Source organism: Artemia franciscana, chromosome 8 (assembly GCF_032884065.1).
Source record: "Artemia franciscana chromosome 8, ASM3288406v1, whole genome shotgun sequence".
Taxonomy (NCBI): domain Eukaryota; kingdom Metazoa; phylum Arthropoda; class Branchiopoda; order Anostraca; family Artemiidae; genus Artemia; species Artemia franciscana.
The window spans coordinates 28,142,872-28,208,221 of record NC_088870.1 but is presented as its reverse complement, the minus strand read 5'-3'; the positions used below and the strand labels follow the sequence as shown (position 1 = coordinate 28,208,221).

General features: G+C 35.7%; 1 protein-coding gene across 1 annotated transcript; it reads right to left on the bottom strand.

The window, feature by feature from the left end:
- Positions 1 to 35,367: 35,367 nt before the first annotated feature.
- LOC136030647 (uncharacterized) lies at positions 35,368 to 54,293 on the bottom strand. Its single transcript, XM_065709717.1, has 5 exons — positions 54,199 to 54,293; positions 51,705 to 51,913; positions 46,923 to 47,158; positions 38,871 to 39,006; positions 35,368 to 35,496 (listed from the first exon to the last, which is right to left on the bottom strand). The coding sequence occupies exons 1-5, from the start codon at positions 54,245 to 54,247 to the stop codon at positions 35,368 to 35,370; spliced, it is 759 nt and encodes a 252-aa protein (XP_065565789.1). The 5' UTR covers positions 54,248 to 54,293.
- Positions 54,294 to 65,350: the final 11,057 nt, after the last annotated feature.

Sequence of the window (65,350 nt, the reverse complement as noted above, 5' to 3'; positions counted from 1 at the left end):
TATATATATATATATATATATATATATATATATATATATATATATATATGTTTTTAACTACGTAAAACTTGCGAATATACAACATTCTTTGCTGTCCCATTGTCTGTGCATATAAATAGATAATGGTCCATGGGAAAACAATCCGTAATCAGATCTACACCTCATGATTCTAATGATTGCCCTTGAGCTTTGTTGATGGTGATTGCTAATCGACCATTCCCTGAGTCGCCATCGTCATTTATATATCCCCCTGTGCACCCCGGCGTCCCCTTTGTAGTTATGTCCCTGTGTCCCGGTCGTCATTTATATTCCCTGTGTCCCGGTCGTCATTTGTGTCCCGGTGTTCCAGTCTGTGATTTCTCTTTGAGTGTCCCGGGCGTCATTTATATTCCTTGTGTCCCGGTGTCCCGGTCGTCATTTATATCCCCCTGTGCCCCCCGGCGTCCCCATTGTAGTTGTGTCCCTGTGTCCCGGTCGTCATTTATATTCCCTGTGTCCCGGTCGTCATTTGTATCCCGGTGTCCCGGTCTGTATATACATTCGTTTTTTAGTTTTGTTTTTCTCCTTTATTTTTTTCCTTTTTTCTGTTTTTTCTTTTTTAGTTTATTTAGATTTTTAGATTTTTTAGTTTTTTTATTAGTTTTTAGTTTTTTTGTAGTTTTTACCATTTTTTTAGTTTTTTTAGTTTTTTTTTTTACTTATGTCCTGGTCGTCATTTATACTCCCTGTGTCCCGGTCGTCATTTGTGTCTCGGTGCTTTGTTGATTGCTAATTTATATTATATTTATATTTATATTTTTTATATTTATTAATATTTTTTTAGTTTTCTTTTTCTCTTATTTTTCAGTTTTTTCCTTTTTTTTTAGTTTTTTCTTTTTTAGTTTTTAGTTTTTTTTTTGTTTTTTACCTTTTTTTAGTTTTTTTAGTTTTTTTTAGTTTTTTAGCTTTTTTAGTTTTTTTATTAGTTTTTAGTTTTTTTTTAGTTTTTGCCTTTTTTTAGTTTTTTCAGCTTTTTTAGTTTTTAGTTTTTTACCTTTTTTTAGTTTTTTTTTAGTTTTTTAGCTTTTTTAGTTTTTTTTCTTTTTAGTTTTTTTTGTAGTTTTTACCTTTTTTAGTTTTTTTTCTTCTTTTGTATTAGTGTGAAATAATTCAGACGTCATATGCGGACAAACACGACGTCACTCGACAGACAGACAGACAGACATAACCCACAAACAACTTATTTTTATATATATTTATTCATATTTTTTTAGTTTTCTTTTTCTCTTTTATTTTTCACTTTTTTCCTTTTTTTTAGTTTTTTTCTTTTTTAGTTTTTAGTTTTTTTTAGTTTTTTACCTTTTTTTAGTTTTTTTTAGTTTTTTTAGTTTTTTAGCTTTTTTAGTTTTTTTATTAGGTTTTATTTTTTTTGTAGTTTTTGCCTTTTTTTATTTTTTTCAGTTTTTTTTTAGTTATTAGATTTTTACCTTTTTTTAGTTTTTTTTTGTTTTTTAGCTTTTTTAGTTTTTTTTTTCTTTTTAGTTTTTTTTGTAGTTTTTACCTTTTTTAGTTTTTTTCTTCTTTTGTATTAGTGTGAAATAATTCAGACGTCATATGCGAACAAACATGACGTCACCTGATCCATCCACACATCCACAGACAGACAACTTATTTTTATATATATAGATATATATAAAAATAAGTTGTCTGTCTGTGGATCAGGTGACGTCATGTTTCTGTGTCGACTGACGACATGAAGTTAGTTGTCGCCATTTTTGCTATGACGGTGACGTCATTAAAGATATTTAAGACATATATGTTCACGTAGAAATCTATTAATGTTTAAGTTTAAAGTGACTGATGAACTTACAATGGCAAAAGCCGGTGAAGATGCTCAAAGAGTCTATGCCAAAAAACTTGCTGCTGATAGAGAAAGTCAGAAAAGAAAGCGTGCCGAGGAACTACCAGAGCAACGCGAAAGCAGACTTGCTGCTAAAAGAGAAAGTGAAAAAAGAAGGCGTGCCGAGGAATCACAAGAACAGCAAGAAATCAGGCTTGCTGCTGATAGAGAAAGTAAGAAAAGAAAGCGTGCCGAGGAATCACAAGAACAGCAAGAAATCAGGCTTGCTGCTGATAGTGAAAGTAAGAAAAGAAAGCGTGCCGAGGAATCAGAGCAACCTGAAAGTTATCGCCTGGCATTCAGGTACAGCCCAGTCGATGATTATAGCTTGAGTAGATGTGTTCAAATCGGGACAACGTCTAAAATTTGTCCCTATTGCAAGGCCTTGAAATTCAATGGTGAAACAATGGGAATGTGTTGCGCCTCAGGAAAAGTTAAACTTCCTCTATTGGCTGCACCACCAGAGCCATTGAAGAGTTTCCTTACTGGAATTACGTCAGAATCTAAGCGTTTTTTGTCAAAAATCAGAAAATACAACTCATGTTTCCAAATGACGTCGTTTGGAGCCCAAATCGAAAATCCAGATCAATTTATGTCTACTTTCAAAGTAAAAGGGCAAATTTATCATAGAGCAGGGTCCCTTCTACCATTCTCAGGCGAGAATCATAAATTTTTACAATTGTACTTCATCAGTGATAGAAATTCTGAATTGAATGCACATTGCGAAATTTCTCCCAAGGTTGAAAGGACAATCGTTTCCCAATTGCAACATCTTTTCCACGAAAATAATAATTTAGTGCGTCTGTTCAAAACAGCCATCGATTTGATGCCTGCTGATACGTATAAAATTGTTATTTCCGCTGACAAAACGCCTCCTGGCCAAAATGTGCGTAGATACAATGCTCCAACTATCGACGAAGTGGCAATCGTTATGGTCGGTGATCAGTTTTTACCTGGAGATATTATTCTTCATAAGCGAAACACTCAGTAGTTAAGAATTGCATCGATGCTACGATGCCCTACAATATCCTATCATTTTTTGGGATGGAGCCGACGGCTATCACATTAATATTAAATTGATGAATCCAGCCACTAACAAAGAAATGAATAAGAAATGCAGTGCAATGCATTATTATTCCTATAGACTAATGATTTGGCAGGATGAAGGAAATTATATTTTAAAATGCCGTGAATTGTTTCACCAATTTGTCGTTGATATGTATGCTAAAATTTAATCAGAACGTTTGCTATATATCCGCCTGAATCAGACCAAGCTCCGCTCTGAACAATACATTCATTTGCGAGATGCAGTTATAAATGACGGTAATACCCCAAACGTTGGAAGATTAACAATCTTACCTTCGTCATATGCTGGCAGTCCCTGGCATATGCATGAATATGCTCAAGATGCTATTGCGTATGTTCGTCTCTATGGTCGTCCAGATTTATTTATTACATTTACATGTAATCAATCTTGGGACGAGATACTGCAGCTTTTACTTCAAGGCCAATCGGGGGTTCATAGGCATGACATTACGGCCCGCGTCTTCCGGCAAAAGTAGAAATCACTGATAAACTACATAGTAAAACTTGAAGTGTTTGGGTCAGTGCGATGCTGGATGTACTCAGTGGAATGGCAAAAACGAGGTTTGCCACACGCACATATACTAATCTGGCTACATAAAAAAATTACTTCGAACGAAATTGATGATGTGATTTCCGCTGAAATACCTGATAAAAATGTCGACAAGGGGTTACATGATATTATTGTAAAAAATATGATAAATGGACCTTGCGGTGCACTGAACGAAAATTCACCATGCATGGCCAAAGGAAGGTGCACAAAGCAATATCCTCGACTTTTAGTATCAAAGACGATTACTGGCAATGATGGTTACCCACAATATAGAAGAAGATCTACTGAAGATGGCGGTAAAACAGCAATAATAAAGAAGCGTAACGGTACCACCATCGAAGTAGATAACCAGTGGGTTGTTCCATATTCCCCATTATTATCAAAAAACATTTAATGCACACATAAACGTTGAATACTGTAACTCCGTAAAGGCAATCAAATACATATGTAAATACGTCAACAAAGGCAGTGACATGGCAGTTTTTGGTTTGCAGCCCGAAATCAAAGATTTCGACGAAATCGTACAATATCAGGCTGGAAGATACATAAGCAGTAATGAAGCTGTTTGGCGAATTCTTTCATTTCCGATACATGAACGTAGTCCAGCTGTTGTTCACTTAGCGGTACATTTACAGAATGGTCAACGTGTTTATTTCACGGAAACCAACGTGCAAAAAAGAGCCCTGAATCCACCGGATACAACATTAACAGCTTTTTATCGCTTTGCAAAAATGATTCTTTTGCAAAAAAACTGCTGTATACAGAAGTGCCTTCGTATTACACGTGGAATACTAAAAATAAAGTATTTGAACGTCGAAAATAGGGTAAGTCAGTCGACGGCCAACCTACCATCTTCAAAGATACCACGATAGGAAGATTCTACACCGTTCACCCTAATCAACATGAATGCTTCTTTCTACGCCTGCTTTTGGTGAATGTACCCAGTCCGACATTCTTTGAGTATTTGAGAACTGTAAACGGTGCTATACATGACACTTACCGTAGTGCATGCCAAGCTCTGAATTTATTGGAGAATGACCAACACTGGGAGAACTGCATCAATGACGCGTGCGAAACGTCAACCCCAAGTCAAATTCGTGCAGTGTTTGGCATCATTTTAACAACTTGCTCTCCATCAGCTCCTACAGAGTTATGGGAAAAATATAAGTCAAAAATGTCCGAAGATATACTCCATCGAAAACAGTTAGAGACGTCAGATATGACTTTTGATTTTACATCAGAAATTTATAACTACACTTTAGTTATTATAGAAGATTTGTGCGTACGCATGGCAAACAAACCTCTTCAGGATTTGGGAATGCCTTCACCTAACCGTATCGCTGCTGTTTCGACATGTGTAGAATTGGATCGTGAACAAAGTTACAGTACGAGTGATCTATTGTCGTATGTACAAAATAACATTTCCAAGTTAACGTCGGAACAAAAAGACATTTATGATACGATAATGCATTGTGTCGATAACAACGTTGGAGAAATTTTCTTTTTGGATGCGCCAGGAGGTACTGGTAAAACGTATGTGATAAAACTGATTCTGGCATCAATTCGATCAAAAAATGATATAGCGTTGGCAATTGCGTCGTCCGGAATAGCCGCAACATTGCTGCCTGGTGGAAGAACTGCTTATTCCGCTTTGAAATTGCCTCTGAATTTGCATTCTACAGAAACTCCCACGTGCAATATTTCCAAATCATCTGGGATGGGTAAAGTATTGCAGTAATGCAAACTTATTATTTGGGATGAGTGCACAATGGCACACAAAAAATCGCTCGAGGCTCTGGATCAATGCTTGAAAGATTTGAGAGGCAAGTCGAAACCCTTTGGCAGCACATTAATATTGCTTGCGGGAGATTTCAGGCAAACATTACCTATAATACCTAGATCAACTCCTGCAGACGAAATGAATGCTTGCCTGAAAAATTCTAATTTATGGGCACACGTAAAAATATTAAAATTAACTACAAATATGCGTGTCCGATTGCAAAACGATGACTCTGGTCAAACATTTTCAGATCAATTGCTGGCAATTGGAAACGGAAAGCTCCCAGTAGACTCAATTTCAGGACGTATACAACTACCTGCTGATTTCTGTAATTTAGTGACGTCCAAAAATGAATTGATTGAAAAAGTATTTCCGAATATTCTAAAAAATTATAAAAATAATAAATGGCTAAGTGAAAGAGCGATTCTCGCACCCAAAAATATAGACGTCCACGAAATCAACAATATTGTTTTGACCAAGATTCGAGACCAGGCAGTCCTTTACAAGTCAGTCGACACAGTTTTGGAACCAAATGAAGCGGTTAATTATCCATCTGAATTTTTAAATTCCATAGATCTTTCAGGGTTTCCTACCACACGTGCTACAACTAAAAATAGGCGTACCAATAATACTTTTAAGAAATATCAACCCACCAAAGCTTTGCATTGGCACGCGACTTGCCGTAAAAAAAAACAATAGAAAACCTAATAGAGGCCACAATCTTGACAGGGCCTTTTGAGGGTGAGGCTGTTCTTATTCCTCGCATTCCCATGATTCCAACGGATCTGCCTTTTCAATTTAAAGATTGCAATTCCCAATTCGATTAGCATTTGCAATCACCATTAACAAAGCTCAAGGTCAATCATTAGAAAAATGTGGTATAGATCTTAAAACTGATTGTTTTTCCCATGGACAATTGTACGTTGCATGTTCGAGGGTCGGTAAACCTGACAATCTATTTATATGCAGCGACACTTAGACAGCGAAGAATGTTGTATATTCGCAAGTTTTACGCAGTTAATTTGAATTGTATCTATCTATCTATCTATCTATCTATATAAAAATGAGTTGTGTGTATGCATGTTTGTTTGTTTGTAAAAAGAGCGTTTGCATATGACGTCATTATTAGTACATACGGCTTTGAATATGCACAGACAATGGGAAAGTCAAGAATGTTGTATATTCTCAATTTTTACGTAGTTTGAAACACATATATAAATCTATCTATATTCACAGGTGGGACACAGGGACACAACTACAATGGCACGTAACTAATATGGCGCGTAACGACTTACGCGCGCGGGGGGGCTTGCGCGTAAGTCGTCAACACCAACTAGGTGTTGGGGTGGCGCGAAGCACCACCCCAACAGCTAGTATATATATAAAAATAAGTTGTCTGTGTGTCGAGTGACGTCATGTTTGTGTGTCGACTGACGTCATGTTTGTCGACTGAGGAAATTACAGACCGGGACATCGGGACACAAATGACGACCGGGACACCGGGACATCTATCTATCTATCTATCTTCTATATATATATATATATATAAATAAGTTGTCTGTGTGTGTGTCGAGTGACGTCATGTTTGTCGACTGACGAGATTAAAGACCGGGACATCGGGACACAAATGACGACCGGGACAGCGGGACATAGGGAATATAAATGACGACCGGGACACTCAAAGAGAAAGTGACCGGGACACAATGAATGTTCGATTAGCAATCACCATCAACAAAGCACCGGGACACAAATGACGACCGGGACACAGGGAATATAAATGACGACCAGGACACTCAAAGATAAATTACAGACCGGGATACCGGAACACAAATGACGACCGGGACAAAAATGAAGACCTGTGTCAAATGGACACAGGGAATATAAATGACGACCGCGACACTCAAAGAGAAATTACAGACTGGGACACCGGGACACAAATGACGACCGGGACACAACACCGGGACACAAATGACGACCGGGAAACAGGGAAACAACAACAACGGGGACGCCGGGGGGCACAGGGGGATATGACGACCGCGACAGTCAAAGAGAAAATACAGACTGGGACACCGGGACACAAATGACGACCGGGACACAACGCCGGGACACAAATGACGACCCGGACACAGGGAAACAACAACAACGGGGACGCCGGGGGCACAGGGGGATATATAAATGACGACAGGGACACAGGGAATGTTCGAGTAGCAATCACCATCAACAAAGCTCAAGGGCAATCATTAGAATAATGAGGTTTAGATCTGAATACAGATTGTTTTTCCCATGGACAATTATATTTTGCATGTTCAAGAGTCGGTAAACCTGACAATCTATTTATATGCACAGACAATGGGAAAGCCAAGAATGTTGTATATTCTGACATAAGAATGTTGACATAAGTAAAAAAAAACTAAAAAAACTAAAAAAAAGGTAAAAACTACAAAAAAAACTAGAAAGAAAAAAAACTAAAAACTATTAAAAAAAAAATAAAAAAGCTAAAAAACTAAAAAAGAAAAGAAAAGAAAAAAAGTAAAAAAAAACTGAAAAATAAAGGAGAAAAACAAAACTAAAAAAAAAATAAAAATAAAATAAAACTAAAAAAAAACTAAAAAGGTAAAAACTACAAAAAAACTAAAAAGAAAAAAAACTAAAAAAACTAGAAAACAAAACTAAAAAAAGATAAAAATAAAAATAAAAAAAAAACTAAAAAAATAAAAACCAAAAAAAAAAACTAAAAAGAAAAAAAGGGGAAAAACACAAAAATTTATTTCATCATATACCTACCAATTCAAAAACGAATGTATATACAGACCGGGACACAAATGATGACCGGGACACAGGGACACAACTACAACGTGGACGCCGGGGGGCACAGGGGGATATATAAATGACGACGGGAACACAGGGAATGTTTGATTAGCAATCACCACTAACAAAGCTCAAGGGCAATCATTAGAATCATGAGGTATAACTAAAAAAAAAAAACTAAAATAAAGTAAAGAACGAAAAACTAAAAAAAAGACCAACTCAAAAACGAATGTATATACAGACCGGGACACCGGGACAAAAATGACGACCGGGACACAAGGAATATAAATGACGACCGGGACACTCAAAGAGAAATTACAGACTGGGACACCGGGACACAAATGACGACCGGGACACAGGATATATAAATGACGACCGGGACACAGGGACACAACTACAACGGGGACGCCGGGTGGCACAGGGGGATATATAAATGACGACAGCGACACAGGGAATGGTCGATTAGCAATCACCATCCACAAAGCTCAAGGGCAATCATTAGAATCATTAGGTATAGATCTGAATACGGATTGTTTTCCCATGGACAATTATATGTTGCATGTTCAAGAGTCGGTAAACCTGACAATCTATTTATATGCACAGACAATGGGACAGCGAAGAATGTTGTACATTCGCAAGTTTTACATAGTTAAAAACATATATATATATATATATATATATATATATATATATATATATATATATATATATATATATATATATATATATATATATATATATATATATAAATATATATATATATAAAAATAAGTTGTTTGTGGGTTATGTCTGTCTGTCGAGTGACGTCGTGTTTGTCCGCATATGACGTCTGAATTATTTCACACTAATACAAAAGAAGAAAAAAAAACTAAAAAAGGTAAAAACTACAAAAAAAACTAAAAAGAAAAAAACTAAAAAAGCTAAAAAACTAAAAAACCAAAAAGAGGTAAAAATATAAAACTGAAAAAACTAAAAAAGGCAAAAACTACAAAAAAAAAATAAAAACTAATAAAAAAACTAAAATCTAAAAAACTAAAAAAACTAAAAAAGGTAAAAAACTAAAAAAAACTAAAACTAAAAAAGAAAAAAACTAAAAAAAAGGAAAAACTGAAAAATAAAAGAGAAAAAGAAAACTAAAAAAAATATAAACAAAAATAAGAAAACTAAAAAAGATAAAAACTACAAAAAAACTAAAAGAAAAAACGAAAAAAAACTAAAAAAGCTAAAAAAAAAGGTAAAAACCAATAAAAAAACAAAACAGAAAAAAAGGAAAAAACTAAAAAAAATTTTCATCATATAATATGACGTCTGAATTATTTCATCATATACCAATTCAAAAACGAATGTATTCAAGCCGATGTAGCTGAGTTGATAAGGCGTTATGTTCCAGGTTCTAGGTTCAAGAGGTCCCCAGGTTCGAACCTTGGCTTTAGCAATAATAGAGACAACGGGATGACGACCGGGACACAGGGAATATAAATACGACCGGGACGCAGGGACACAACTACAACGGTGACGCCGGGGGCACAGGGGGGATATATAAATGACGACGGGGACACAGGCAATGTTTCGATTAGCAATCACCATCAACAAAGCTCAAGGGCAATCATTAGAATCATGAGGTATAAATCTGAATATGGATTGTTTTTCCCATGGACAATTATATGTTGCATGTTCAAGGGTCGGTAAACCTGACAATCTAACAGCAACACAGAAGTATCGAAAGAAAGGACTAAATTGACTTTGCATCCAGTTGAACTTTCTCCTTTTCAATCTTAGACATCGTGACGGATGAAAACTCGGAACAATCTATATATGTAAAAATAAGTTGTCTGTGTGTGTGTGGGTCTGTCTGTCGGGTGACGTCATGTTTGTGTGTCAACTGACGTCATGTTCCAACTGACGAAATTACAGACCGGGACATCGGGACACAAATGACGGACCGGGACACCGGCACATAGGGAATATAAATGACGACACTCAAAGAGAAAGCGACCGGGACAAAAGGAATGTTCGATTAGCAATCAACAAAGCACCGGGACACAAATGACGACCGGACACAGGGAGTATAAATGACGACCAGGGACATAAGTAAAAAAAAAACTAAAAAAACTAAAAAAAGGTAAAAACTACAAAAAACTAAAAAGAAAAAAAAACTAAAAACTAATAAAAAAACTAAAAAAGCTAAAAAAACTAAAAAACTAAAAAAGAAAAAAAACAAAAAAGGAAAAAAATGAAAAATAAAGGAGAAAAACAAAACTAAAAATCGAATGTATATACAGACCGGGACACCGGGATACAAATGACGACCGAGACACAGGAAATATAAATGACGACCGGGACACAGGGACACAACTAAAACGGGGACGCCGGGGGGCACAGGGGGATATAAATGACGACCGGGACACCGGGACACAAGGAATATAAATGACGCCCGGTAATGCATGTAATGGGTTTTACCTTTTAAATCATTCCATTTAAATGTTCACAAAATCAACAGGCCAACCGAAATTTTACCTAAAGCTATTTATTTATTTTGAAGCAAAATATATTTTTTGGGGGATTTTATTGCTGGTAACACCGCATACGTTTGCCGTAAGGCTGTAAACACAAAAATAATTGTAGCACTCATGTAATTTGCTCTTTCCAGAAGATATTTTTTGTCGTCAGTAATTCCTCCTTTTTAGCTTAATTTCTTCAAATGTATCGAAAACAATAGGATAAATAAATTAAAGAAATTCAGCAATATGTAAATAAATAAAGCGTAAAAGCAATGCCTAAGTAAAGGACGAAGGTTAGCACAATATATTATTATTATTTTTTCTGACCAAGGCAGTTCACTTATGAGGAGTTGTTGTAAATGTCGAAAGGAACTCATTCCTTTGAATTGGAAATCTAGAGTTCTAGTGGACTTTTTAAAAGCAGAAAGTGATTAAGGCAACCAGCCCCCCCCCCCATACCTATCATTTCCTCAAATGCATCCAATCAAAATTTTAAAATAGCCGGTTTTTCAGCATAATTGAAAGGTCCAGTAATTATTTCTTTGAGATGTCAACCACCCCTCACAGCCAACAGGGTAAAGGGCTATAAGTTATGCTACCATTGCTACATACAAGGTTCTTATGGAAGAGTGGTCGTATGAAATTTGGTGGGGCTCCTTCAAGTGAAAATAGGAATTTATAGTGTCTTTTCAAGATTCGAAAGTGATCAGAGGGCAACTAGTCTCCCCCTTATAATACGCCTTTTCCCTAAATTCACCCGATCAACGATTTTATCATAATTTCTGTTCCATGGTCATGAAAGAGATGGCTCTAGAAATGAAGCAACCCCCAAGAGCCACCGGGCTGTAAGCTTTGCCTTGGAGGCATGTAACATTTTTATTGAAATTAAAGATTCTAGTGCCCTTTTTATAAGCCAAAAGCGTTGGAGGGCAACCAGCCCCAAGGCTTGCTGGCTGCCTGTAATTAGGTCCATTATTTATCTCTCTGGGGATGTCAACCCCACCCCCCCCCCATAGACATCAGAGCAAGGGCTGTAAACTAGGCAATTCGTCCAACATATAGTATATGTTATTAAGAAATGTGGGTATGTTTGACCTTTAGTTTCTAAAAAGACGAAGCAAATTCAGATGAGCCTTTCAGAGAATTTTGAGTGGAGTTTTTGACCAAATTAAAACACGCTATATGTGTAGGGGTTGTCAAAAGGCCATAGCTTAGGATTGAATGAGTATATCAATTTGGAGCTTTTAGGAAATTAAATTAAAAATAAACAAGTTTTTATCTGAAAGTAAGCCTAACCACCCCTCCTCAACGCCCAGCTCTTTACGCTAAAGTTTTATGTTGTTTTAAAAAGTATTGTTTTGAGAAAGAGTCAAACTTTAGCGTCAAGAGTGGGGCGTTGAGGAGGGGACAGCCACTTTCATAATCGGAATTGTTTCTGTTCTTTTTAAGTTTTAATGTCACTCCTTACTTTCAGTTAATGAAACTTGTTTCTTTTAGATTAATTTCTGAACGTTTTTTAATTAATACAGGTTTGATTTCGGCACACCATACATGAATAATTAAATTAAAACGAGATTTTCACGTTAATTTTGCACATTAATGGCTCTTTCAAAATTTGATCGGACGGTTTCGTTTTTATTAGCAATAAATATACGTAACTTATAAATTAAATTACGTAAGGGACTTCTATATTCGTGTATTTTATTAAATATATGAGGGGGTTGGCCCCCTCTTCAATACCTCGCTCTTTACGCTGAAGTTCGAATTTAGTTCCAATTCTTTAAAAACGACGCTGGATCAAAAAGGCCGTTTAATTAGAATAAATAGATCTTTTGAAATTACTAAAAATACTTTAGTGTAGAGAGCAAGTTATTGAGGAAGGGACGTATCCTCTAATATACGTAACAATTTCTGTTTGCTTTAAATTTTAATGTCGCTTCTTACTTTCAGTTGATCACCCCTTAGGAATTTACCTTCCCCCATGATAAATTACTCCATGGAAAGATACTCCCACGAAACTACTCCCTCTGACCCTCCCCCACCAGAAAAATCCCCCTGAAAGCGTCTTTAAACTTCTCAATAACCAATACTATATGTAAACATTGGGCAAAGTTTATAACTTGCTTCCCTTCCCCCGGGACTCTGGGGTATTCAGTCATACTCAAAGACATATTTTGTTAGATTTTTCAACTCTGCTGAACTAAATGGCTATCTAAAAATTTTTGTCTTAGGGGGAAAAATGAGCGTGGGAGGGGGTCTAGTTGCCCTCCAGTTTTCGGTCACTTAAAAAAGATACTTCAACTTTAAATTTCCGTTAGAATGAGCCCTCTCGCGACATTCTAGGACCACTGGGTCGATACGATCATCCCTGGGAAAAAAAGTATAAAAAACAAATAAACTCGCATCCGTGATATTTTTTCTGACAATAAATACAAAATTCCATGTTTTTGCAGATAGGAACATGAAACCTCTGCAGTAGGGCTCTCTGACACGCTGAATCTGCTAGCGTGATTCCATTAAGATTTTATTGCTTTTAGGGGGTGTTTTCCCCTTTTTTCGAAAACAGGGTGAATTTTCTTAGGCTCGTAACTTCTGATGAGTAAAACCAAACTTGATGAAACTAATATATTTAAAATCAGCATAAACATTTGATTCCTCTGATGTATCTATTGATATCAAAATTCGTTTTAGAGTTTTGGTTACTATTGAGCCGGGTCGCTCCCTACCTACAGTTTATTACCACGAAATGTTTGATGATATGGGAGATGATCAATTGACCAAAAAAACAATATTAGCACGCTACTACTACTACTACAACTACTACTATGACTACTACCGCTAAAACTACTGTTTCTGTAGCGAGTGGACTACTACCAAGAATGAGAATACTGAAATGAACATCTGAAGAAATGCTGAGGAGATACTTGAACTAAATCAAAACATACGATATGCACACAGATCGTCGAAATTTGACAGAATATTGGGGGAAATTTGAACTAAATCAGAACATGCTAAGTGCATGCAGATTGTAAAAAAGGCATATATCAGGAAAAGATTTAGGTACTAAGTTGGAACTTTCAGAGAATACATAAAGGAATATGCATGTTTGACCAAAAGGTTATACTTGCATACCACTGCTTTTACTACTACTACTACTACTACTACTACTACTACTACTACTACTACTACTACTACTACTACTACTACTACTACTACTACTACTACTACTACTACTACTACTACTACTACTACTACTACTACTACTACTACTACTACTACTACTACTACAACTGCTACTGCTAGTAATAATACTTCAAATGTAACTATTTGTAAGGCTATGAATACTAATATAAAAAGGGCGTAATTTTTTTCAAAAGGGCACATCAGCAATAATTCTGGAATAGGCTGCCGCATCAAGATGGAACTTCCCGGGCATCATAAGGGGATGTTAAACTGACCAAATAACAGTACATACATACTACTGCTGCTATTATTACTTCTGCTACTGCTGCTACTGATACTAATACAAGACTACTACTGCCACTGCTTCTCCTACTGCTACCACTGCTACTATGATAGTGCTACTTTTAAAAATATGTATATGAAGCTAAAAATTTTAGAGAATATCTAAGGGGAAATTTCAAGTAAATCAATACACACTCTGTGCATGCAGATTGTCAAAAGGGCGCTTCTAAAAATGAATTTTGCTATTAAGTTGGAAATTTCAGAGAATGCTTAAAGGGTACTATTAATACTACTACCACTACTAATTTTCCTACTACTGCTACTGCTACTACTACTACTCCAATTATTACTTCTATTGCAACTGCTTGTAAGGTTAAGAGTGTTAAGATGAATATTTCAGGAAGCATATGAATATACAGGTTTTCAAAAGCGCATATCAGCAGTATTTAGGCAACGACCAATTGCATCAACTTAAAACTTTGAGGACTTGATAAAGGGGTCAGTTGAATGTTCAACTGACCAAAAAGCAATGCGCTAGCACTATAGAAGGTAATGTATGTTCTATATTGCCTTCAATAGAAGGCAATACGCCTTCTGATTGGACCAGAACATAATTTGCACTTTACTGAAAAATGTGAATTGACAGCTCAATATACATATGCTGTTATTTGTTCATTTAAGTCTCAAGAATTTTGATGCATTAAAGTTAAAAAAGTTAAAAAATTTAAAATCTATTTTTTTTCAGTAAAAGTACAAGTTATGTTCTGGTCTTCACAAGGCAATCCTTAATCATGTTAATTCCTGTTGGTTTTGAGGTTGACTCAGTTATTTACTGTAATTTCTATTTGTTTTGGGTGTCATTTATTGATTGATGGTGATTAGTGGTAGTTTTACACCTGGGAGATTATTTGACATTATTTCTGATCATTTTAGTTCTATTGGTGCTCTTTACTTTTCTTTGAAAAACTCATTTTTTGGAAAGAAGTTTTAAATTAATTTCCAGTAAAGCGCAAACGACGCTTGTTGGTGCAGAGCTACAGATATGAGAGTAAGCTGTTGGAGTAAATAAGTAACACTATGCTACTTGATTCCAATCTTAAACTGCTAATGCCACAGATGAATCCACTGTTGATTAAGTATCTCGGCATTCCAACATACTAGCCTACTACCCAATTGAGAATGGCAATAGATTATATTAACAGGTTTAAATCCGTAACCCAAAAACGTCAGAAGAACACTCAGAATTAGGGTTACAGCCAATAGCTAATACAAAACTTCATTATTACTTTAGAAAAAACGCCTCTGACTACCGCACAAGGCAGTCAAGTCAGAGTAGGGGTATATGTACCATGGTTGTAGCCAAGCAAAAATATTACCTTTAGGCAAAGCCCCCTTAAACCTCGATAAGGTAGCTCCTTGGCATCCTCCCTGCCAAGGAATATAAAATTAAAACTTTGAGTTTAACACTCACAAATTATACCAATTTATAATCTCTTATAAAAAAACAAAGTACTCACTCTGCTCATTTCAGAATTTGATGTAAAAATATTCTCCTGAATGGTGATTGGAGGAAGTGGCAATAAATGACTTATCTTTAGTTCTGTTAACAATTCGGTCTGACCACTTGAGGAAAGGTGACTCATCACTTTGCTGACAAAAACCCTTAATTTACATTCCGGTGTTTTTTGGCGAGTTTTGAGAGTTAGTTGTGTTGTTTCGTTTTTTTTGAAAGTTGATGTAATTGCTCACTAATATTCCAGATGGTTTTAGTTTTCACTTCAAGAGTCGGTTTTAAGCTTTCTTTAATAGTGATCAATTTGTGCTCGATTTATACAAGGCATCTTACACAGTCCAATTTCTGTTCGTAGTTGTTTTTAACTTACTTTTCACTTTTCACGAAAACTTTTTTTTAATTTGAATTATATCTAAGCCATTGTCTGACTAATGTCAGGTTTCACTTTTCTTTGAAGAATCATTCTGTCTTCCAAAGTCTGAGTTATATGCTTTCTAATGAGAAGCAACAGAGATTTTTCTTCATGCCGGTTGGGAACTGTAGCTTTTGTCTTAAATATTTTTCAGTAAGAAAAATATGGATACAAAAGAGAACGGAAACAAAACTTCTTGATCCATCTTTTTTCGTTGACATAAAGGTTTAAGGCAAATTTCTATTTGATAGATTTTCAACTTTCATCATTTTACCAGCGCATCAAAATCATTTAACACGAAAGCTGAAAGCGTTGTCTATTTCATTGTCATTACTGAATAAGGGAGCCGGGAGTTTTCATGGAGCTTGAGAGGCTAAGATCTTTAGAATAACGTATTGTTTGGTGTCAGAAAAGTATTATGTCTTATTGAGTTCAAAAAATTATATTGGCACACTCTTCTATATCCTTGTGGTTGTTCTTGAAAGAATATATGCTCTAAGCTGGCCACTGAGCTACTCGTTTCAGTAAGAACTCGTTATCATTGATTTCCAGAAAGATTCTGTTCCCAAGAGTCTTTCTGGAATGGAAGAAATAACATCTCATACGTGCCACGTCACCGGTTAGAATTTCTAATTTAAGAGCTTTTTACTCCTTTCTCTGGGACCTGTAACACATGCATGTAAAACTTAATTACACTGCAGGTTGGCAACTTTTAAAACAGTTCAGGTGTAAGATGTAAGTAAAGCGGAACCTGGGCTAATAGTAGTCTAAACTCTAAGATCTTAGTTATGGTTTAGATTAAATTCTTTTGCCTTAGATATTATTAATACACTATAACACGGGTGGTAAATTTTTTAGTATAAACTGCAACTTAAAGCTAGAATATTGATGCATAAATTTCTTCTTGTTTTTACCTATTCCCGAGTAAAATTCCTTTCTTTGGGCTCTTATTCTTATTTGTGTTAATTTCTGTTTTCTTTGCCCATTAGTGTAAAAATTAAGTAGGCCTATACGAAATTTTTTTTCCTAATCTTAGATCTACAAGTTGCAGCCTATAAGAAGACGAAAACTCTCTCTCTCTCTCTCTCTCTCTCTCTCTCTCTCTCTCTCTCTCTCTCTCTCTCTCTATTTATCTATCTATCTATCTATCTATCTATCTATATATATATATATATATATATATATATATATATATATATATATATATATATATATATATATATATATATATATCTATATATATAAAAATAAGTTGTCTGTCTGTCTGTCTGTCTGTGGTTCAGGTGACGTCATGTTTCTGTGTTGACTGACGTCATGAAATTAGTTGTCGTCATTTTTGCTATGACGGTGACGTCATTAATGGTATTTAAGACATGCGTTCACGGAAAAATGTTTAATTGTAAAATGACTGAAGAACCTACAATGGCAACAGCCGAGGAAGCTGCTCAAAGAGTCTATGCCAAAAAACTTGCGGCTGATAGAGAAAGTAAGAAAAGAAAGTGTGCCGAGGAATCACAAGAACAGCAAGAAAACAGGCTTGCAGCTGATAGAGAAAGTAAGAAAAGAAAGCGTGCCGAGGAATCACAAGAACAGCAAGAAAACAGGGTTGCGGCTAAAGAACGCAAAACCGCGCAGTTAGATGAAAATCCACCTGGAAAGCGAGAGTCAAAACATATCAAAACTGAAAATGATAGCGATGATGATTGGGTTTGGGATTTTGACATGGATAAGGTCATCAATGCCTACCAGATTTAAGTTAAAAAACAAAGGTTCGGCGATGTGTACTTCATAGTGACGCTGAAAAATAAAGAAGAAGAAAAAACTGAAAAAATGTAAAAACTAAAAAAACTAAAAAGAAAAAACACTCAAAGATAAATTACAGACCGGGACACAAATGACGACCAACACAGAGGGAATATAAATGACGACCAGGAACCTCAAAGAAAAATTACAGACTGGGACACCCGGACACAAATCACGACCGGGAATATAAATGGCGACCGGGACGCAGGGACACAACTACAACGGGGACGCCGGGGGCACAGGCGGGATATATAATTGACGACTGAGACACAGGGATTGTTTGAATAGAAATTACAGACCGGGACCTTGGGACACAAATGACGACCGGGACACTGGGACACAGGGAATATAAATGACGACCGGGACACTCAAAGAGAAAATACAAACTGGGACACCAGGACACAAATGACGACCGGGACACAGGGAATATAAATGCTATTTATATGCACAGACAATGGGACAGCGAAGAATGTTGTATATTCGCATGTTTTACGTAGCTTAAGGTATATATTTATATCTATCTCTATTCACAGGTGGGACACAGGGACACAGCTACAATGGCGCGTAGTCAGACATTAGTCAGACAATGGCTTAGATATAATTCAAATTAAAAAAAAGTTTTCGTGAAAAGTGAAAAGTAAGTTAAAAACAACTACGAACAGAAATTGGACTGTGTAAGATGCCTTGTATAAATCGAGCACAAATTGATCACTATTAAAGAAAGCTTAAAACCGACTCTTGAAGTGAAAACTAAAACCATCTGGAATATTAGTGAGCAATTACATCAACTTTCAAAAAAAACGAAACAACACAACTAACTCTCAAAACTCGCCAAAAAACACCGGAATGTAAATTAAGGGTTTTTGTCAGCAAAGTGATGAGTCACCTTTCCTCAAGTGGTCAGACCGAATTGTTAACAGAACTAAAGATAAGTCATTTATTGCCACTTCCTCCAATCACCATTCAGGAGAATATTTTTACATCAGATTCTGAAATGAGCAGAGTGAGTACTTTGTTTTTTTATAAGAGATTATAAATTGGTATAATTTGTGAGTGTTAAACTCAAAGTTTTAATTTTATATTCCTTGGCAGGGAGGATGCCAAGGAGCTACCTTATCGAGGTTTAAGGGGGCTTTGCCTAAAGGTAATATTTTTGCTTGGCTACAACCATGGTACATATACCCCTACTCTGACTTGACTGCCTTGTGCGGTAGTCAGAGGCGTTTTTTCTAAAGTAATAATGAAGTTTTGTATTAGCTATTGGCTGTAACCCTAATTCTGAGTGTTCTTCTGACGTTTTTGGGTTACGGATTTAAACCTGTTAATATAATCTATTGCCATTCTCAATTGGGTAGTAGGCTAGTATGTTGGAATGCCGAGATACTTAATCAACAGTGGATTCATCTGTGGCATTAGCAGTTTAAGATTGGAATCAAGTAGCATAGTGTTACTTATTTACTCCAACAGCTTACTCTCATATCTGTAGCTCTGCACCAACAAGCGTCGTTTGCGCTTTACTGGAAATTAATTTAAAACTTCTTTCCAAAAAATGAGTTTTTCAAAGAAAAGTAAAGAGCACCAATAGAACTAAAATGATCAGAAATAATGTCAAATAATCTCCCAGGTGTAAAACTACCACTAATCACCATCAATCAATAAATGACACCCAAAACAAATAGAAATTACAGTAAATAACTGAGTCAACCTCAAAACCAACAGGAATTAACATGATTAAGGATTGCCTTGTGAAGACCAGAACATAACTTGTACTTTTACTGAAAAAAAATAGATTTTAAATTTTTTAACTTTTTTAACTTTAATGCATCAAAATTCTTGAGACTTAAATGAACAAATAACAGCATATGTATATTGAGCTGTCAATTCACATTTTTCAGTAAAGTGCAAATTATGTTCTGGTCCAATCAGAAGGCGTATTGCCTTCTATTGAAGGCAATATAGAACATACATTACCTTCTATAGTGCTAGCGCATTGCTTTTTGGTCAGTTGAACATTCAACTGACCCCTTTATCAAGTCCTCAAAGTTTTAAGTTGATGCAATTGGTCGTTGCCTAAATACTGCTGATATGCGCTTTTGAAAACCTGTATATTCATATGCTTCCTGAAATATTCATCTTAACACTCTTAACCTTACAAGCAGTTGCAATAGAAGTAATAATTGGAGTAGTAGTAGTAGCAGTAGCAGTAGTAGGAAAATTAGTAGTGGTAGTAGTATTAATAGTACCCTTTAAGCATTCTCTGAAATTTCCAACTTAATAGCAAAATTCATTTTTAGAAGCGCCCTTTTGACAATCTGCATGCACAGAGTGTGTATTGATTTACTTGAAATTTCCCCTTAGATATTCTCTAAAATTTTTAGCTTCATATACATATTTTTAAAAGTAGCACTATCATAGTAGCAGTGGTAGCAGTAGGAGAAGCAGTGGCAGTAGTAGTCTTGTATTAGTATCAGTAGCAGCAGTAGCAGAAGTAATAATAGCAGCAGTAGTATGTATGTACTGTTATTTGGTCAGTTTAACATCCCCTTATGATGCCCGGGAAGTTCCATCTTGATGCGGCAGCCTATTCCAGAATTATTGCTGATGTGCCCTTTTGAAAATAATTACGCCCTTTTTATATTAGTATTCATAGCCTTACAAATAGTTACATTTGAAGTATTATTACTAGCAGTAGCAGTTGTAGTAGTAGTAGTAGTAGTAGTAGTAGTAGTAGTAGTAGTAGTAGTAGTAGTAGTAGTAGTAGTAGTAGTAGTAGTAGTAGTAGTAGTAGTAGTAGTAGTAGTAGTAGTAGTAGTAGCAGTAGCAGTAGTATAAGCAGTGGTATGCAAGTATAACCTTTTGGTCAAACATGCATATTCCTTTATGTATTCTCTGAAAGTTCCAACTTAGTACCTAAATCTTTTCCTGATATATGCCTTTTTTACAATCTGCATGCACTTAGCATGTTCTGATTTAGTTCAAATTTCCCCCAATATTCTGTCAAATTTCGACGATCTGTGTGCATATCGTATGTTTTGATTTAGTTCAAGTATCTCCTCAGCATTTCTTCAGATGTTCATTTCAGTATTCTCATTCTTGGTAGTAGTCCACTCGCTACAGAAACAGTAGTTTTAGCGGTAGTAGTCATAGTAGTAGTTGTAGTAGTAGTAGTAGCGTGCTAATATTGTTTTTTTGGTCAATTGATCATCTCCCATATCATCAAACATTTCGTGGTAATAAACTGTAGGTAGGGAGCGACCCGGCTCAATAGTAACCAAAACTCTAAAACGAATTTTGATATCAATAGATACATCAGAGGAATCAAATGTTTGGTTTTACTCATCAGAAGTTACGAGCCTAAGAAAATTCACCCTGTTTTCGAAAAAAGGGGAAAACACCCCCTAAAAGCAATAAAATCTTAATGGAATCACGCTAGCAGATTCAGCGTGTCAGAGAGCCCTACTGCAGAGGTTTCATGTTCCTATCTGCAAAAACATGGAATTTTGTATTTATTGTCAGAAAAAATATCACGGATGCGAGTTTATTTGTTTTTTATACTTTTTTTCCCAGGGATGATCGTATCGACCCAGTGGTCCTAGAATGTCGCGAGAGGGCTCATTCTAACGGAAATTTAAAGTTGAAGTATCTTTTTTAAGTGACCGAAAACTGCAGGGCAACTAGACCCCCTCCCACGCTCATTTTTCCCCCTAAGACAAAAATTTTTAGATAGCCATTTAGTTCAGCAGAGTTGAAAAATCTAACAAAATATGTCTTTGAGTATGACTGAATACCCCAGAGTCCCGGGGGAAGGGAAGCAAGTTATAAACTTTGCCCAATGTTTACATATAGTATTGGTTATTGAGAAGTTTAAAGACGCTTTCAGGGGGATTTTTCTGGTGGGGGAGGGTCAGAGGGAGTAGTTTCGTGGGAGTATCTTTCCATGGAGTAATTTATCATGGGGGAAGGTAAATTCCTAAGGGGTGATCAACTGAAAGTAAGAAGCGACATTAAAATTTAAAGCAAACAGAAATTGTTACGTATATTAGAGGATACGTCCCTTCCTCAATAACTTGCTCTCTACACTAAAGTATTTTTAGTAATTTCAAAAGATCTATTTATTCTAATTAAACGGCCTTTTTGATCCAGGGTCGTTTTTAAAGAATTGGAACTAAATTCGAACTTCAGCGTAAAGAGCGAGGTATTGAAGAGGGGGCCAACCCCCTCATATATTTAATAAAATACACGAATATAGAAGTTCCTTACGTAATTTAATTTATAAGTTACGTATATTTATTGCTAATAAAAACGAAACCGTCCGATCAAATTTTGAAAGAGCCATTAATGTGCAAAATTAACGTGAAAATCTCGTTTTAATTATTCATGTATGGTGTGCCGAAATCAAAACCTGTATTAATTAAAAAACGTTCAGAAATTAATCTAAAAGAAACAAGTTTCTTTAACTGAAAGTAAGGAGTGACATTAAAACTTAAAAAGAACAGAAACAATTCCGATTATGAAAGTGGCTGTCCCCTCCTCAACGCCCCACTCTTGACGCTAAAGTTTGACTCTTTCTCAAAACAATACTTTTTAAAACAACATAAAACTTTAGCGTAAAGAGCTGGGCGTTGAGGAGGGGTGGTTAGGCTTACTTTCAGATAAAAACTTGTTTATTTTTAATTTAATTTCCTAAAAGCTCCAAATTGATATACTCATTCAATCCTAAGCTATGGCCTTTTGACAACCCCTACACATATAGCGTGTTTTAATTTGGTCAAAAACTCCCCTCAAAATTCTCTGAAAGGCTCATCTGAATTTGCTTCGTCTTTTTAGAAACTAAAGGTCAAACATACCCACATTTCTTAATAACATATACTATATGTTGGACAAATTGCCTAGTTTACAGCCCTTGCTCTGATGTCTATGGGGGGGGTGGGGTTGACATCCCCAGAGAGATAAATAATGGACCTAATTACAGGCAGCCAGCAAGCCTTGGGGCTGGTTGCCCTCCAAACGCTTTTGGCTTATAAAAAGGGCACTAGAATCTTTAATTTCAATAAAAATGTTACATGCCTCCAAGGCAAAGCTTACAGCTCGGTGGCTCTTGGGGGTTGCTTCATTTCTAGAGCCATTCTTTAATGACCATGGAACAGAAATTATGAATAAAATCGTTGATCGGGTGAATTTAGGGAAAAGGCGTATTATAAGGGGGGAGACTAGTTGCCCTCTGATCACTTTCGAATCTTGAAAAGACACTATAAATTCCTATTTTCACTTGAAGGAGCCCCACCAAATTTCATACGACCACTCCTTCCATAAGAACCTTGTATGTTAGCAATGGGTAGCATAACTTATAGCCCTTACCCTGTTGGCTGTGAGGGGTGGTTGACATCCTCAAAGAAATAATTACTGGACCTTTCAATTATGCTGAAAAACCGGCTATTTTAAAATTTTGATTGGATGCATTTGAGGAAATGATAGGTATGGGGGGGGGCTGGTTGCCTTAATCACTTTCTGCTTTTAAAAAGTCCACTAGAACTCTAGATTTCCAATTCAAAGGAATGAGTTCCTTTCGAACTTTTACAACAACTCCTCATAAGTGAACTGCCTTGGTCAGAAAAAATAATAATAATATATTGTGCTAACTTCGTCCTTTACTTAGGCATTGCTTTTACGCTTTATTTTATTTACATATTGCTGAATTTCTTTAATTTATTTATCCTATTGTTTTCGATACATTTGAAAGAAATTAAGCTAAAAAGGAGGAATTACTGACGACAAAAAATATCTTCTGGAAAGAGCAAATTACATGGAGTGTTACAATTATTTTGTGTTTTACAGCCTTACGGCAAACGTATGCGGTGTTACCAGCAATAAAATCCCCCAAAAAATATATTTTGCTTCAAAATAAATAAATAGCTTTAGGTAAAATTTCGGTTTGGCCTGTTGATTTTGTGAACATTTAAATGGAATGATTTAAAAGGTAAAACCCATTACCGAAAACTTATGATATTTTAGACTAGTAAATTTAAATTGACTACTGTAAATTGATCTAGCTGTAAAGTTGATTTATTTAAAGCTTCTTAATACTAAAGAAGCTTTATTGGAGACACAGGATCAAACATGCTGCTTATTATCAATAATGAACTTTTCATACAAACAATTGGCACCTAGCATAACTTACAGCTCGCGCTCAAGGGGCCCTAGGGGTTAATCCATCCCTGGAGCCATAATTATTTGACCTTTGTACTATTTTGAACAATAAAGCTATTTTAAAAAAAAAGATCAGTTTTTTCGGGGGGAGCTAAAAAAGGCGTGGAGGGGACCGGTTCCCCTCCGACAGCTTTTCAGCATACTCATCAACAAATCAACATGCCTTGAAAGCTACAACTTAATACCCTTAGTCGTTCCAAAGATATTGCAAATGTGACTTTTTGATAAACTAGATGCACATAATGGCTTCTTATTTAGTTTAACAGAAACCTCGACATTCCCTGAAGTTTTACCTTAATACCCTTAGCCTTTTCGGACACACCCAAGGCCAAACAGTCCCGTTTTTCTCAATGCTAAATCCAGCATGTAAACACCGGACAAAATTCAAAATATATAATCCTTGGCCCAGGGACTGTGGATGGGGGAGGAAGGGTTTTAAATCCCTGGAAACATGGTTTTTAGGCCTTTTGACTGTTGAAAAAATTACTTCTTCAAAATTTTTATCTGTGTTGAAGAGAGGGGACATCTAAAAAGTGCAAGGGGACTGATTACCCTCCAGCCACTATTCAGCATCTTCGTGCAACTCAACCTCATTCAAATAACCCTAAATGCAACTGATCCCCGGGGTAACTGAGTCCTGATTTGATTGAAACCTCTTGTATCTCAGCCCCCCTCCCCATTTAACTGAGCCCTTCTGCCACTCAACCCCATTAAATGGAACCCTCATGCACCTCAACCCCACGCAACTGAACTTTCATTTAAAGAATAACCAGTCATTAATGCTGATTCAGGAATCATAGCTATTATTTAAATTCCCCTCAATAGTAAAAGTTTATTACGGAACAAATTTATAGGATTTTTAAAAATAGCTGAAAATGCTGATAAGTCTCTCTTTTTCTGTTTCGTTTTTATAGCACTAATAGGGTACAAGAACATTGTAGAGAGCTGTTTAATGTCACTTGAAAGCTAATATGTATATTTAAGCGCTTTTTATAGTTCTGTCATGACAACATCATCATAAAATGGTGCTAGAATGGGATTTAATGTCATTTCTGGAGTGTAAAAGCTGAAACCATATTCCCACTGAAATCTCCATGACTGAACACCCATTAACTGGTGTTCGAAATCCCCCTTTTGAATACTAACCCTCCCATTTTCCTTTGGAAGTGAAAAACAAAAAAAGTTTGGAACAACTACCAAGTGAAAAAAAATTCAAATACAAAGCTGGTTCGTTAACAGAAGTTATTTATTTCCATTTCAACATTAAAATTCATCATGAAACAAATTCTTGGGAATTGCGACAAAGTGTTTGAAACCCAGATGTTTCCTCTTTTTCTTTCTTCTTTTTTTTCTCAAGCACTAGCGGATCACTTGAATGTCGTAGGGACACTGAAATAGGTAACTATCCAAGTTTCTCGAAATTAACGTTTATGTCCCCCAACCTATAAAGCCGGGGGTCATTCCCTGGTTGATCTTAAGTGGAATGACCCAAACAAAACACTTTCACGTAACTTCAAAATCAAACTATATGAGCTCAGGTAACCAAACCGGGCATAAAATTAGAATTTCTACTTGCCCCTTGGCAAATCCTTTGCCGAGCACAAATTGAAAAGCCCATAGTTTCCAATAAAACAAAAAAAAAACACTTTACTGGGACATAATTTTGGTAATAGACCCATTCCTAGAAATTTCTTTTTAATTTGGAAAATTTCAGGGGTTCTTCAAATGGCAAAAGCGTAGTGTGGGGAAGGGGCAGTTCCCCCCCGCCAATAAGTTTGGAGAAAACAATATTTTCTTAAGTAGCTTTAAAGCTGCTGCTCGTTCTAAGTTTCAACTTGGTTCTTTCCTTCCAGCACATAATTTTCTTATTAAATTAGTCCATACTCGTTTTACTTCCAGCATCATATAATGCTCAAAATTATCTTATTTGTAGCTGAAATGCCTAATAAACGCTGATAGCGTCCTATTCTTTAAGTTTTGGATTCATATACTGACCCATAAATGTAGAATTGCCTGAATTATTCAGATTAAATGTATAATAAATACAGAACTAGTGATCGTATAAAAAAATGGCCGTAGAATATTGAGAGAGGGCTCATTCTAACCTATATTAAAAGTTTCAATGCCCTTCTTAGGTGGCGAAAACAATTGGAGTGCAACTAGCCCCCCTCTCATGCCTCGTATTTCCCTAACTCTTCCGATAAAACTTGACATTGTTATTTTTTCCAGCGTAGTCGAGACGTTCAATAACTATGCCTCTGGAAATGACATGACCCCACAGACTCTGGGGAAAGGGCTGAAAGCTATTAAATTTCTCTATTATCTACATGCATTATTTTTTATTGGGATGGTTACCAGACATTTTTTGGAGAAGAGAATTTTCCAAAGGAAGGGGGAGGATTTTACGCGGTAAGAAATCCCCTTGGAGTAATTTTTTGTTGGGGGATTGTTCATAGAGGGGTTAGATTTCCCAGCGTTATTTAAAAGACCGTCGGAAGTTAAATAAACAAGTTTTTTCAGTCGAAAGTAAAGAGCAGTATTAAAGCTTAAAATGAACAGAAATTATTCCGTACATGACGGATCCTTACCCTTCTCAATTCCTTACTCTTTACGCTAAAAGATTATTTTAGTAATTCAAGAAAGCTTCTTATTCCAATCAAACGGCCCATGTTTTCCCGGATTCGTTGTTAAAGGATTGGGCCAAAAAGTAACACTTTAGCGTAAGAACGAGCGATTGAGAAGGGAGAAGCTTCCCTCATTTATGGAATAATTTCTGTTCGTTTTGAGTTTTAATGTTGCTCCTTACTTTCAGTTGAAAAAACTTTTCTTTTTATTTAATTAAATAAATAAGAAGTTTTTTTTAACTAAAAGTGAGGAGCTACATTAAAACCCATAACGAACAGAAATTATTCCGTATATGAAGGTTTGTCCGCTCCTCAATACCTTGCTCTTCAAGCTATAGCTTTTAGTACTTTAAAAAAAAAATCTTACATTAACTAAATGGAACTTGTGTCTCAGAAGCCGTTCTTAAAAAACTGGGACGAACAGTAAAACTTTAGCGCAAAGAGCAAAGTATTGAGGAGGCTTGAAGATTTCGACGGGTAACAAAAAACTTGATAAATCTTGCTTATTTGGAATCAACATAATATGCCGATACTTTTTAAATATCTATTGATATCACGGTTACTTTTTTAGAATTTTTGTTATTATTGAACTGCTTCGATCCTTACTAACAGTTTTGATTGCAACGTTAGCTTAATCTTTGTTGTGAGTGAATTAAAAAAAAATCCCTTTGTGCCACATTTGCTGGATATCAACGGCATTTATTTATTTGTTGGGATTTCGGACTTCCTGGTTGCAACATAAGCCCATAACATAAAATAACATAAGCAACAATCAAGCCCGACTTAATTACCAGATCCGGTAGAAATCAATTAAAAATTTTTAAAGACTAATGAGCGCATATTGTTGTGATTAAAAGAAATAGTTTTTACCAATGTCTGATCCTTTTTAATCATTTCTTAAAAGATTTCTGAATTGAAAGAGATGCTAAATGTTTATATGAGGAAAGGTCCATTAGGAGTTACGGGCCTAAAGGCCCAGCCTTTTCCTACCAATCACACAAATTGCAAATCCTTCAGTAAGGTGCAACCTAACCACCATATGTGAAACATACACTTAGCATATATTAATATTGGGAATCCATGTTTAAATATTAGCCTCAGATTTTTAGTAAATTGCCTGAGAAATTATTTTAAGTGAATTTGGATTGAGATCAAACATCATTTGTGAAGTATTCTCAATATTTTGTTTTGGATATTTCTTTTCTTCTTTGATCTTAGAAACTTTTTAATAATTAAAATATACGATTATACGATCCAGTATAATAAAATATACGATAAAATAATACGATAAAATATACGATCCAGACTAAATTCTAAGGTATCTGTGAATCAAAATAGGTACAACACGTCCATTGGGGGAGGAGGAAAGCTATTGGATTTGTCATAGGCCCACGCATTCTATCTAAGGCTCCTCGATTAAGCAAATTGAAGTTCTTTGCATGACAGCAATCATTTTGGGATGTATTGGTCAACGTTTCTTCCACAGATTCACCATCGCCTACTGACAATCACAACTTCGGACAATCATTACTTGGGGAAATCAATCTTTATGTTCATAACTTGTTTCGGCATGAGTGGATCCATCCAAGAATTATTGTAATAGACACCATATATCTAAAATTACAGTCACTCTTAAACCTCAGATCTTGAATGTCTACATTCAGTTTCGTGAAATTCTTCCAATCTCCCGAACAGTTAGAAAAGACTGCAGATACAAGGTTTTCTCTGTCCACACCAAATACATCAAATTAAATCTCAATGACAGATCCAACATCCTTTTTAAGAGACTCAGCTAAAATGCTGACTCTATCCTCTTTTATTTAAAAGCCGCTAAATGAAATCCGGTATTTACCTATCTAGTTTGGAATGAAACTGACCAGAATTTGTAATAACTGAAAAACCCTCCAGGCGAAATTGAACAAAGCGCAATAGTTCTTTGTCAGGCCACAAAAGTATCCGTGCTGGAACTTTTGATTCAACCGTAGATAATAGACAGGAACAAAATTTGGAAAGATTTAGGTGAAAAAATGTCACAGGAAATCTGACAAACCCTTGCTGGTGACGATGACATTTGATAAATTTTGTTTTGAAGAGACACAGATTGAATACATTTTTTCAGGTCATTTATTCTGAAAGACGTCACTAAAACTGATGTTGTGTTTCTTAACAAATCATTGTTTAGAAAAATTACCAGTTAATTCAACAACAAAAATTCCATTTTGATCGAAAGGCCCGTATTAATGCATGATTATTACCGATTTGAAGAGTGAGTTTGACAGACAATATGCGGTTTTTGCAGATTCTTATTGACGAAAACCCATCTGTTAAATGTCTCATTGATCTGATTAAACAAAAATTGTGAAGAACTACTGGGATCTTCAGAAAGATTAAGTAGAGTTTTCATAGATCAATTCTAAATTCCTCTTTCATTACTAAATCTAGTCTTATGTTTCTTACCGTCCGATACTACGGATGTCAGACTTCAGTCTTCAGATTCCAGAGTTTATTATTCATTAACAAATTTGCAATAAAAAACGCTTCAACAGTTTCCCCTTCTTTCTTTTTTCCTTCCTTTTAGAGGTGTTTTTTTTTTTTTGTGTGGTTTATAATAAAGCAAGACACGTCAGCTAGTAAATTAATCCTTCCCTAGCCTTATATTATTAATTGATCTTGAATCATTTTATATTCCAAGTTCACTTATTACTTTTGCTCAAGTTAATACATCAGCCCTTAACATCTTGTCGTCTTTTATATACGATTGAATAACAAAATAAGTTTTTATCAGCCGAAAGTAAGGAGCAATATTAAAATTTAAAACCAACAGAAATTATTCTGTATATGAGGGGTGCTTCCCCCTCCTCAACACCTTGCTCTTTACGCTAAAGTTTTTTAACTTTTAATAAAGCTCTTTATTGTTCAAATTAAACGCCTCTTGTGTTTTAGAATTCGTTCTTAAAGAATAGGGACAAAATTCAAACTTTAGCGTAAAGAGCGTTGTTTTGAGGAGGGGGCAACACCCCTCATATACGTAGTAATTTATCTTGGTCTTAAGTTTTAATATTGCTCCTTACTCTCAGGTGAAGAAACTTGTCTTTTTTAACATTTAATTTCTGATCTTTTTTAAATAACGCCAGAAAATCTGGCTCAACCTCTACGGCAAAATCCCCTCCCCACAGAAATTTTCTGTAGACAAATCAATACAAGTGAAAATTTACCCTGGACAATAATCTTTAACATCTCTACGCGTAATATTGAGTCGGCAAAGAGAAAGCAAGACATATAAAAAAAATCGTATAGGAATTCTGGCAAATTCCCCCGGTGAAAAATTTCCCTAAGAACTTCACCTCCAGGAAACTTCTCTCCCCAAGGAAAATTCTCGCCGTGGAAAATCATCACTAGCAGAAAATTTGCCTCCCCCCTCCCATCCTAAAAATGTATGCATACTTTCCAACAACACACATTATACGTAAACAATGGGCAAACATTTTAACTTAAAGACCTTTCCCAAGAGGTCGTGGAGTGGTGATGTTATCTCCAAATGCATAGTAAACAATTGAAAGATCCTCCAACGTAACCCCCCTTCAACTCTCCCCCCAAACCAAAAAAATTCCCCTGAAAACGTCTGTACACTTCCCAGTAACCATTACTATATGTAAACACAGGTCAGAGTTTGTAACTTTCAGCCCCTCCCACGGTGACTTCGGGGGAGTAATTCGTCCTCAAAGACATAGTTATTAGGTTATTCGACTATGCTGAACAAAATGGCTATCTCAAAATTTGATCGAACGATTTTGGGATAAAAGATGCGTGGGAGGGGGCTTAGTTTTCCCCCAGTCTTTTTAGGCACTTGAAAAGGGTACTAGAACTTCTAATTTACCGTTCAGATGAGCCCTCTCCCGATATTCTATGACTACTGGGTCGATGCAGTCACCCTTAGAGAAAACAAACAAAAAAGAAAAACAAATAAACACAGGTCCGTGATTTTTCTTTTGGCTAAAAATACAAAATTACACATTCTTGCCGATAAGAGCTTGAAACCTCTACAGTTGGGTTGCCTGATATGTTGAATCTGATGGTGTGACTTTCACGAAGATGCTTTATCTTTTGAGGGATGTTTCTTCCCTTTTTCGAAAATCAGGCAAATTTTCTCAGGCTCTTAGCCTTTGATGGGTAACACTAAATTTAATGAAACTAATATATTTTCGGGATCGTCATAATAAGCCAATTCTTTTGATGTATGTATTGGTATCAAATTTGGTTTTTTAGAGTTTCAACTACTATTGAGCCACGCCACTCTTTACTCACAGTTCATTATCACGAACTATCTTCGTAACAAATATGATTCTCAGATTCCTTTAACTTCACTTATAAGGTCAAACTTCAATCATATAGCAGCGAGTCATATTATTACACACTAATTCTTAATCAGCTCAAAGACACTACCTGTTTGGCCTCTGTATATAAAAAAACAAAAAAAAACACAAAAAAAAATGTCTGAATATCTTTCTTATTTTTTGTCTAAGGTTGATTGGATTGCATTTCATTTTTGACGACCGATCTTATAATTATCATAATGAGTGATGAAATAATTCTCAGAATCCTTTTTATGAAACAGTTCGTGGTAACGAACAGTAGTAAGGAGCGACCCGGCTCAATAGTAAACGAAACTCTAAAAAACGGAATTTTGATGCTAAAAGATACATCAAAAATCGACTTTCCACGCTGATTCTAAATATATAAGTTTCATTAAATTTAGTCTTTGTCATCAAAAGTTACGAGCCTGAGAAAATTTGCCTTATTTTGGAAAATAGGGGGAAACATCCCCTAAAAGTCATAGAAGCATCACACCATCGCATTCGGCGAATCAGAGAACCCTTTAGCAAAAATTTCAAGCTCCTATCTACAAAAATGTGGAATTTCGAATTTTTTTGCCAGAAGACAAATCACGGGTGCTTGTTTATTTGTTGTTTTTTTTCTTTTCCCCAGGGGTCATTGTATCGACCAAGTGTTCCTTGAGTGTCGCAAAAGGGCTCATTCTAACGGAAATGAAAAGTTCTAGTGCCCTTTTTAAGTGACCAAAAAAATTGGAGGGCACCTAGGCTCCCTCCCACGCTCATTTTTTTCCAAAGTCAACGGATCAAAATTTTGAGATAGCCATTTTGTTCCGCATAGTCGAATACCATAATAACTATGTCTTTGGGAATGACCCCTCTCCCAGGGGGCTGCAAGTTACAAACTTTGACCAGTGTTTACATATAGTAATGGTTATTGGGAAGTGTACAGACGTTTTCAGGGGGATTTTTTTGGTTTGGAGGTGGGTTTGAGGGGAGGAACTATGTGGGAGGATCTTTCCTTGGAGGAATATGTCATGGGGGAAGAATAATTCAATGAAAAGGGCGCAGGATTTTCTAGCATTACTATAAAAAACAATGAAAAAATAAACATGAAAACGTTTTTCAATTGAAAGTAAGGAGTAGCATTGAAACTTAAAACGAACAGAGATTATTACGCATATGAGGGGTTCTAAAAATACTTTAGCATAAAGAGCGAGGTATTTAGGAGGAGACAAATATCTCGCTCCTTATGCTTAAGTATTTGTAGTAATTTCAACTACTTGTTCTACGGCCTTTTTGATTCAGGGGTCATTCTTAAAGAATTGGGACAAAACTTACGATTTACTGTAAAGAGCGAGGTATTAACGAGGGTACAAACCCCCTCGTACACATAATAAAAATATAAGAATATAAAACTTTGTTACGAAAGTTAATTCTTAAGTTACGCATTTTTTTTACTAATAAAAACGCTCGTTAAAAATTAAACGTTCTAGTTGCATTTTCAAGTAACCGAAAAATTAGAGGGCAACTAGGCCTCTTTCCCCACCCTTTATTTCTCAAAATCGTCTGATCAAAACTAAGAGAAAGCCATTTAGCCAAAAAAAAAAGAAATAATATACAAATTTCATTTTAATAATTTATGTGTGGAAAGACAAAATCAAACATGCATTAATTCAAAAACGTTCAGAAATTAAATAAAAAACTAGTTTTTTTAACTAGTTTTTTTTACAGTTCGTTATCATGAACTGTTTGAAAACTAAGCATTAGTTACCCATTTACAATCGCATAGCTCTTTTTCAGTAAATTTCATTTTTTAGTTTTACTGTTTAGTTCTGAATTATTGTGGACAAGATAAAATGCAATTAAAAATAATTCAGCTGGAAAAGAATTCATGGCTCATGGTATCCATCCCCATGAAGACTCTTTTGCCTGTAGAGGAAGGGAAGACTATTGTGTTATTTCAAGCCTAACTTAGAAAAAAAAAACAGTTTTTTTAGAAAGTAAGGAGCGACATTAAAACTTAAAACGAACAGAAATTACTCCGTATATGAAATAGGTTGTCCCCTCCACAATCCCACGCTCTTTACGCTAAAGTTTGACTCTTTGCCACAATTCTACTTTTTATAACAATTAAAAGCTTTAGCGTAAAGAGCGAGGTGTTGAGGAGGGGACAACCCATTTCATATACAGAGTAATTTCTGTTCGTTTTAAGTTTTAATGTCGCTCCTTACTTTCTAAAAAAACTGTTTTTTTTTCTAAGTTAGGCTTGAAATAACACAATAGTCTTCCCTTCCTCTACAGGCAAAAGAGTCTTCATGGGGATGGATACCATGAGCCATGAATTCTTTTCCAGCTGAATTATTTTTAATTGCATTTTATCTTGTCCACAATAATTCAGAACTAAACAGTAAAACTAAAAAATGAAATTTACTGAAAAAGAGCTAAGCGATTGTAAATGGGTAACTAATGCTTAGTTTTCAAACAGTTCATGATAACGAACTGTAAGTATAGAGCAACTCGACCCAATAGTAACCAATCTCTAAAAATCGAATTTGGATAACGAAAGATACATCAAGAGAATTGGCATTTAGTACTGATTCCAAATATATAGAAGTCCATAAAATTAATGTTACCCATCAAAACCAAAGAGCCAGAGAAAATTTGCCTGATCTTCGAAAAAGGGGAAATACACAGACATGGGGATGCGTGTTTATTTGTTTGCTTGGTTTCCAGGTGTGATCGTGTCGAACCAATTGTCCTAAAAGATCGCGAGCGAGCCCATTCAAACGGACAACAAAAGTTCTGGCACCCATTTTGAGTGACCAAAAAGACTGGAGGGCAACAAACCCCTTCTAACGCCCATTTTACCCCAAAGAGACCCTGTCAAAATTTAGGATAGCCATTTTATTCAGCAGAGTTAAAAGGTCTAAGGACTATACTCTTGGTAGTAATATGACCCTCCATAGTACCTAGGGAAACAAATATCAGCTACAAAATTTGCCCGCTGTTCACATGTAGTATTTGTTATTGGGAACTATAACCTATTTTCTTGTGGGGGAGGATTTTTACACACAAATTTTTTAGTAGGGAGGAAAGCTTAGGGGGTTCAGAAAATGGTCAGAAATTAAATATGGGGGAAAAGCAGATTTTTTCAGCTGAAACTAAGAAGCAACATTAAAACTTAAAACAAAAATTTTTCCGTATATGACAGGGCCCTTTCCTCCGCCCATGCACTTTACACTAAAATTTTAAAGTTCTTTAAAAATACTTCCCGTTCAAATTAGATAACTTTTGTGTTTAATCAGTATTTCTTAAAGAACTGTCACAAAAAGTAAAACTTTATCTTGAAGATTTAAGACACAATAATACATAAGCTTACAGCTCTTCTATTAGCTGAATTGGACACTTGCTTATCTATATATATAAAAATAAGTTGTCTGTCTGTGGATGTGTGGATGGATGTGTCAGGTGACGTCACCTGAAAAAACTGGATTAGGTGACGTCAAAACTGAAAAAACTAAAAAAAGGCAAAAACTACAAAAAAAACTAAAAACTAATAAAAAAAATAAAAAAGCTAAAAAACTAAAAAAACTATAAAGGTAAAAACCAATAAAAAACTAAAAAAAAAACTGAAAAAACTAAAAAAAGGCAAAAACTACAAAAAAAAACTAAAAACTAATAAAAAAAGTAAAAAAGCTAAAAAACTAAAAAAACTAAAAAAACTAAAAAAATGTAAAAAACTAAAAAAAATAAAAAATAAAAAAAAACTAAAAAAAAGGAAAAAACTGAAAAATAAGCTAAAATAAAGGTAAAAACCAATAAAAAACTAAAAAAAAAAAGGAAAAAACTAATAACCGGGACACAGGGACACAACTACAACGGGGACACCGGGGGAAACAGGGGGATAACCTGACAATCTATTTATATGCAAAGACAATGGGACAGCAAAGAATGTTGTATATTCGCAAGTTTTACGTAGTTAAAACCATATATATATATATATATCTATATTCACAGGTGGGACATAGGGACACAACTACAATGGCGCGTAACTATTATGGCGCGTAACGACTTACGCGCGCGGGGGGCTTGGGGGGGGCGCGAAGCGCCCCCACCAACTAGGTGTTGGGGTGGCGCGAAGCGCCACCCCAACAGCTAGTAATCTATAAAACTGAGGACTAAAGGTATTTGGTGACTCAGGCACTTCTTAATTATTAACCCAAGAGTAAAAATTTGGCTGGCACATCCTCTACCCTTCCTGAAACCGCACTGTCTTAAAACTTCATCTACAGGATCTCTCAGTCTAAAAAGTATCATCATACTAAGTAGCTTGCTACCTACGGAGACGACGCTAACACCTCCATAATTACCGAACTCACTCTTATCACCTTTCATATACAGAGGTTTAAAGAGCTTCAATACCATAAAGAATCAGCCTATCTCGTCCATTATAAACTTTTGTAGTTGGTGTGGCCAAACTAATTAGATTTGATTGGGCGGTCTTTTCATAACTTGTAAAGTTTAGGCAAGCGGTCTGAACAAACGGCAAAAAAACTAAAAGCTGACATCTACTTTCCTTGAAATCTACGATTTATTTTTGATGACAGATCTTATAATTCTCATGAGTGATAAAAAAAATCTCAGAACTCTTTCTTTCTAAGTTAAGCTTGAAATAACACAAGTTTCTTCCCCCTCTTACACAGGCCATGGAGCCTTCATCGGATTGATTCCATGAATTATTTTCCTGAAGAATTATTGTGATTTTATTTTGTCTTATCCACAATACTTCAAAATTAAATAGTAAAACTAAGAAATCAAATTTATCAGAAAATAGCTAAGCAATTATAAATGGGTAACTTCTACTCAATTTTCAAACAGTTCGTGGTAACAAACTCTAAGTATGGAGTGATTCGACCCAATAGTGACCAATTTAAAAAAAAAGGGAATTTACAAAAAGACCTACCAAGAAAATGGAGATTTTGTGCTAATTCCAAATATATAATATGTCCATAAGTTTAATGTTACCCATCAAAACCTAAGAGCCAAGAAAATTTGCTTAGTTTTCATAAAAGGGGGAATTCGCAAAAACATGGATGCGTATTTGTTTGTTTGTTTTCCAAGGGTGATCGTACCGAAACCATTTTTCTAAAAGATGGAGAACGAGCTCACTCGAACAAAAACCATAAGTTTTGGTGCCCTTTTTAAGAGACAAATAAGACCGGAGGGCAACTAAACCATTCCCACGCCCATTTTTTCCCTAAAGACATCAGGATCAAAATTTTAAGACAGCCATTTTATTCAGTAGAGTTGAAAGGTCCAATAACTATACCTTTGTCAGTAATATGACCCTTCAAAGTGCCTGGGGATACGGCTATAAGCTATACAATTTGCCTGGTGTTCGTGTATAGAGAATTGTTATTGAGAACTAAACATAGTTTTTTTTGGGGGGGAGGGCATTTTCCAATAAGAATTTTTTAGTTGGGAGGAAAGTTTAAAGGTCAGGAAATAGTGAGAAATTAAGAATAAAAAAAATTATAGAAAAAAGAAATTTTTCAGTTGAAATTAAGGACCAACATTAAAATTTAAACAAACAGAAATCGTTCTGTATATGAGCGGGGCTGCCCATTTTTCAGTTCTTGCTCTTCACGCTAAAGTTTGACTTTTGTCCTGATTCTTTAAGAAAGACAATTCAAACACAAGAGCCGTAGACTTTGAATAAAAAGTATTTTTAAAATGCTTCAAGACATTATCAGGAAGAGTGAGGGCTGAGGAAGGGTTACCCCACTCATGTATAGAATAATATCTTTTCGTTTTAAGTTGTAATGATGCTCCTTACTTTCAACTGGAAAGTTTTTTTTATTTATTCTATTTAAAGACATGCCCGGTTATTAGTTGCAAGCACCAAGACATTGGATGCTTCCTACAATAGTACCATTTGGGTTAAAACACTCCTTTTCAAAAAATATCTACTTTTATTTTTTGTAAGCCTTGGAAAGAATCAGGCTCCTTAAACTCGCCTGAATGCTGTAAAGCTTTATATCCTTCCGCAAACAAGAAGTAAAAAGTAATTTCAACCTGGTTTTTTTCTAAGTTTCATCAAAGTGTAGCCTTTCAGACGATAAGAAAAAGATGGGAAAATTGAACGTCCTTCACTCTATTACTTAATTAAATAAATGAAAAAAAGTTTTTTCAACTGAAAGTAAGAAGAAACATTAAAACCTAAAACAAAGAAAAATTATTCCGTATATGACAGGGGTTGCCCCTTCCTCGACCCTCATTCTTTACACTAAAATTTTAAAGTTCTTTTAAAGCACTTCTCGTTCAAATTCAACGGCCTTTGTGTTTAATCAGTATTTCTTATAGGATTGTGACCAAAAGTAAAACTTAAGCTTAAAGAGTTGGCTCAGGCACTCCTTATTTATTAACTAAAGGCAAAAATTTGGCCGACACAACCCCTACCATTCCCAAAACTGACACTGTTCTTCTCTTAGCATGGACAAGCGATCCAAATACACGGCAGAACACTAAAAGCCGACATGTACTTCCCCTGAAATCTTTAAAAAAAACTTGTAACTTCTCTTGTTTTGTGACGAAGGTAGAAATATTCAGTTTTGGAGAAATCTGTATCATTAGGAAGCGTAAGTTTTGTTTTTTCAATCAAAGAGAGCAGAATTTTCTTTTTGAAATTCAGGAAAGGGTTGTCCCTCAAAACATTCTAATGTACTTGCTAGGAAAATGTCAAAAATCACCTCAAAAGAAATGTCTTTTGATTAATTTGACAGGTCTTCGAATATTCTCTAGTGCAACCTGCTTTGATTGAAAACTTTGCCGACACAGTTCCATTGTCTTTTCAATTAAATTTAATAATAAAATCACAAATTCTCAATAAGTTGCAAAGATAAGTAGTCCCCTGCGAGAATTTGCTAATGGACCCTTTATCTTTGAAACAGTCAGCCGATATTGAGGCTCGCAAAATGATGTTTAAGGTATCAAATCCTCTTAATTTGGGTTTTCCTACAACCCCTAGGCACTTCCCCTTTTTCAAAAATCATATCCATAATCTTCAGTAACTTATTTCTAACCTAAACAGCTTTAGTTATGATTTCTGAACAGCTTAAGTTAATTTTTGATTAAGGCTTATCACCGAAGCACTGTTTAATTTTTGTTCTGGGGAACAAATTAGATATTTATCGTTTTAATTTAAATAGAAAGTAGAGCAACTGAACCTCAAGATTATGCAAATTGTATGTATCAGACCAATCTTTAATATTCAATCATGTGCCAAAGGAAGGAAGGTTAAAGTTATTTAAATTCCTAAGAGTTATTTAAATTCGAAAGAGAGGCATCTACACGCATGCCACTTCTCAGTATATAATCAGCTTTCAAAACATGCTTGCCTTATTCAGGTATAGATGACTCTGTATATATTGCCCTGTAAGTTACGAATCTATCAGAGACTGGCAAAATTTTGGGCACATGGGGAAGCGTCAAAAAACTAATGTAGCCTGAAATAGTTCCAAGTTTCTTTTTATTTTCTCCAAAAGCAGACTAAAGACTTTAATACAAACTTTTATGGATTCATCAGTTTTCTATGGAATCTGTAAATGCAGTAAAATTTTTTAATGCCAAGGAGAAAGTGATGCACCATCCTTGTGTAACTTCCAAATGTAAAACAATGTAACTACAACAAATGTAACTTCCTTTGTGGTCATACAAATTTAAAAGGCAGAAAAAACACCAGGGCTTTTGCCTTATTGGTTAGATGGCATAACAAATGATGAGTTAACTTAATTTAATACAATATCCAAAATCTCTATATTTTTAGCGTGGGAGAAGTACCCATTTTTTCTGAAGGAGAAAAAAGTAAAAAATAGGAATCAAATCAGACATAAACATAGAATATTTTACCTTGATGAATGGTTGTCTAGTAGAAATCAGGTATTTACAATTTAAATTTCTTGGATAAAAGCCAGGAAACGCAGGAGACTGGACGTAACATGTCTGAAGTCGGCATTCAGTGAAAAACCGGTCACATGGAGAGCCACTGAAAATTAATAATGAATACACATAAAAAAGGGATAATAAAACTATTACTTCTAGCTAAATTGTGGTGAATCTCTTTTTCTTATCTTTTTGTCTAATTGCAGTTTTTTTTAATATTAGCATCAATCTTAATTAGAAATGGATCTTCTCACTTATAGCCTTTTGCATCGCTACTTACAAATCGAAGTAACAGACTTTTTGTTAATACGAATTTTCAACCTTTAGCCTACAAGAGCCTGAATGCTGTCACCGTCTTGTCATTCAAGACATTCTATGGAGCCAAAATTCAATTTTAGAGAAAAAATAGTTTCTTCACATCTTGTTGGTATGACAGGGGTTAGACTCTCCGGAGAAATTCAGGGAAAATCCCATAGTTTGTGGGGGTAGGTGAAACAGAGCTTTAATGATAAAAATTGAGGATGACCGTATCGTAGCCTTAAAATTGCATTCTTGCCAGAGGCGTCAAAATTCTTTAATTATGGAAGAACAATTGAAGCCTAATATTTTTTGCGGTTTTGAACAAGATTTTCCCAAAGAGACCAGGTCATAACACATAGATTCCATCATAATGGCCAAAATTTGAACCAAGATATTTGAATTCACTTTCCAATTTTACGGAAGAGTGGTCAAGTATCATGAGGTTTTCCTAGGAATTATGCGTCATCATGACTTTAGTCTTGAGTGGACTAATCATCATGCCTATCGATATTAAGTCACCATCATTTAGCATATACTTGGCCCCTGTCAAACAGTTCGTGGCTCAATAGTAGCCGAAACTCTAAAAAATGGAATTTCGATACCAATAGTTACATCAAAAGAATTGAATTTTAATGCTGATTTCAAATATATATGTTTCATCAAGTTTAGCCTTACCCATCAAAAGTTACGAGCCTGAGAAAATTTGTCCTATTTCAGAAAATAGGGGGAAACACCCCCTAAAAGTTGTAGAATCTTAACGAAAATCACACCATCAGATTCAGCGCATCAGAGAACCCAACTGTATGAATCTCAAGCTCCTATCTACAAAAATGTGGAATTTTGTATTTTTTGCCAGAAGACAAATCACGGATGCGTGTTTATTTTTTTTATTTTTTTTTATTTTTCGCAGGAGTGATCGTATCGACCCAGTGGGCCTAGAATTTTGAGAGAGGGCTCATTCGAACGGAAATGAAAAGTTCTAGTGCCATTTTTAAGTGACCAAAAAATTGGAGGGAACCTAGGCCCCCTCCCACGCTCATTTTTTTCCCGAAGTCGTCGGATCAAAATTCTGATATATCCATTTTATTCAGCATAGTCGAAAAACCTTATAACTATATCTTTGAGGACGACTTACTCCCCCACAGTCCCCGTGGGAGAGGCTGCTAGTTGCAAATTTTGATCAGTGTTTGCATATAGTAATGGTTATTGGGAAGTGTACAGACGTTTTCAGGGGGATTTTTGATTGGGAGGGGGTGAGAAGAGGGGGTTATGTGGGGGAAACTTTCCATGGAGGAATTTGTCATGGGGGAAATGCTGCGCCCCATAAAGGGGGCGCAGTATTTTCTAGCATTATTTAAAAAAAAAAACAATGAAAAAATAAGTATAAATATTTTTTTCAACTGGAAGTAAGAAGTAGCATTAAAACTTAAAACAAACAGAAAATATTACACATATAAGGGGTTCACCTCCTCCTAACACCTAACTCTTAACGCTACATTATTTTTAGTAATTTCAACTATTTATTCTACGGCCTTTGTGATTCAGGGGACAAAGTTTAAGCTTTAGTGTAAAGAGCAAGGTACTGACTAGTGGGTGAACCCTCTCATGTACGTAATAAAAACATACGAATATAGAAGTTTGTTACGTAAGCTAATTCGTAAGTTACGTATATCTTTTACTAATGAAAACGTTCGTAAAAAGTTCTAATTACCTTTTTAAGTACCCAAAAAATTGGAGGGCAACTGGGCCTCCTCCCACTCCTTTTTTCTCAAAATCATTCGATCAAATTATGGGAAAGCCATTTAGCCAAATAAATAAATATGCAAATTTCGCTTTAATTATTCATCTGCGGAGAGCCAAAATCAAAACATGGATTAACTAAAAAAACGTTCAGAAATTAAATAAAAAAACAAGTTTTTTTTTAACTGAAAGTAAGGAGCGACATTAAAACTTAAAACGAACAGAAATTACCCCGTATATGAAAGGGGCTGTTCCCTCTTCAACGCCCTGGTCTTTACGCTAAAGTTTGTACTGTTTTAAGAAGTAGAGTTGAGAGAAAGAGTCAAACTTTAGCGCAAAGAGCAATCGTTGAAGAGGGAACAGCCCCTTTCATATACGGGGTAATTTCTGTTCGTTTTAAGTTTTAATGTCGCTCCTTACTTTCAGTTAAAAAAAACTTGTTTTTTTTATTTAATTTGAAGAAGGAGAAATTACTTATTTATTTAATCTGGAAAGGAGAAACCTTTCCAGATTTTTTTTTTTACAATAATCACAACGTCAGTGTGACCTACTCCCGGCAGAGAGCATAGCACGAATGGCACGGGAGTTATAAATGAAAACAATCACCTTCTCCAAAAAAAATAATAATAATAGTACTCGGCAGTTCAAACTCACAATCAAACAACCATCACAAAAAAAGAAAGAAAAAACAGACAACTTTGGAACTGACAAGATGGGTGAACCCATCAATATCAATCTAAAAAAAAAAAAAATAATTAATATTGACTTACCAAACATTTTAAATGTCTTCTTTATACTACTCAGAGATAACCCCTTGATATTATTTTTATATTTATTATTATTTGCTATCAAACTATAACTCAAAGAGAACCGCGATAGCTCATATCTGACAAGAGGCCGGTGAATTAGTGAATTTTGTCGAGTTGAGTAGGGGTGAGTAGATTCCATGGGAAGCAGGTCGAACTTATGAAGAAGGAAATGGAAGTAAATTTTCGTTATATTTCACTGCAAACAACACTGTAGGAAATGGTGTAAGAAGTGTGATAGGTAAAGTATTTAGGTATTTATATGTACTCTTTGTTGAAGAAGAATCTGGAATAGATGATGGTACAGGAAGATAACTCATAAGGGTTCGCATGGCTTTATTTTGGAGAACTTGAAGTGGATGAAGATGTGTTTTGAATGTATTCGCATAAACTATGGCACAGTAGCTTGTATAAGAATGGACAAGAGAAAAATATATGCAACGCATTGGATGGTATTGTAGGAGGTGACAAAGGTTTCGAATTATCCCAACATATCTGTTCATCTGATACGAAGGTTGTCAATTTGGGTCTCAAATGACAAATTTGCAACCAATGTAATTCTTAAGTATTGTATTGTTTTAACTCTGTCTCCTTTCAAGCCATATTTTTCGATCAAGATTTCACTTAGATGTGGAAACTTTTTCTGGGTTCTAGAATATGCAATAAACTTTGTCGTATCTCAGTTCAGCTAAACCATCCCATGAGTCGTGTTCTCATATCTGATGGAATTTGTTTTAGAGAGTTTTCATTGCGAGCTTTTACGCTACACGCTGTATCGTCAGCAAAGAGTACATTCAATCAAAGCTCCTCTAATGCATGAATGAAGCCATTTATATAAATTAAAAATAGAAGAGGGACCAAGATAGAAACTTGAGGGACACGCACATTATTTGACTGTGGCACTTTGGATAACATAAAACCACCCCAATCTACATGCCGTTTTCTGTCTTTTAATTATGACGTTATCAGGGTATTTGCAGGACCTCTTATTCCATATCGATATGACTTTATCTTCAGAATAAAATGAGATATCGTATCAAATGCCTTTTTTATGTCAACAAATATTGAAGTCGCTGTTTCTCCATTATCCAGTGCGCCGTGAATAAATTGAGAGATGACCAAAATGGCGTGTTCGGTGGAGTGATTTTTGCGAAATCCGAATTGCGACGGAGTGAAGAATCTAGTGCTCATCAAAAACTTTACAAGTCTTTTGTAAATGCATCTTTCCAGTAGTTTTTGAAAGTACTGAAAGAATAGATATTGGCTTGTAATTTTACGGGTTTTTTGGATCTCCTCCTTTGTGAAGAACGATGATTCCAGCTGTTTTGAGGCATTGAGGAAATGTCCCCTCCTTGAAACTGACATTAATGATGTGCGCTAGGACTTCAGCTATTGTAGGGAGTATTTTTTTAAATAGGTTAGTTGTGGATCCATCTGTTCCTGGCGAGATACCATTCTTCAGTAGCCGGATGATATTTATAAGCTCTGGTGGACATACGGGTGAAAGAATTATAGATTTAACACTGATGTTTGAATGCCAAACGGCAGAGATTCCTAAAAGGTGGTGAAAGCAAGCCGGAGAGGAATCTGAAAGCAAAAACCAGGCAGGAAAGCTTAAACAGCGATTTCAGCGAGAGATAATCTTCTGTGTGTTTGATGATCTTCAAGGCATTCTTTGGATGGAATCCAGTTTTTTCAGGTGAGATTTGAACGTCGACTGCCATACCATTGCACAATACCGTAAGTGGGGTTTAATGAGTGCATTGTAGAGAAGGGTAAGGGTTTTACGTGGGAATGTGTTCTTCAGTTTCTTCATGATACCCAGATTCCTTGAAAGCTTTAATTCTACAGCATGGATGTGAGGAAGGAAGGAAAGGTTTTCATCTGCTATTACTCCTAAATATTTTGCACATCCATTCGCTGGTCGTTAAGCCTTTCCACGAGACGTCACAATTCCTGTTATTTCCGGGTGAAATGTCCCTACCCTAGGAAATAATAGGATGCAAGGTTTTACGACATTGATGACGAGTTTGTTGGCATCCATCCACAGATAGATCTCTTCCATGATCTTTTCAAGCTTCTGCTGGAGTAAAGGCATATCGAGTCCGCAGCAGGTGATTGTAGTGTCTTCAGCGAATGCTATAAGTTCATTTTGCTCGTTATTAATGTCCTCAGATGTTTGATCAAAGATCAAAGTATAGGTTACAGTATTTTGGATCGTCATGATTTGGGTTAAGGATACGAGTTAGGTCATTTACATGGACTAAAAACAAAAGAGGATCGAGGATAGATCCTTGGGGCACACCAAATTTTACAGTAGAGTCGTTCTTCGGGTGGTCACCAATGTAGATGCACCTATTTTGAAGGTAAGATTCAAACCATTGTAGGGCTATCCTTCTCACTCATGTTGTAGCTTTCCCATTGAGATAGTATGATCCATACTGTCAAATGCTTTCTTGATGTCAATCAATATAGCAGCTGGCAGAAGACCTGAGTCAAGTGCTCTGTTAATGAATAAGTAGGATGCCAGAGCGTCTTCTGCTGAATGACCAGGTCTGAAGCCGGACTGACGATTTTTAAAAAATCCTTTTTTTTCGAGAAACCGGTAAAAGTAGTCTTTACCAGTTTTAACACTTTACCATAGTCTTTAACACTAAAAGAAAGTAATTGAATTAATCTTGAACTATTACACTGCATGATTTAATCTTTAATTTAGTAATTGTCAATAAGAGTAGTGAATGTGTCTGTAACTCTTGTTGGTACCTTGCATGCCGGCAGGAGCCCATTAATTAACAGCAGCGACACCCAATCAACAGCAGTAGAAACTGGTCTCAAATATCGCTTTTCAACTCATAAAAATCAATATTGATATCCCCCATGAGCACTAATCTCTGATTTTGGTATTGAATACTTGATATCAAAATTTCGTTTTTTTCTAAAAACACCTTCACTGTCTTTTTAACCTATATGTATAATATTTTGGGGACGATATTAAGTTTTGTTTTTCAGGTCAACTCCAGAAGGTATAAAATCAAATTAAAAAATACTGTCTGTGCCAGGATTAAAAATTGCTAAAAAAAAAATTTTCATTATACAAATAGCGGTCCATGCAATGGATTCTTTCAGAAAAAAACTGAAAAGATATAAAATATTATTTTTTCCATAAAAAAACGAACAGAGATTAATTTAGAAATTTTTTCCACAAAAAAAAGTTTTTCAGGGAAAAGCGAAGAGCACTATTAAGCCAAGAATGATCAGAAATAAAGTTAAATAATCTTCCAAGTGTAAAACTGCCACAAATCACCCTCATTAAATATATGAAACTCAAAACAAACATAAATTACAATAAATAGCCGAGTCAAACTCAAAACGAGCAAAATTAACATAAGTAAGGCTGATAACCCCTATGCCTTCTCAAGACCGGAACATCATTTGCGCTTTACTGAAAACAGAATATGTTTTAAATGTTTTCACCTTTCTTTTTTACAAATGAAAAATTATTAAAACATTCAGGAAGAAATGTCAGTATATGCCAATTAAACTGACAATCTAAGGTCATTTGTTTTTTTTTTTTCAGTAAAGCGGAAATTACGCCCTGGTTTTGAGAAGGCATGGGGGTTATCAGCCCTGGTCATGTTAATTTATGCTCGTTTTGAGTTTGACTGGGCTATTTATTGTAATTTCTGTGGGTTTTGAGTTTCATTTATTTATTGATAGTGATTTATGGTAGTTTTACGATTGGAGGATTATTTGACTTTATTTCTGCTCATTCTTGGCTTAATGGACCTCTTCAATTTTCTTTGAAAAACTTGTTTTGTGGAAAAAAGTTTTTTAAATTAATTCACTCGATAAAACAATATGGCGTTTCGTAAAACAAATCCAATATTTACTTAAAAAAAATTAAAAGCAAGATTGATGTTTAGGATGCCGACATGGAAAGTCATTTGTGGTTAGCTGTAATTGGACCCCCTCTCACCCAAAATATCTAGTAAAACCAAACAAAAAAAAAACTTGTAAAGTGAGTGACATACTTCGCTAAAATATGCTTTAAATGATCTTGACAGAATATTCTGAAAAGTTTTATTTAGCCAGGTTTTCAAAGGGAGAAGGTACTAGATTAGATTCAAGATTTAATCTTTAACTAAATTGGTAAAAATGAAAAATGGATTGCTTCTATTCGAAAAGTATGTTAGTTAAACTTTTATTCAACACATTTTTTTTTAACATATTTATATTGTGACCCAGAATTTATTATCGTTGTCAGCTTCAACTTTAAAGACTTTAAATATTTAAATTTGTACAAAGGCATATTGCTAACTTCTATTTACTTGAATGACATTGAAACAGGTGCCATTATCTAACAATTTTGGCTGAAGTTACCTGCTTCTTTTTGTAGTCTGTTGAACTGGATACCGCGTAGATTGATATGAATTTTTCCACCCATTTTTTATTTAATTTTTTTACTTGTTTTTTTCTTCTATTTTCGACTGACAAATAACCGCACACATTAGTTAAACAATAAATTTCAAATAGTAGATGGAATCAAAGAGCATAAAAACTGTTAAGGGATGATTTTCAAGCACTTCAATATGGTTTAATATGAGTTAAGGATTATTACCACTGATGAGACAGCGGTTTCAAGCAGAAATAAATAGATTCAGAATAAGCTTAGACTGAGGTTAAATTAAGTCTTCTAAAAACAATATTTTAATTGAGGGTGTAAGTTCCTATGGTTAAATTAAGTCTTCTAAAAACAAAATTTTAATTGAAGGTTAAAGTTCCTATGAATCCAACCCAAAATTTTCTGAAAGTAGGCACATTATTTAGTTTTGCATTTTTCTAAATTATCAAATTATTGGGGGTGGGTTAATATGCAGAATACATGCTACTTGAGCAAAAATAGTCATATATTTACGTGTTGGGAAAAAGTGCCCTTTTGGAGAAAGTAAAATGGGCCAAAAAGAATGTAAGGCCAAAGTAGATATTATTCTTGGAAAAGAGCATTGGAAATGATAAAATTGAAAACTAGTTCAAAAATATCTCAGAGAGTATTGATTTCAAACAAAATAGAAAAGAATGAAGTTTTCTACTTGAGCTGTTTAATTCGTTGCAACGTATTTTCTTAGCCCGATCAACAAGTTTACAGTATACAAATCAACCAATTATTTCATACTTGGCTATAGGCTGACCACGTCTATTCGGATATAAAGCTGATAATTGACCGTATCGAGGATGAAGACGTTGCTGAAGCTCTTCTTTTATGTCGAATGAGAAGTAAGTCTGGTCTGTGAAGTTGTCAGCCATAAATTGCAGAATGACATTGTTACTTTCAGATATGTATAGATGGCTCCTCTCTATCTCTCCACAGAAATAACCAGGATATGATCCAGTAGAATTACCGTCCAAAATCTGAAATATAATCTAATAGATCAGTAAAAACAACTTCATCTTTTCAAAACCAGGAATTCCCCATCTACTCTTTCAAAGAAAAGACACAATAGTATTATGCAAAAAAGAGGTCAGTGTTTCACAGGCAACACAATATAGCTGTCTAAGTAAACAGAGATATTGCTTCAATGATTTTTTTTTCTTTTCACCACATCTGTGTACATTGTCTTAGCGTCTGGGCATGAAATGGCCCCGCAAAATTTTTGGGACAAGGGCTAGAAAATTATGCAGGCTGGGCAATACTTGCATATTGGTTTTATTGTAGGAAGCTTCCAGTGTGTCAGAAAGAGCAAGGGTATTAACACGAAACTTTGAAGGAATGTGGAAGATTATGTTGGACTAAATCAAAAGACAATAAATGCATGAAGGATGTCAAAAGGCAGTATCTGTAGTATCTCAATAATGGCTAAGTGTGTACAATTGAGACTTTAAATGCATATTGAGGTGACTAGTAAACTAAATCAAAAGATACTGTGTACTTATAGGTTGTAAAAAGGGCGTATCAGCAACGCCTCAGGAACGGCTAAGCGTAGTTAGTTGAAACTTCCATGGAATGCTGGGGAGGGTATTCTACTAAATTAAAGACACTATGATCATCCATGTTGAAAAAAGAGCATAACTGCAATATTGAGTACTAAATTGAAACTTTCAAATATATGTTTTATTGCATCAAAAGCTACTAGATACATACAAATTTAAAAAACAAAGTATATGTGATATCTCAGAAACGGCTTGCGTATTAAGTTGAAACTTTTAGGGAATACTAAGAGGGATATTAGACTAAATCAAAAGACACTACGTAGATTCATTTTGTGAAAAGGGCACATCCACAGTATCTCAACACAGCCATGACTATTGAGTTGAAACTTTCAGGGAATATTGAGGGTGATTTTTGAACTAAGCTCAAAGACTCTACGTGCATCCAAGTTATTAAAAGGAATAACCTACAATATGATAGGAAAACCTAAAATTTTTATAGTTAAAATGTTCTGGTGCATGTTAAGCTGAATCAAGAGACACTATGTGCAGTCGAATTGTCAAAAGGGCATATCTGCAGTATCTCAGGAACGGCTAAGGCATTAAGAAGAAACTTCCATAGGCTGTTAAAAACTGTTGAACTAAATCAAAAGAAAATATGTGTACGCAGGTTGTCAATAGGGTCTGCAATATCTCAGGAATCGCTAAGGGTATTCATGATTGTGTTTCAAACAAGGTGCTACCTACAAACGTTGTGGTAGGCAGAGTTAGACAGTCGCTGAACTTTGGTTCTTCAACCTTAAAGATTAAAAATACTCTCTTTGATTTGGGTTCAAGCAAGGTGTATTATACATAGCTTTCTTCTATAGTTTTGCACTAGTATTTAACGTTCAAGGAGGTGGCTGTTGGAGCGGTGAAAGACAAACTTTACTTGTCTAATCGTACAGATTTAAAATGATTGTATGCTTCTGATTTAAATTAGGTGCCATCCTCTTACATTTGTGCTAATATATTGGAGGTTGGAGGAACAGGGAGGTAGATAATGGGAAGCTTCAGTAGCTCATATGGAAACTGTTGTACGATATCGGCTCAAACATGATACAAAACCTCTATTGTTAAAGATATTATAGTAAGTTGAGAGTTAAAGGGGAAATAGGAAGTATCTCTTGTCATCGATATTTCTCAAATCATCACATATAGAAATCTTTGCGTTATTACGGTTCAAATGAGTTGCAAAATGATTGTCTGACTGCTAAAAAGTTTGCAGGCAAAAGTTAAAGAGCACATGTACTTTTATGCATAATTTTTTACCCAAGGAAGAGTGGACAGTAAAGATGAATATGAGTGGTGGTAATGGAGTATGTAAGCTATGTGATAAAAAACTAGAGACGCAATGCCACTAAATGGTTGAATGTGAAAATTAGAAGGAATATAGTAAGACTTAACAAATTTAGCAGCCAGTTTTACATGTAAAAAGAGTAGAAGTTAATTCAGAAAAAGCTTTGTACCTAAAATTAGATGACGAGATGTATACGATGACAATAGCGAACATAGTATCGTTCTTTATTATTACGTATGGAAGCGAAAAGAATAGCAGAAGGAAGATTATCATATAATAAATCATATGAAAACGCATAACGGTTAAGAAAAAATCATGTGGAAATTGAAAAATATTTAGAAAAATATTAATGTGTAACATATTGTAATCGAAAAAGGTATGATTATGAAGTGTTAGAAAATTGAGGAAGTGTTTGGCCTAAAATAAAACGAAATAGTTCTATGTCTTTGAGTTTTGGGTTTTAGACTTGTAAGGGTTTTAGTTTTTCATTCTGTTGTAAGGATTTAGGTAGGAGACTAGAAAAAAGATTTTGTTTTGTTATAGAAAATGAAAAAGTTGCAGGTATAATCCTGTTTTATATATATATATATATATATACATATACTAATATACTAGCTGATCCCTACCACGCGTTGTTGTGGCACTGCGCGCCCCAGCAATACGTGGCAATCAGCTAGTACCCCTTGTAACCCCCCATAGACCCTCTCCCTCTGTACCCCCCTGAGACCTCACAAGCAAACCTCCCCCTGAACCACCCTGACCCCCCTCCCCCGACCCCCCTGATATCAAATTGTGTCAAAAGTTGTTGTGGGGGCACACAGTTGCGAAGTGTTGCTGAGGCGCTGTGCGCCCCAGCAAATACGTATGCAAGGTGCTAAACTGCGTATAGTTTTTTTCTGGTGTTTTTTTTTTTTTTTTTTTTTGCTTTATTTTTGTTCTGTTTTGTTTTATTTTTTTCTGTTTTTTTTTTTAGTTTTTCTGGTGTTTTCTTTTTCTGTTATAATTTTGGTTTTTCTGTTTATCTTTTTTTTGTGTTTCTGTGTTGTTGTGTTTTTAGTTTTTCTGGTCTTTTTTTTAAGTTTTTGTTTTTAGTTTTTCTGGTGTTTTCTTTTTTTATTTTTTTTAAATATACATTGTTTGTAACAAACAAAGAAACAGTATGTATAAATATATCTATATATATAAAAATAAGTTGTCTGTGTGTGTGTGTGTGTGTGTCGAGTGACGTCATGTTTGTTGATTGACGAAATTACACACCGGGACATCGGGACACAAATGACGACCGGGACACCGGGACATCTATATATATAAAAATAAATTGTCTGTGTGTCTGTGTGTCGAGTAACGTCATGTTTGTGTGTCGACTGACGTCATGTTTGTTGATTGACGAAACTACACACCGGGACATCGGGACACAAATGACGACCGGGACAGGGAATATAAATGACGACCAGGAACTCAAAGAGAAATGACGACCGAGACAAATGACGACCGGAATGACGACTGGGACACCGCGACACAGGGAATATAAATGACGACCGCGACACTCAAAGAGAAATTACAGACTGGGACGCCGGGACACAAATGACGACCGGGATACAGGGAATATAAATGACGACCAGGACACTCAAAGAGAAATTACAGACCGGGACACCGGAACACAAATGACGACCGAGACAAAAATGACGACCGGGACACCGCGACACAGGGAATATAAATGACGACCGCGACACTCAAAGAGAAATTACAGACTGGGACGCCGGGACACAAATGACGACCGGGACACAGGGAAACCACAACAACGGGGACGCCGGGGGGCACAGGGGGATATATAAATGACGACAGGGACACAGGGAATGTTCGATTAGCAATCACCATCAACAAACTCAAGGGCAATCATTAGAATAATGAGGTATAGATCTGAATACAGATTGTTTTTCCCATGGACAATTATATGTTGCATGTTCAAGAGTCGGTAAACCTGACAATCTATTTATATGTACAGACAATGGGACAGCAAAGAATGTTGTACATTCGCATTACGTAGTTATATATATATATATATATATATATATATATATATATATATATATATATATATATTCACATGTGGGACACAGGGACACAACTACAATGGCGCGTAACTAATATGGCGCGTAACGACTTAAGCGCGTGGGGGGGGGCTTGGGGGGCGCGAAGCGCCCCACCAACTAGGTGTTGGGTTGTAGCTAGTATCTATATATAACAGCTAGTATCTATATATATATATAAATAAGTTGTTTGTCTGTTGACTGACGTCATGTTTGTGTTTCGACTGACGTCATGTTTGTTGACTGACGTCATTATAAGGATTGAGTATTATTCCGTCATGAAGTTGTTTGTCGTTTCTAATAATAAAGCACTAAAACACATCATTTTGTTAAATATCATATTCTCTAAATTTCTACGAAAAAGCGAAGATGAAAGGAGGAGGAAAATGGCGTAAAAATTCACCTGCCTCCGTTACACAATGCTTTTTTTTTATTCTCAGGAGTATTATAGATTACCTATATCTATATCATATATATGATATGATGTATCCTATATATCTATATATGATGTATGATATATCTATATCAGGAGATTCTGAGGAGTATTATTATAGAGATAGCATTTTTGAGATACTATTATAATAGGAGTATTGTAGATTACCTGCAGATAAGCATGATCACAATGGGTTGCATTAAGTAGATTACCCCACTTGAACTTTCTAAAACGAATTATGAAAACGACATCTTTGGCTTGATACGAATTGGTTTTCAGTTGATACCAACAATTAAAAGGTTTCCACCAGGCTTGATTTCGGGTTCTAGGGATATAAACTTCTTCTCCGTTTTCTAGAGTTTGATTGCATTTTAAATCTGAAATTATTAAAATCGTTTTAAAACTTTACTCTAATATTAAATGAAAACCTAGAAAAAGTGATAATAACAAATACAAAGAAGTGGTAATCAAACAGATTGTGGTAACGAACTGCACGCAAGGAGCGATGCGTCTTAATAGTAACCAAAACTGTAAGAAACAGAGTCTTGATAATAATAGATCCATCAAAAGAAACATATTTTGATATTTATTCAAAATGTTTAAAATTCATGAAGTTTAATGCTATTCATCAAATGGTACGAGCCTGAGAAAATGTGCCTAGTTTTCAAAAAGGGAGAAATATCATTAAAACATCAAGCATTCTTATGAAAATCAAACCATCAGATTTAGCATATCGGAGAACCATACTGTAAGGATTTCAAGTTCCTATATACAAAAATGTGGATTTTTTTTTTTGCTTTGTTTTTCAGAAACAAGATCACGGATGCACATTTATTTGTTTTTTTGTTGTTTTTTTTTCTCCAAAGGTCATCGTATCGAACCAGTGATCCTAGAAGATAAGGGGAGGGCTAATGCTATCGTAAACCAAAAGTTCTAGTGCCCTTTTCAAGTGACAGAAAATATTAGAGGACAGCTAGCCCTCCTCCCACCCCTCTCTTTTCCCAAAATTGTCTGATTGAAATTCTAGATAGCCAATTTGTTCAGCATAGTCGAAAAATCTAGTAACTATCTCTTTTAGGATGAATTGACCCCCACAGCCTCCGGGAGAAGGCCTGCAAGTTTTGAACTTTGATCATTGTTTACATATAGTTTTTGCTATTAGGAAATATAAACACTTTTTTTTTGGGGGGGGGAGGGTCTGGCAGCAGTGCTTACGTGGGAGGATCTTTCCATGGAATAATTTTGTGGAGGAAGGGAATAATCCACAGAGGGGGGGGCTGGATTTACCGCCATTAATTAAAAAGCTGTAAGAAATTGAATAGAAAACAAGATTTTTCAACTGAAAGTAAGGAGCAACATCAAAACTTGAAATTCTGAAAATTTATTTGTTTGTCATAGAACGGTAGTGTGGTCTAAAAAATTAATGCTCTATTAAGGAGTTATATCGAAAATGAGGAAAATTAGATAATTCGCCCTCCCCCCAGGAGTGGTCATGTTTAGTACGGATGAAGTATGCAAAATTACAAAATATGACAAATGACTCTGAATACCTTAAAATTTAGTCATGGAACAAAAAACAGAAAAAATAACATTGAATTGCAAACAAAAATGTTGCATAAATAAATCTATGGCTAAAAGTAAAATTACAATGGAATGAAGAAGCATGTTAGTTTAACGTGCGTAATGATGTGAAGGATAAACAGGAAGGAAGGATTGAATTCATGTCAGAATTATTTAGTTCAATTAAAATAGCTTATTTGTCAACCTAGAATGAAGAAAAGTTATTTTAGTGTCTGGAAAGATACACAGGAAGGAGGAAATGAACTCAAGCCTGAAATTCTTTAGCACTCTGGAATGGAATGAAGTTATTATGGCATTTGTGAAGGTAAACCGGAAAAAGGAAGTGAATTCAAGTCAGAATATTTTAATTAAATACAATTTATGATTTGCCACTCTATGGCTTAAAACTGAAGAACAACACGATAAAATTATGTTATAGCGCAATTTACATATTTCAGGAATTTTAATTGAATAAGGAACGTGTAATTGTAGCGTCAGTAAAGGATTAACAGGAAGGAGAAATTGAATTCACGCCAGAATTTCCAAATTCAATGTCTATTTTCGTGTTTCTTTGTATTTTAAATATTTCGTCCAAGAACAGACTTGACACGCCAAACGTAGGAGTTGTCAATGCTTTCCTCAAAATTTTAAATAATGCTTCGTTTTTTTAGCTCTATTTGCAGTGATACACTTAATAATGAACTTCAACTTTTTATCTTCATCATGTGAAGTCCAATAGAAACGAGAATTTTGGACCAACAACGTTGGCTGGAGGAGGTAAAGAAAGCAGCCTGTCTCCTCACTAGGGGAAGACCAATAAGTAATTAACTGCTAGCTTATTTCTCTATTTTATATATCACAAGTTTGTCAGACAAAATAGATTTTTAGAATGACCTTTTACGATATAATCTAAAAGTAATGGTTCATTTTTCATTTTAGCACAGTTAGCAGCCATGCTACGAAAAATAATTTGAAAAGTATTTTGTATATTTTGCAACTTACACAATCTCACTAGAAAAGGGAATACAAAAGCAATTTGCTAAAGCTTAAAATATCGAAACATTACATAGTGCTAAAATAGGAACTATTTTATTTAACTGACCTTGAGCAGTAAAAGATCTAAACAAAAACAACAATAACAACAGATTCATGCTCCTAAGTATTTAAAATTTCTCAGTAGGTAATAGGTACTTCATTCTGGGAGCTCTCCATCAACTCAGCGCATCCCCTCTATCGCGCAGGGTTACACGAAGCAGATTTTTGATCGGGAGAATATGGGGCCTAGGAACTTCATCCAGATTCTAGTCTGTGCTTATTCTATCCCTTTTTAGAGATAGATGTATGGAAAAGAGATGTATCTTCAGTTCTCTTTCGTACCAGTAGAGGAGAGCATAAGTAAAGCCCCAAACTCATCATAGTGAAAGGAGAAACCTTCACTTAAGTAAACTAAACCCTTCATATGGATAGCCAAACATGGGAATGAAGAACTTTAAAGTTTAAGCTGTACAGTTAATCACTTAGTGTAAAGAAAAATAACCTATTTCAATACATATACTTTTGATTGAAGCCTATTTAAAAGGATATATTGTTGCCATTTTTTTTTCAAGTACTTTACGGCAGAAATTAAACGGTAAAGAGAAAAGGTAGTACAAATAAGTACAGAATATAATTTACACTTTACTCAAAACAATTGTTAGTTTATATTTTTCTTTCTCTATTTCTTTAATGTTTCTGTTTCTCATATTATCGAAGAAAACCCATCTAATAATCAATAAGATCACTAAAAAAGGGAATGTGTATTGACAGTTTAACATATATAAAGAAAACGTTCCAAACTTACTCTGTTTTCAGTAAAAAGTGAGTTATGTACTGATTTTTTGAAGGCATGGGGGATGTCAGCCCTACTTATCTTAGTATCTGCTCGTTTTGATTTTGACTTGGTTATTTATTGTAGTTTTCTGCTCGTTTTGGGTTACCTTTATTTAATGATGGTGATTCGTGGCAGTTTTACGCTTGAAAAATTAGTTGACTTTATATCTGCACATCTTTGGTTGAATGTAATTCTTTATTACATTCATAACCGAGTTCGTATACTTACCGAGTCCGTTGATTTTTGAATTGAAAAGGGAACAGTTGTGGGAAAAGTCAAGTCATGGCCAATTGTAGAAAAAGCCAAGACAGATTGTCCAATTAAATGGGCATCAAGTGCAAGGTTAATTTTACCCCTTTGATTGCCGGTTGTTACTGTCTTCCACTTATGCTACACCTCTCATGCATGTCACTCCACAATGCCGAACTAGAGTCTTTTGTATAACCTCTTTTGTATAATTTTTTATTTAAGTTATTTACGTTTTTTATCGACATTGTCTTTTTCATTGCCAAAGAAAATAATATTTTACATCTTCTAGCTTTTTTCTGTAAGATCCCTTATTTTAATTAACGAAGCACTGTCCCTGAAAATATCCTGATTTTGATGTCCCCTTTCAATTCTATAGTATTTACTGCTCGCGTAAAAAATTTAGCTCTGCCTCTAATCTCAAAACACTGAAATTGCCCACTAGAATTTCTTTCTGTAATTTAAAAGCTCTGTTTCTCACTTTTATTTACCCCATTTTAGGGTAATAAGTCTCTAAAGGTTAAGCCAATAAATCCTCCTATCTAGAAGTTTTGGTTGTATAATTGTCTTAATACGTTAGTCCTAGATTCTGGCTAGGCCTGGAAAATCTAAAATCAATTTAGATGGTTTTTAATTTAGCTGGGATTTGCGTAGTTTATATGGGCTAAATTAACCCATTATATTCCAAAACATGGATTTGAATCGCTGCCATAAGTGTAGGTGGTTTTACAAGGCGTAGACCAAAAATATCCCCCAAAATCATGAGTTATTAGACATCAATTTCTATTCGCCCTCCCTTCTTAAAAATCCGTTCTATATTTATCTGAAGGTTCAAAGAGAGCTAGGATATTTGGACACTAAAATGTTCTCTCTGAGGCATCTGGTAACCCCTTCCCCCCTTAGAGTAAACAATTACTTAGCGTCCTTCCGTCATAATAGCTGATACTTATGTGTCACTGTATATAGTTTTATGAAATATCCAGCGAATCAATTCAGTTATAGTCAGGGTGACACGCTTCGCTGTGTCACCTATTTCAAGAGGGGGTATGACGAAATAGAGTTATTATGAAAGATAGCCTAAAAAACGCTGATATAGAAAATAAAAATGGCACTTTAAAACAAGGGAGGAGTCTATTAAATTTGGTCTGAACTTCAGATTTACCGAAAAGTTTTATCTAGCGAGCAAAAGTCGCGAACGCCGGTTTCAGATGCCATTTTCACGTGTCCTTTAGAAGAAATAAGCAAGATTGGTACTGTTTTGACTGCTATTGTTTTAGTTTCAAGACCGAATGAAAACAAAGTGGAGAAAGAAGTTCCTATCGATAGTTTTTGGCTAATTCAATAGAGACTGCATAGCATGTGATGTTATTTCTGAGTAAGACCTTTTTTGCATGTCATCACTTGGTCCCATTGGGTAATTTCTCTTTTAACCAAAAAGTCTTGAGTGAAAGGGTATTTCTCTGAAGCTGATATTAGAGTTCTCTCTGCTTAAAGCCCATATCATATCAGTTTGCATTTGCTCTCTTGATCCATGTCAAACCATTTTGATTGCCAAACAAATAGCTGCGATTTTGGCACTTGCTCACCATGCATCAGAACTGACACAAATTTGGTCATGAATCTCAGTGGAAAAGATTTTCCAATGCACTGCATGGATTACATTCAGTCAGGCTATAATGAGATAGATATGGAATAAACAGACCATGTGATTCATAATTTAATCCACTATCTGAATACCATAATCATTTCACATAATTAGGAAATCATGGAACCAGTAACTAGAATTTGAAAAGCTTGATTTCGTTTTAATTTTCAGCTTTTTCGGAATTTGGTGTCTAAGCCGCCGCGCCCAGAGCCCTGTGGCCTGACGCTAAATCCATTCGTATCCCCAAAAAGCCTGATTTATAGGATGTAGAGAATTTACAGAGTCCCACCAGTGACATATATTCTAAATGTGGTACAGGTGTAGTTTATTTCCTCTGATAAAAACAGCTTTTTTTTATTGTATATTATTTAGTCAATTAGGCAATAATCATTCAGTCAATAATCAGATACTGTCTAATATAAATAGGATACAAACCAATTATTTTGTTACCGTATATTTTGGTTCTATTAGTCGGGTCTCTTTGTCCTATGCTACAGGGGGAACTAATAATCTGCAATTTTATTTTAAATCTCTTAAAGAAATTTCCAGAGTTTAGTTTAGTTATTGTTTTGTTTAGATGTCACTATGTCACTCTTCTCACGGGTTTCTGTGCCAGAACGGGGTGCGTGGAAGTAATCGTGGAAGCAAATGACAAAGACATTGTGGACATTTTGCTTCAGCCTGTTAAAATGATTGAAAAGCCAAGCCATGACACCCCTAATGTTTTGGTTCGCTTGCAGGACAAGGTAATTTCGATCACTGAACTTGTAAATAGACTCCCACCGTCTCTATCCGTAGACTCCACCGTGGATTCTGTTTCGTTTTTGCACTGTTTCACCGGTTGTGGTACCGTGAGCTTCATTTTCTCCAAAGGAAAGAAAACAATCCTTAGAGCAGCTGTGCCGTGGTTACCTCAAATATCTGTTCTTACTAATAGATTTTGGAACAAATTGACCGAGTAGTTGAGCTTGAGGAAGATATTATGAAGCTGTGTCGCAAGATTTTGATCGCCTCATACAGAAAATCAGAGGAATTTTCGTGTTTGAATGACCTCCGCACTCACTTGTTCCCTCGCCGGAAAGCGCCGAAGAGCCTGCCTCCAACGGACGACTCCTTTCCTTACATTAGAAAAAGTGCATTTACCAGCGGTCCATTATGCTGGTAAATAGACCCTTATACCTCGCCCCTCGTGCCTTTCTCCGCTTAATTTTGGATGGGAGATGAAGGATAGATGCATAGTACCCATTAAATCAGCCCTTCCTGCTTGGCCATCAACTATTCAGAAAACTTCGCCATATTGCAAGTGTAAATCTTGTGGACGAGATGTCCATGTGCTGATGGAGGTTGCAATATTTTGTCCTCTTCATGTGGGAAGCGTTGCGTGGCCGAGGCTGATTCAGACGAGAAATAATTGTACGTGACTTGAAATGGAGGGATACTAGGAAAAAAACATAATGAATTTGGGAAAGGAGTATTAAACAAATAGGGTTAATTCTGACTCTGTTTAGTTTCTTTACCTGCGGCATTGCTGCCATTTTTTCTAACCAATCATGCTGGTCTGTTATGTAGATATATTATGGCCTTTAGGCAATTCAATCTCGCATTAGAGCGGAAAACTGCACATCAAACTTCGTGGAAGATGCATTTGCTTGCATGAAACACGAAAATATGATAAAATTTTAAGTTTCGAAGTGTTCTACCCCTCGCAAGCAATTGCCGCTGGTATTTTTCGAATCAGCGTGGTTGACTTAGGGAGGGGAGATAGACTCATTCTTGTACCTGACCCATTCCGTCGTGGTATGTTTCACATTGTTAAGACCTGTAGCCCGGACTATAAACAAAACTTTAAAATTAATGTTAGAAACATTTTTCCGCAATAAGATGTGAGCTACGACCCCACGATACTCTTATTCAGGGTTTACTCTACATAAAAGAAGAAGAGAGATTTAATCATGTCCGCTCCCACAAACACCCCTTCCTATATTTATCCAAAGGCTCATGGGGAGCTAGACAAATTGGGTATCTAAATGCACTCTTAGAGGTATCTGGCAACCCTTTCTCCACCAACACAACGACCCATCGTCCCTCCTTTATAATAGCTGACGCGCAATTATACATTTTTGAACATAATTTCATGAAAAATCAAATGAATCAACTTAGTTAAATCAAGATAAATCAACCATCTATCTTGTATAAACTGCGCGACTTTTCAGGAACGAAGGCACCACCTTGTCCTATTACATCCTCTGAAAATCAATACGTAGAATTTTGAGGCTCTTAAATTGATTGGTTATCTCAGAATTCATGTCGATGGGGATGTGATCATCTTTGGGGTAAATTCCTAGTTTGGTGCTTCAAACTTCTAGAAAACGCCTCTTTCCCGTGGCACAATTTTTTGGGGTTACTTAAAAGGGCACTAAATCTTTCAATTTAATTTCGAATGAGCCCAAATCTTCTAGGACCCCTGGTGCTACACAATCAACCATTAAAAAAAAAATAAACAAACAAATAAATATACATTTGTTATTTTTCTTCTGGGAAAAATGCCAATTTCAATTTAATTACCTTACCCACTCCTAAGGATCTTTTGGCAGCCTGGATACACACAGGGTCTTTTGATTCAGTGTCATATTACCTTTGAATGAGCTCTCTCCCAGTATTATGCGACGATTGATTCTACACTGACAATCCTGAGGAAAAAAAAAACAAATAAACATGCATCCGTGATCTTCCCTCTCAGAAAAAAAATGTCAAATTCAACTTTATCCTCTCAGCCATTCCAAAGCATCCTTTGACAGCCTGGATGCATATAGTATCTTTTGGTTTTATTCGATTCTTACCTTAGTCTTCCCTCAAAGTCCCTTAGCCATTTCTGTGATATTGTACATTCGCCATTTTAATAACCGGGATACACATAGCAAATTTTGATTTAGTTCAACATCCCTTTTAAGTTTCAACCCTTAGCAGTTCCTGAGAAATTGCAGGTACGCCATTTTAACAACCTGGATAAACTTGGTGCTTTTTGTTTAGCTTTACATTCCCCTCAACAATCTCAGCTTAATACCCTTAGGCGTTACCCTTAAGCTGAGGCGTTACCTCAGCTTAATACCCCTCAGTCTCAGCGTAATACCCTTAGGCGTTCCTGAGATATTGAAAATACGCCATTGATAGCTTTGACATACATAATGTCTTTTGATTTAGTTTGAAATCCACTTATTATCCCCTGACAATTGTAAATTACTACCATTAACTTTTCTGACTCCGAAGATTAGATATGCTTCCCCACACTCTTGTGTCCATTATAAAACTGATACGAAAACAATTGGCAACTTGTATATTATGCTGCCCTTGTCCCAGGGGATGTAGGGGTTAGATCAGCCCGAAGGTAGATTCATTGGACCTTTTAATTGTTGTGAACAAATGTATATCTCAAAATTTTGATCAGATGGCTTCGGGAATTAAGCCGATGGTAGCTAACAAGGGCATGGGAGGGGTGCTGGCTGCTTTCCAATCACTTTCGACTTCTGAAAAGAGCACAAGAGCTTTCAATTTATAACCGAATGGGTCCCCTTTGAAGTTTCTACGACCACTCGTTCCATGCGAGAGGGTCGGAAGAAAAAATAGAACATTGAATCCTTGAACTCTTTGCGTAGGCAGTGCTATTGGTTAGCCAAGTAAAAGATGAACCACAGCCCATAGTAGCCCAACTTTTCAAATCAGTTTTTCAAACAAGTTTTCTAGTAACAAATATTGCCCATTTAGCATTTCTCTAAAAATAGCGAATTTTATTGAGACTCAGCAGAAAGTAGTTCGTAATTACGAGAAGAAAAAATGCGGGAGTTTAGAAAAAGGACCTCTTCCTTAAAGTGTTATCAAATTGAAACAAAAAGTAAAGAGGCGAGATCAAAATTTTCAGAAGTCTTTAGCAGGAGGCTTACAGTTCCCCATCTCGAACAACAAGGAAAATCACAATTTTGCACGGTAGTACTGATGTATCTTTTTTTCTCTTCTTTTTCTTCTGGAGAAGGGTTAGCATGTGAAAATTGTTGTGTTCAGGTGCACTAGGCCTAGCCGTCTCCCCATATTTCCGCTCCTGACTCATAGTCAACCCTTCCTTAACTATTGAAGATTATCAGGTCGAAGGAAGAAGGCAGTGATTGAAACTTTTAACAAAATTGAATTGTCCCCACAAAAAAGACAAAATAAAAACAAGCAACAAAATGCTCCCATGGAATATTGCAACACTACGACATTTTGCAACCTAGTCATTTTTTTCATCCTATTGCAAAGTATGCAATCGCCATCTCCAAATGTGTCACCCCAATAAGTGTCACTATTTTTTCCGGCCATTAAATACAATACTCTAATAATTTATCTGTCATCGTAAAAAATGTCATCATTTATCTATTTATACGACTGAGTCATTTTTTTTTCTACCATTTTCCAAAGTATCATCAGTCTTTCTGTCATTAGCTAAAGTGCTATCATTATTTTTTCTCATTATAAATTGTGTCATTGTTTTCTGCCCCGCAAAGTTTGACTGTTTTAATCAGTCCTTGCAAAACGTGCTATGTTGTTCGAGCTATATAATCATTAAATGGCAATTTTGCTAAAAGCAGACACAAGAACAGCATCCAGAAATGACTGATTTCATAAAAAGTTATAAAAAACAAGTATACTTGATTTTTTTTATAGCAGAGGAACAAATTTGAAAATGTAAAAAAGCAAAGAAAAATAAAATAGATAAAAATAAAAGGGGTAAAACCACTTCTCCGAAAAAAACTGTTTTTTCGATTGTCCTATATTTTTTACATACTTTACATTTTTTTTACTTCTTTAAGTGTGTTCCTTCACTAAAACATGTATTCCGGTTGACGTGTTAGTTACGATTTTCTGTATATACACTCATTTTTGAGCGCTGTTTCTGCATAGATCATTGGCATAACTGACAAATATTAATGGCAGAATATAAAAAAGAGACAACCGGTTTTGTGAACAATGGAGCTGAGTGCGATGAAAGAACATCCGTGATTTAATTTGAAATGGCAGGAAAACAACATTGCTTCATTTGATGACAGAAAACAATGATAATTCAAGCACTGACAAAAAACAATGACACTTTGTCACATGACAGAAAACAGATGACAATTTTTTTTTCGATCATGGATAAATGATGATCGACAACCGAAAAAAAAATAACTGACGTTCTTTCCATTGATTTTTTGGTTTATTGGGCGTTTTTTTCGCTTTATTGCCCGAAAAGGAAAAAATATTTTTGGACTTAGTTGACAATAACAAGTTAAATGAAATTATTACAGATGGCTCACGGCTTTCATTTCTACTTTGTGGTGAAGATACTAGTTTTTTTCAAGAATTTCTCTGCATTTCTGCGCATAAGTTTTGCCAAAGTTCGAATGCTTTTTGTCACTTCTTTCACATGATTTGAATATTGATAGAGTATAACCAGATAGAAACTCTAGTATTTAACTCCAAGATAACTCCAAGATACAAACATCTAATATTTAAAAAAAGAGCTTTTAAAGGTATTAATTATACTAACAAAAGCTAAGAGCTCATAAGTCACTTGTGACGAGGTCGGAAGAGCTAAGAGCCAAGAGATCATATGGCATGAGCTCTAGCAAAACTCTAAGAATCAATAGATTTGTTTGAAACGAAAATCAGAGGCTAAATGCCGGTTGGGATTAAAATAAGAGCTCTGAGACACGAGGTCCTTCTAAATATCAAAACTCATTAAAATCCGATCACCCACTCGTAAGTTAAAAATACCTCATTTTTCTCTTCCTTCAGCCCCTAGATGGTCGAATCGGGGAAATCGACTTTATTAAGTCAATTTGTGCAGGTCCCTGACCCACCTGCAAATTTTCATCGTCCTAGCACGTCCAAGAAGCACCGAATTTGCCAAAGCACTATACCCCCCTAACTCCCTCAAAGAGAACGGATAAAGTCCGGTTACGTCAATCACGTATCTACGACATTTGCTTATTCTACCCACCAAGTTTCATCCTGATCTCTCCACTCTAAGCGTTATCCAAGATTTCCGGTTTCTCCCTCCAACTCCCCCCAATGTCACCAGATCTGGTCAGGATTTAAAACAGTAGCTCTGAGACATTAGTTCCTTCTAAATATCAAATTTCAGTAAGGTCCGACAACCCGTTCTCAAGGTAAAAATACCTCAATTTTTCCAAATTAACACCCTTCCCCCCAACTTCCCCAAAGAGAATGGATTTATTCTGGTTATTTCAATGGCTTATCTAGAGCTTGTGCTTATTCTTCTGACCAAGTTTCATTCCCATCTCTCCACTCTAAGCGTTTTCCAAGATTTATCGTTTCTCCCTCCAACTCCCTCCAGATTCAAGATGAGAGCTCTGAGACACGAGGTCCTTCTAAATATCAAATTTCATTAAGATCTTATCACTCATTCGTAAGTTAAAAATACCTAATTTTTTCAATTTTTCCTCTCCCTCCAGCCCCTCAGATGGTTGAATTGGGGAAATGACTGTTATCAAGTCAATTTGTGCAGGTCTCTGACACGCCTACCTGTTTTCATCGTCCCAGCACGTCCAGAAGCACCAAACTCGCCAAAGAACTGGACCCCCCCAAACTTCCCAAAGAGAGCGGACCTTTCCAATCATGTCAATCACGCCTCTAGAACTTGGGCTTGTTTTTCCCATCAAGTTTCATCCCGACCTCTCCACTCTGAATATTTTCTAAGATTTCGGGTTTCCAAGATTTCTGTTCCCCTCCTCCAACCCTCTATGTCCCTGGATCCGATTCAAATTGAAAATGGAACATCTGAGGCATAAGATTTTTCTATATATCAAGTTTCATTAAGATTCGACCACCCATTCATAAGATAAAGACAGTCTACCTAAATTTTCAAGTTTTTCAAGATTTCGGGTTTCCCCCTCCAACTCCCCCCAATGTCGCTGGATCTGGACGGGATTTAAAATCCCGTCCAAACACAAGATCTTTCTAAATATCAAATTTCATTAAGATCTGATCACCCGTTGGTAAGTTACAGATACCTCATTTTATCTAATTTTTCCAAATTACCCCCCCCCCCCAACTCCCCCAAAGAGAGCGAATCCGGTCCGGTTATGTTAGTCACGTATCTTGGGCTTGTGCTTATTCTTCCCACCAAGTATCAGCCTGATCTCCCCACTCTAAGCGTTTTCAAAGATTTCCGGTTCTTCCCCGCCCCCCAACTCCCCCCCAATGACACTTGATCTGATCGGAATTCAAAATAAGATATCTGAGTTACGAGGTCCTTCTCAATATGATATTTCATTAAGATCCGATCTCTCCTTCGTAAGTTAAAAATACCTCATTTTTTCTAATTTTCAGAATTATCCCCCCCCCCCCGAATCCCCCAAAGAGAGCGGTTACGCCAATCACATACCAAGGACTTGTGATTATTTTTGCCACCAAGTTTCATCCCGATCCCTCCACTCTAAGCGTTTTCCACGATTTTAAGTTTCCCCCTCCAACTCCCCCCAGTGTCACCGAATCCGATCGAGATTTGAAATAAGAGCTCTGAGACATGATATCCTTTTAAATATCAAATTTGATTAAGATCTGATCAGCCGTTCATAAGTTAAAAAATACCTCATTTTTTCTAATTTTTCCAAATTAACCGTCCCCCCACTCTCCCTCCCAGATGGTCGAATCGGGAGAAACGACTATTTCTAACTTAATCTGGTTTGGTCCCCGATACGTCTGCCAAATTTCGTCGTCCTAGCTTATCTGGAAGTGCCTAAACTAGCAAACCTGGGACCGACAGAATTTGCGGTCGCTATATGCCACTTAGTAAATACTAAGTGCCATAAAAACCATTCAGTTTGATAACAATTTTTTTATTAACTTCATACATTTGTGATCACATCCAAACTATTGACTGAATAGCCGTACTGTTTTTCGTAACTTTATTTTGCTAGGCATTCAAAAAAAAAGAAAAAAAGGTTATTCTTTTACCTGCTGAGCAGTTCCCTTGGATGTCTCAACAAAATGGTCCCTTAAAGATCGCTAGATTTCGCTTTTTGTTCCTCAGATATAAAAGTTCAAAAAAAAAGTATGAATTATTTCAGGTCTAGGAGAAGAGATATCTTGGACTGACTCCAAAATCCTGTTGACTCCAAAATATGAGTGTGTGATTCCATTGTAACCCCAAAATTTGTTGAGTGGTCTTAGTCGAGAGGTTAGTGCGCTAGACCTGAACTCCTGGAAACAGAATTTTGAGTCCTCGTGTCACTGGTTATTTTGTTTAAAACGGGATCAATGTGTGACTCAGGAAGATCAGCCAGAGTCGGCCCAGCTCTCAATATGTACCTGTAGAAATCTAGTGGGGAAACACGGGACGCACAGGAAGATTTGTCCCCAGCCACGCATTGCACTTCCGGCTGAAGGCAAAAAATAGAAGAGATTGGTACCTAGGCTACGCAAATCATTGGTTAGCATGCAAAAAGATTTTAAGTT

What these genes read in the sequence shown, in the direction of transcription:
- LOC136030647 (XM_065709717.1), bottom strand. Translation starts at nt 54,247, where the DNA reads ATGAATCTGTTGTTATTGTTGTTTTTGTTTAGATCTTTTACTGCTCAA. An exon ending in CGTGGTCAGCCTATAGCCAA is followed by an intron (nt 39,007 to 46,922) that starts GTATGAAATAAT and finishes ATTAATTTTCAG; the next exon opens with TGGCTCTCCATGTGACCGGT. An exon ending in CTAGACAACCATTCATCAAG is followed by an intron (nt 35,497 to 38,870) that starts GTAAAATATTCT and finishes CCGTTTGTTCAG; the next exon opens with ACCGCTTGCCTAAACTTTAC.